We start from the raw sequence: 72,089 nt of genomic DNA on the forward strand, positions 1-72,089 counted from the left end.
ATCCTGGCTAATATGGTGAAACCTCATCTCTACTAAAAGTACAAAAAATGAGCTGGGCATGGTGGTGGGCACCTGTAGTCCCAGCTACTTGGGAGGCTGAGGCAGGAGAATGGTGTGAAACCAGGAGGCAGAGCTTGCAGTGAGCAGAGATCATGCCACTGCACTCCAGCCTGGGGTACAGGGGGAGACTCTGACTTCATCTAAAAAAAAAAAAAAATCAGAAACTTCTGGAGCTTTCTAAAATATATGTCATAATGTTAACCAATGAAACACTGTTATCTATAGCATGATACATAATGTTGTGAAATGAGAAAAATCTATCCCACTGACCTGCCTCCAAATAATATACTTTTATGATATAAATCTTTATTTAAAGAACAAAAATCAGAGAGGAAAAGACCTACACCTAGATACATTTTTTAGTTTTTCAAAAAATTGCTATTGCATGTTATCCTGAATGTTTCACCTTCTGTACCCTACTGTCTCTCATTGGGTTTTTCAGATCTGCATTCTGCACTGTTGATCACTAAAAGCCTTACATCTTGATTTCTAAGTCTCCCATGATATTGCTATATCCTTCCGACTAGGCTCAGTACTGGAATGAAGACTACCCCTGAGGCTGCCACTGTAAAATTCACTGATCTTGTGATACCCTCTACAATGATTCAAAAAGGCCAAGTTAATGACTGCCTACAATATCTAGTGACGTAGGTCTTGTTAGGTCAAATCTATAGACATACTTTCCCCAAGATAAATGCATGGGAAGTCTCAAATTTAGTTCCAAAAAATAGAGACCTTAGAACTCCTCACTCCTATAAAGACAATTCTGTGCAAACTAAACTTCAGGAACGTCTCTTGAATCCTACAGAGAATCATCTCAGGGCGAACTGCCACTGAGAAATTTGGAGAGATTGGGCAATCTAGAATATAGAGATATACAGCTCCCAAGAATTGTTAACTAGGGGCAGAAGACACTTGAAGCCAAAAACTAGTAGGAACTCTGACATGCTCATGTTGAATTTCTGGTCGGCCGTGTAAGGACTAGCTCGAGTGAGAAACTCCAGGAAGGCTGCAATCGTGAGATGATGGGCAGTGGGTCTACACCACCTTTTCAGGAATGCTACCAGGACCTCATGGTGAGGATCTGATAGAAATCCCTTCTTCAACCACAGTGAAACCCTCCCAGAATCTTGTCTTTAACAAATACTTCTAAAGGAAAGAATTTGCCTGAAGACAATTCAGGAACGTTTCCCAGTTGAGGAAAATATTTTCTATTATAATTCAGGCTGCTCCAGCCTTGTATTAACTAAGGAAAATAAACTGCCAACAGGGGAAAAGGACTCAAGGAAATAGTTTGGAAACATTGAGCCAGGAAATGGACCATGGGATCGAGGGAAAATCAATGTATTCTGGAGGAGGGAGAGAAATATTTGAAAATCTACATCTTCATGTCAGAGGCCCACTAAAATGTGAAGACTTAATCAGGAGATTGTAGAGAGGTCTCTGTCCCCCACACCTTTCCACTATGCCAACAAGCCCAACAAGCCTCCAATATTATAATAGATTATAACTGAAAGAATTACAAGACACAGACTTTCTCTGAGGAACAGTGAAAAAGGAAACAAGAAAATCAAAAGAGAGTCAGAAATAAACACATTAGAGAAATTTAACCTCTTGTACCTATATCAACAACAAACATGAAACACAGCTCAACTCAGCCATATTAACAAAAATCAGCTCCCTGGAGGCTCATTCACCCCAGCACTTACTTATCAATACTGTATTTCTACTTTTAAGACAACATTGCAAGACATGCAAAAGAACCAGAAACAAACAAACAACAACAAAAACATGAATAAAGCAAACATCAGAACCAGACTCAAATATGACACAGATGTTGGTATTATTAGACAAGGAATTAAAAAAAATATATGACTAAAATGTTAAAGACGTTAGCTGAAAAAGTAGAAGACAGGTAATATTAAATGGATAACATAAACAGAGAAATGAAAACTATAAGAAAAGAAAAAAGGAAAAACCTAGAAACTAAAAGTCAGAATAACAAAAACCAAAGAAATATTTGACAGGCTTAAGTAAACTTAACATAGCTAAGAAAACACTAAACTTGAAAATTAATTAAAAAGAAACTTCCAAAGAGAAAAATATTTAAAAAGTAATAATGGTAGAAAAGGAAAAAATAAAAATAAAAAAAAAAACAAACAACAACAACAAAAAAAAAACAAAACAAATAAAAAAGCAAATTATAGAAAATAGTTACATGGGTGGTAGAATTTAATCTAAATATATCACTATAATTCCTTCAAATATAAAATTTAAAGAGTCCTGTTAAAAGGCAGAGATTGTCAGGTTTTCTTTTTAAAATACCCTAAAATATTCTGTTTAAAATTTATGATAAATGCCAAAACACAGCTTCAGGAAGGTCAGAAAATATCAAGTAGGATTAAGACAAATATAACACACACACACACACAGACACACCCACCAGAGGCATGTTCTATACAAACTGCAGAAAATCAAAGAAAAATGAAAACTTTGAAGGAAGACAAACCAAAATTGAGGAACATTCTCCAGAATATCTTTCCAGTATTCCTCCAAACTGTGAAGGTCATTAAAAACAAGGAAAGTCTGAGAAGCTGGCACAGTCTACAGCATGCTAAGCAAAGATGATGACTAAATGTTAATATTGGATCCTGGAACGGAAAAAGACATCAGGTAAAAACTAAGGAAATCCAAATTAAATCTGGACTTCAGTTCATTACAATATGTCAAATATTAATTAGTTTGACAACAGTACTGTAGCACATTGTTAATTATAGGAGAAACAGTGTGCAGCGTAAACAAAGTCTGTAATGTACTTGATGCTTTGTAAATCTAAAACTATATAAAATAAAAACATAAAAATTAATGCATATGGCCAGGCATGATGGCTCATGCCTGTAATTCCAGCACTTTGGGAGGCTGAGGCAGGTGGATCACCTGGGGTCAGGAGCTCGAGACCAGCCTGGCCAACATGACAAAACCCCGTCTCTACTAAAAATACAAAAATTAGCCGGGCATTGTGGCACGTGCCTGTAATGCCAGCTACTCCTGGGACTGAGGCAGGAAAATCACTTGAACCTGGGAGGTGGAGATTGCTAGGAGCCAAGATCATCCCACTGCACTCCAGCCTAGGCGACAGAGCAAAACTCTGTCTCAATAATAATAATAATAATTTATAGCATCCGGAGACTAACTCTGTATTGGGTCTATATCCATCATGTGCTGTCATGCAACTAGATCTCTTCTGTAATTATTGAGACCTTGATGATGAGTCTTATGGTTCTTTTCAATCCAGGAGCCATCTATGGTCAATGTAACATTTATTTAACTCTTATCCTTAAGGGGACTTATGGATTACAGTCTGAAAACTTTTTTTCCTAGGAGGCTCTATTCTCCTCTTTATGAATTCGTGAATGCAAATAAATATGTTGGTTAATGGGCACTGTTAATTCTACTAGGTCACATCCGGTCAATTTCTAGAAAATGAGCATCTATCTTCTCCCTCCAACAGATCCAAACCTCTTCTCTTTCCTAACAAAGTATCCTATCAAAATGATTCTTCAGTTTTAAAATGTGTTGTGTTTTATCACCATTGCTGATCTTGCTTACACTTTTATTAAGGTGTGAGTATGCCTCTTCTTTCCCCTTTGTTAATATGCCACTTAGTTGGCATTGGAGACTGAATGTGTGCAGATAGGGTATTAAATTTAACTCAGACATCTTTTCTGTTAATGCTTCTAATTTATCCACATCTATGTTCAATAATAAATAATGGAGTTCATATGCAATAGTACTGTCACAGTGACTGGTCTATCCAGCAAAAAAGTAACTGTCTACCTAAGGGACAAATGCAAAGTATCACTGTAGTCATACTAAATTAGTTGCAATTATAAAATATCTGCATGTTTCATTCAGATTACAGCTCTAATTTTCTAGGCATCATACTACTTTTCATATCACTAAATTAGTTATATTATAGTGAAATCAATACTTAAACCAATGCTTTTCCACCTCATTCGTTCTTCCCACTTCAGTTTAAAACTGCTATGTGTAAGTTTGTTATCTTAAAAACTGTTTTCAAAACATTAGTTAAAATATATTTCATTTTGGAAATTTTAAAAAGCATCTAAATAGGAAAAATATTTTAGGACTAATTTTCTATTCATACATTTAAATAATGTCATATAAATTAGTCGCTAGCCCTTTTTGGGTTTAGGGTGGTTAGTACATTTATTCATTCACTTATCCATTCACTCAACAGTTTTGTGAACTATAGTTTGGTCAGTTTTAGTTGCTCACATTATAGCAAGAACAAACTTGATAATATCTTTACCTTTATGGATTTCATATTCTTAAGAGGAAGACAGAATTAAGGAATATAAATATATAGTATATAGTAGTAACTGATAAAAATGAAAATGAGCAAAAAAAATGTGATTACAAGCTTCAGGAATGCAATTTTTCAAAGAACTTAAAACAAAATTATCATCTGATTCAGAAATCCCATTACTGGGTACATACTCAAAGGAATATAAATCCTTTTACTGTAAAGACATATGCATGCATGTGTTCATCACAGCACTATTCACATTAGCAAAGACATGGAATCAACCTAAGTGCCCATCAATGGTAGACTGGAGAAAGGAAATGTGGTACATATATACCATGGAATACTATGTAGTCATAAAAAAAGAATGAAATTATGCGTTTTATAGCAACATGGATGGAGCTGGAGGCCATTATCCTAAGCAAACTAATGCAGAGAACAGAAAATCAAATACTGCATGTTCTCTTTTACAAGTAGGAGCTAAATGTTGAGTACACATGGACACAAAGAAGGGAACTTTTGACATCAGGGTCTACTTGAAGGTGGTGAGAGGAGTGTGAGGACTGAAAAACTACCTAACAGATACTGTTTATTACAAATGTGACAAAATAATCTGTACAGCAAATCCCCTGACACACCATTTACCTATATAAACAGTCTGCACATGTACCCCAGAACCTAAAATAAAAGTTTAAAATAAAATGGAATGAAATAAAGTTTTATAACAACAAAAACAAACGGTTTCAGGAATGATGGTAGGGTGCAATTTTAGATAGACTGGTGAAAAAAAGCCCCAGAGGAAAAGATGGCATTTAATTAAAGACCTGGGGCTGTGAAGAATATCTGAAAAGGAAAGCATTCTGGGCAGAGAAAAGAAGGAAGAGAATATCTAGTGTGTTTATAAAGCAAGAAGTAGAACAGTACATTTAGAAGAGAGAGAACATATAGCAGAAAAGCAGTTAATGAGGTCACAAAAATTGCAGAAAAACATTTCAGAACATTGTAGATTATTGTAAGGAATTTGGTGTACACTATAATTGAGATGGAAGATATTGGAGGATTTTAAGTGGTGGATTGAAATGAACACAGTGATGTTTTAGAGAGTCAGTCTAGCTGCTGCTATGTTTCCCATAGACTAACAGGGACAATGGTGAACGTTGGGAGGCCAATTAGGTGAACAATGGTAGTGTCTTAAATTAAGAATTCTGAATGTTGGCAGTGGTTGCAAATATATTCTGGAGGTACAGTAACAAGGTTTGCAGGTAGATTGCATATTGGATATGAGAGAAAGAAAGGAACAAAGAATAATTCCAAGATTTTTGGGTTAAGTAGCAGGAATGATAGAGTTGCCATTTGCTGACATGAGGAGGACAGGAGGAAGAGCACAGTTGAGTATAACAGGAGCTCAATATTGAGTATAACATGTCTGAGATTGTTAACGGTAAGGAGGGGCCAGTAGAAGAGAAGATATCAGGAAACCGCTGATTATTTACCTCTAGAATCTAACGTAGCATCAAACTGGCAATATTTGGTAGTTGTCAGTATATAGATTTATTTTAATCATGTGATTAGATTAGATTACCAAGAAATTAAGTGTAGTGTGAGTGACAAGACATCCACCACTGAGCCCAAGATTAGAGGTTAGGGAGATGAGAAGGAACCACCATGACCACCACCACCACCAAACTGAATAGGAAGAGTCAGAAAAGTAGAAAAAGCAGATGAGTAATCTAGGTTTTTTCTTTACTCAAAAACTTGTGATGAAAAGGCCCATATTTTTAACTATGCAAGTCCTTCACTGCGGCCACAGCTGATTCAACCAGCACTAGGTAAGTGATTTGAAGAAAAGCAATCCATAGACCTATGATGTGTGAACAGGTTGAACAGATGAGCTGGGACAACAAAATGGTCTCCATTAACGTTGAAGCAAAATATATAGGTATACAGAAAGAAACTGAGGAATCGCAAAATGTCCCTGAAAAAACCTAACAGTGTTACCAAATATAAAGACCCATTTATTTTCTCCTTCATTCAGTTAATTAATATGTACTGAGTACCTACCATATGTCACATATTTTTCCAGGTGCTGGGAATACAGGGGTGCAAGTGGTAGAAGCCTGGCATATGTCAGAAACTTAGAAAACCAATATGGCTGAATGTTACTTAGTAAGGGCTAGGGAGGAACGAGACAGAGAGTTGGAAAAGTATTACAAACTGAGCCTTATAAACTATAGTAAAGATCTTGGTCATCATCCAAGGAAAAATTCAATGCCCCTCAACTGTCTTAAATAATTCAGTTGCATGATATCATGCATAGTTTAACATGTGCCCCTCTGAAACCTTTTCTGAGAACAAATTCAAAAAGATAAAAGTAAAATTGGATACAAGGATGAAAGAAATCGACTACAGTAGCTTAGGTAAGCTTGATAGTTGGTGATATCAATGGTGGTGATAGTAAGATACAGAAAGATTCAGAATACATTTAGTATAATAAATTGATAGGAGTGGGCAAAGTATTAGATGTGGATGATGAAGGAGTGAGATTCATGTACGTCACGCTGAACAACAAAGATTGCCAGAACTGAAAATCAGTATTGATCATATTCCTGAGTGAGCTGCATCACTAAATAAATGAGGTTATTGGTCTCTCCAAGCAGAAATGGAAAGGTACCTATGAAAAACAAAGTAAAACACATAAGAAAAAATTAGCTATGTGTCTGGTTGCTTCTTGAATCCCATTTCTCAAAGAAGTCTGGGAAGAGTTGCAAGACTCTAGAAGTCAGGGTCACATGAAGGACAAAATTTTATATCCACTTGTAAACTTTATAAGTTTTATCTCACATGCACAGATACATAGAATTATCATAGTTCTGCTTCTGTATTCATCAATTCCATGAAATCACAAATATAATATGTACATATACAGTAAAATTTTGAAAACATGGGTGATATGTGTTACTGTTCACTGGAACAAATGATCTAGAATATGCCATTTCCAGGTAAGTTTACAAAGAACTCTATAGATCATTTTCTGAAAAGCAATTTATTATTTCCTGCCTAACTTTTTTAAAGTGAAAATGTTTATTATATACAAGAGTACATAGAATTCCACAAATCATCCCAATCTGCTGCATGAGGCATGGTGACTTAAAATAAAAACACTACAGTAAGCTGAAAATCCTTCCACTGTAAGTCTCTGCAATCAACTGGGGAGTGGGAGTGGCCTGAGAAAAAGAACTGTTGTATGTAGATTGAAACTCCTCTATGAAAGACATGATTGTGGGGGTAGAAGCCCACCTCAAAGTCACAGCAAACCCTAAATACTTCACCAACTATTGGCTTGTACTTTGAGAAAAGCTTACACCAAATGTTCTGGCCCTTTATTTGCTTAGTGTACAATAGAGATATTGTAAATCTTGTACCAAGACAAAACTGTGTATTCTTATTATATAGAAATTTATGATGAAAAGGAAGTGTGATCTTGAAAGTGTGCTCTGCTTCATGGGGTAAATACTGATTTAACTGAAAATGCTGCTAGACATTTTCCATATGAGTGCTTTTTCCTGACTTGTCTTCACAGAGATAACATATTACAATCAATGGTAGAAAACTTCAATAAGACACATTATTTTGCTATTAATTTTAATGTTAAAGAGTAAGAAAATATACTTACTAGAAATATGATATTTCAGGTGTTGATATCAATATGTTGTCTTCTGCTCCTTTCTTTTCCCAGACAAATAACTCACTGGAGTTAATCCTACTTGTTCTTTCAATCCACAGTATAATGTGACTTTTCCAGGGCAGTTTTCCTAATTCTCCCCCCATTCAGAGGAGGATTCTTCTAATGTTATAGCTTCCTAAGTTCGGTGTCATAGCTTCCTAAGTTTGCTCATGAAGCTGCTAGCTGAGTTTTAATTGTACAATTATTTGTATGAGTATATATTTAATATTTAGATCCCCTAGTGGAATGTGGCTTCAGGACAGCACAGAGTGTCTGCTTTGTTCCTATACACGCCCACTGCTCAGCAAGGTACCCAAAACTTGGTTGATATTCATTGATTACATAAATATGTTTTTTTTCAGTAAAGAAAGACAAACTTTAAAGATTTGGATTTTATTTGGTTAGTCTGATTCTGTCTCCTCCTCAGAACATTTTTGCTTCAATATAAATAAAATAGCATAAAATTTACTGAGATGCTTGATTTTTGTAACATTTATAGTAAAATAAAATACGTATTTGGCACTAATTCTTCTTGGAAAATGTGTTTTGACTAGTTCGTAAGATGGGTTAGAGACAGACAAATGGTTCAGAAAAGCAACATGATATGATTGGCTTAAACTCACAACAAAAAAAATATGTATTAAAATATACTTTACTATTTGTTTTAAAATGCTGAACTAACATTAATTTTGTCATCATTCTAGACATGTCAACTCAATTATTTGCCTCTCATAATTTATAAATTTAAAAAAACTGTCCTCATTTGTATTCACATATACTTAGATGTTTTAAATCCTGAATTATAATGCCACCAAGTGAGAAAACAAATTTATAAAGTAGTAAAATCAATATTGATTCAGTTCTCTTCAATGTTCCCATTTTTTCCAAAAAGGATAAGCATGATTCAATAGCATTACGCTCATTAAACAGTAAGACGGTAGAAAGAGTTCCCTTATATTCTTAATTGCAATAAGTATTTATATTTTTAAGCTCATTGAGATACAATGAAGAATTTGAACAAAAACATTTAAAATAAAAATATAACCTATAATTTCAAGAGCACTTGTGATATTATTTTCTACTTATCTGCCATTTTAGGATATTTATATTATTAAGAAAGTTTGAGAAACAGTCTGTTATACTCTTTCTGTAAGTTGCACTGGCCCACAGGCAAGAAATTCAGATTTTACTCCTGGTGTTCTTAGTAGTATCCTAGAATTTCTTTCACGATACTCAGATTTCTAGGTGTACTTATTTGCTTGAAATTGTCTGATTAGCTCCATTTTATCATCTAGTAATTGCAAAAGTCTGTGAATTAATCTAGCACCGTGTCCACTTCTATAAAAGCTCAATAAATACTTGCCAAATGTTGACTCACACACTCACTGGTTTGACTAAAAAAAAATTTTTACTTATAATAAATAAATAAATACAATATATTACCAAGGTACTGTCATAAAGAACAATTTTTAATTTTTAAAAAAAATTTAAAATTATACTTTAAGTTCTAGGGTACATGTGCACAGCATGCAGATTTGTTACATAGGTGTACATGTGCCATGTTGGTTTGCTGCACCCATCAACTAATCATTTACATTAGGTATTTCTCCTAATGCTATCCCTTCCCAAGCCCCCCACCCCGTGACAGGCCCCAGTGTGTGATGTTCTTCACCCTGTGTCCAAGTGTTTTCATTATTCAGTTCCCACCTATGAGTGAGAACATGTAGTGTTTGGTTTCTGTTCCTGTGTTAGTTTACTGAGAATGATGGTTTCTAGCTTCATCCATGTCCCTGCAAAGGACATGAACTCATCCTTTTTTATGGCTGCAGAGTATTCTATGGTGTATACGTGCCAGTCTATCGTTGGTGGACATTTGGATTGGTTCCACATCTTTGCTATTGTGAATAGTGCCATGATAAACATACATGTGCATGTGTCTTTATAGTAGCATGATTTATAATCCTCTGGGTATAAACCCAGTAACGGGATGGCTGAGTCAAATGGTATTTCTAGTTCTAGATCCTTGAGGAATGGCCACACTGTCTTCCACAATGGTTGAGCTAATTTACACTCCCACAAAAAGTGTAAAAGCGTTCCTATTTCTTCACATCCTCTCCAGCATCTCTTGTTTCCTGACTTTTTAATGATCACCATTCTAACTGGTGTGGGATGGTATCTCATTGTGGTTTTGATTTGCATTTCTCTGATGACCAGTGATGATGAGCATTTTTTCGTGTCTCTGTTGTCTTCATAAATGTCTTATTTTGAGAAGTGTCTGTTCATGTTCTTTGCCCACTCTTTGATTTTTTTTCTTGTAAATTTGTTTAAATTACTTGTGAATTCTAGATATTAGCCGTTTGTCAGATGGGTAGCTTGCAAAAAATTTCCCCCATTCTGTAGGTTGCCTATAAATTCTAATGGTAGTTTCTTTTGTGCTGCAGAAGGTCTTTAATTTAATTAGATGCCATTTGTCTATTCTGGCTTTTGTTGCCACTGCTTTTGGTGTTTTCTTCATGAAGTCCTTGCCCATGCCTATGTCCTGAATGGTACAATTGCAGTTTTGTTTCAAGAACATATTGCACAGTGGTGTAGTTTGGGCTTTTAGTGTAACCATCACCTAAATAATATACATTGTACCCATGAAGTAATTTTTCTTCCCTCCCCATTCACCTTCCAACCCTTCCCAGTATAAGATGTATATTATTCCACACTTTATGTTCATGTATAAGCAGTATTTACCTTCTGTATTTGTTTGTTCTCATGCTGCTTATAAAGACATACCTGAGACAGGGTAATTTATAAAGAAAAAAGAGTTTTAATAAACTCCCAGTTTCACATGGCTGGAGAGGCCTCACAATCATGGCAGAAAGTGAAGGAGGAGCAGAGACACATCTTACATGCTGGCAGGCAAGAGAGTGTGTGCAGGGGAACTGCCCTTTATAAAACAATCAGATCTCATGAGGCCTATTCACTGTCACCAGAACAGCAGTGGAAATGCCTGCCCCCATGATTCGATTACCTCCCCCCAGGTCCCTCCTAAGACATGTGGGGATTATAGGAGCTACAGTTCAAGATAAGATTTGGGTGGGGACACAGTCAAATCATATCAGCTCCCATTTATAAGTCAGAACATGTAGTATTTGGCTTTGGGTTTCTGAGTTGTTTCACTTATGATAATGGCCTCCACTTCTATCCATATTGCTGAGAAAGATATGATTTTATTTTTTTATGGCTGAATAGTATGTGTGTGTGTGTGTGTGTGTGTGTGTGTGTGTGCGCAAGTGTATACCACATTTGTTTATTCAGTTATCCATTAGCGGACATTTAAATTGATCCTATATCTGCTTTTGTGACTAGTGCTGCAATAAGCAGAAGAGTGCAGGTATCTATTTGACAAAGTCATTTCTTTTCCTTTGGGTAATATCCAGTAGTGAGTTTGCTGGGAGGAATAGTAGTTCTATATATAGTTCTTTGAGAATCTCCATACTGCTTTACATAAACGTATTAATGTACATACCCAACAACAGTATGTAAGCTTTCACATCTCTTTTTTTTTTTTTTTTTGAGACGGAGTCTTGCTCTGCCACCCAGACTGGAGTGCAGTGGCCGGATCTCAGCTCACTGCAAGCTCCGCCTCCCGGGTTTACGCCATTCTCCTGCCTCAGCCTCCCGAGTAGCTGGGACTACAGGCGCCCGCCTCGTCGCCCGGCTAGCTTTTTGTATTTTTAAGTAGAGACGGGGTTTCACCGTATTAGCCAGGATGGTCTCGATCTCCTGACCTCGTGATTCGCCCGTCTCGGCCTCCCAAAGTGCTGGGATTACAGGCTTGAGCCACCGCGCCCAGCCAAGCTTTCACATTTCTCCCCTTACTCACCAACATCTGTTACTTTTTTCGCTTTTTTTTTTCCTTTGAGACAGAATCTCGCTCTTTCAGGCTGGAGTGCAGCGGCGCAATCTCGGCTCACTGCAATCTCCGCCTCCCAGGTTCACGCCATTCTCCTGCCTCAGCCTCCCGGGTAGCTGGGACTACAGGCGCCCGCCGCCACACCCGGCTATTTTTTTGTATTTTTGGTAGAGACAGGGTTTCACCGTGTTACCCAGGATGGTCTCCATCTCCCGACCTCGTGATCCGCCTGCCTTGGCTTCCCAAAGTGCTGGGATTACAGGCATGAGTCATCACGTCTGGCCCCTTTTCTGGCTTTTTAATAATAGCCATTACTATGATATCTCACTGTGGTTTTAATTTGCATTATTCTGATTAGTAATATTGAGCATTTTTTCATATGATTTTTGACCATGTATATGTCTTCTTCTGGAAAAAAAAAAAAAAAAAAAGTCAATTCACGTCCTTTGACCACATTTTAGTGTGGTTATTTGACTTTTGTTGTTGAATTGTTTGAGCTCCTTGTAGATTCTGGATATTAGTCCCCTGTTGGAAGGATAGTTTGCAAATATTTTCCCTCATTATGCAGGGCATTTGTTCACTTTGTTGATTATTGATTATTACATTGGCTGTGTAGAAAATTTTTGGTTTAATATGGTGCCCTTTGCATATTTTTGTTTTTGTTACTGTGCTTTTGAGATCTTAGTTATGAATTATTTGCCTAGGCCAATGTCCAGAAGAGTTTACCTGAATTTTCTTCTACTGTTTTTATAGTGTCAGGTCTTACATTTGAGTCTTTAATCTATCTTGAGTTGATTTTTGTATATGACAAAGAGGCAAAAGAGGTACAGTTTCATTCTTCTGCATATAAAAATCTATTTTTTCAGTATTATTTATTGAATAGGGTATCTTTTCCTCAGTATATGGTTGTGTCCACTTTGTCAAAGATCAGTTGGTTGAAGATATGAGACTTTACTTGTGGGTTCTCTATTCTTTGCCATTGATTTCTTCATGTATTTTTATACAAATGACATGCTGTTTTGGTTATAATAGCCTTGTAGTGTAATTTGAGGTCAGATAATATGATACCTCCAGCTTTGCTGTTTTCACTTACAATTGCTTTGGCTTTTGGACTTCTATTTTTGGTTTCCTAATAATGTAAAAATTATTTGTATTAATTCTGTGAAAAATAATGTTTTATTTCGATAGGAATTACATTGAATCTATAAATTGCTTTGGGCAGTATGATCATTTTAACTATTTTAATTCTTCCAATCCGTGATCATGGGATGTTTTTCCATTTGTTTGTGCCATCTATGATTTCTTTCATCAGTGTTTTATAGTTTTCCTTGTAGAACTCTTTTACCTCCTTGATTAAATATATTTCTAGGTATTTTAGTTTTTATTTAGCTATTGTAAGTGGGATTCTCCTCTTGATTTTGTTCTCAGTTTGAAAATTACTAATGTATAGAAATGCTACTGATTTTTGTGAGTTGATTTTGTATCCCAAAATGTTACTGTATTCATTTTTCAAATCTAAGCATTTTTTGATGGAGTCTTTAGTTTTCTAGATGTAAGATCATATTGTCAACAAAAAGAGATATTTTGACTTCTTCTTTTCCAATTTGGGTGCTGCTTATTTCTTCCACTTTTCCAATTGCCCTGGCTAGGACTTCCAGTACTATATTAAATAGAAGTGATGAAAGTGGACATTCTTGTCTTCTTCCAGTTCTCAGAGGGAATGCTTTCAACTTCTTCCATTCAGTATGCTGTGGGTTTGTCACACACAACGTTTATTATTTTGAGATATGTTTCTTCTATTCTTAGTTTGCTGACAGTTTCTTCTCATGAAGAGATGCAGAATATTATCAAATGCTTTTTTTATTAATCTGTTGAGATCCTATGGTCTTGTCCTTAATTTTGTTTATGTGATTTATCACATTTATTTATTTGTGTATGTTGAATTATCTTTTGTACTTCTGATATATTTAAGACCTCTTGAAATAAGACCCACTTATTCACGGTGGATCATCTTTTTCATGTGCTGTTGGATTTGGTTTGTTAGTAATTTTATGGGAACTTTTGCATCTATATTCATGAGGTATATTGATCTGTAGTGTTTATTTTTGGTTGGTTGTTTGTTTGCCACAAGGAATAATTTTTTTTTCAGATAATCCAACAATCAGATTCCAACAGTCTCCAGGAATATAAGGCACCATTGTCTTAGAAAATATCAGTTTTTACAAAGACAGCATAACGCTTTGTTTTGCATTACAAATCTAGTATAAGCCCCCTAACCCATCAAGATCAGGTAATGCAGATTATTTAAATTGTACAAGTAGCATTTTGCACTTCTGATGTATTTAAGACATCTTGGAATGAATTATTATGTCTTGATAGCTATCAATTCTGTTAAATTTTTTAAAAATTTCAATGCTGTATTTATCTTTTTTTCCTCTTCATCTTCAGTGCTACCTAATGGCTGATTTCATTGCAACAACTTCCAAGTAGTCTTCCAGCTCTTGTCTGTTTCATTTTGCTAAACATAACTGTAATGACTTTACCTAACTTAGTTTTAAATGTTGGGCCTAGTTTGTATAATTTAGCCCATGCAAAACTTTTAATCATACTTACCATTACTCCACAATTCCAAACCACAATTTTTTCACTAAGACATCATGTTTTCCATTCACTATGCCTGACCTATCACTCTCCCCTATCTTGCAACATTTATCTGAATTTCTATATTCAGTTAGAGCCCAACATTACTCTCTCTTTCTCTCTCCCTCTAGTATACTCAGTTTAACATTTTTTTGAAATGTATGTATAGGTATAGTTCACAATTTTGAATTGGAAATAATTTAATTGGTATTTTTATTTTTATCTTTAACTTATATGATACAATGTGCATGATTAACTTTCCCCCTCTCTGGTAGATTGAACCAGTGTCCCAAATTTTTATTCCAGGCTATATCCATTCTCTTTGTCACGTAACTTTGCAACATCCTCTTACTGAGGATTAGAGTACAATTCTTAGCCTCTTGGTAGTAACATTTGGCTTGTTTTGTCCAGTGAGATATTAGTGCATATAACACAGGCAGCTTAACAAGTACTTGTACTCCTGGGCTTACTCACTCCTGGAAATAGCAAAAGAAGATCACATGTGAGCTAGCCCATAGTCTCAGGAGAAACATCAAAGACAAATAGAATAGAGTTGCCTAAACTAAGATTTTCAACAAAAGTCCAGCCAAGAATTTAGCCAACATCTGACCCTTAGAAAGACAGACTAGCTAAGTCAAGCTTAACTGAGTCAATCCTAGATTAAATGAATCATGACCAACCAATAAACTATTATTTTAGGTCACTAAGTTTTGATATAGTATTGTATGCTGGACAAGCCACTGTTGATATTTCATAGTTAGCACTGAGTTAATAATTGTTCAGAAGAAAATAATATCACAACTCTCAGTTTTGACATTATGTATTTTCACATTACATGTTCTTTAATTTGATCAATATATGTGCTTTCCATAGTCAAAAGAAAAAGGTCTTTTTGTTTTCCATTATTATGAACATTTTGGCAAACAAAACTTTGAGATATTAGCTAGAATCTGTGTTTTGCTTTTTCAGAAATTCAATTGTAATTTTGTATATTATTCTATATGAGAATACTACAGTTGTTAATTGTGTTGACAATCAAGTATGATAACATATAAATAAAACATGTTTACTGATTATCATTAATGCCTATAATGTAAATGTTATGCTCTTAAGGCTTTGTGAGGCAATCGTTCAAGACAGACTAAAATGGACTTGAACAGAAATAGAGACAAGGACAACTGTTTAATTTAAAAAACATGGGGTTGGGGAAGGTGGCCCATGCCTATAATCCCAGCACTTTGAGAGGCCGAGGCAGGTGGACCACCTGAGGTCAGGAGTTGAAGACTAGCCTGGCCAACATAGTGAAACTCTGTCTCTCCTAAAAATACAAAAATTAGCCAGGCTTGGTGGTGTGCATCTGTGTTCCCAGCTACTCGGGAGGATAAGGCAGGAGAATCACTAGAACATGGGAGGTGGAGGTTGCAGTGGACCTAGATCGTGCCATTGCATTTCAGCCTTGGTGACAGAGTGAGACTCCCTCTCAAAATAAAGAAATAAATGAAAGAAAAAAAAAAAAAAAAAAAAAAACATGGGGTACTGGACTTGAGAAAAGTTGAGTTAAAATAAATATTTATTTTCTTAATCCAGTCTATCACAGATGGACATTTGGGTTGATTCCAAGTCTTTGCTATTGTGAATAGTGCCACAATAAACATACGTGTGCATGTGTCTTTGTAGTAGAATAATTTATAATCCTTTGGGTATATACCCAGTATTGGGATGGCTGGATCATATGGTACATCTAGTTCTAGATCCTTGAGGAATTGCCATACTGTTTTCCATAATGGTTGAACTAGTTTACAATCCCACCAACAGTGTAAAAGTGTTCCTATTTCTCCACATCCGTGGCACATATACACCATGGAATACTATGCAGCCATAAAAAAGGATGAGTTTGCGTCCTTTGTAGGGACATGGATGCAGCTGGAAACCATCATTCTTAGCAAACTATCACAAGAAGAGAAAACCAAACACGCATGTTCTCATTCATAAGTGGGAACTGAACAATGAGGAAACTTGGACTCGGGAAGGGGAACATCACACATCGGGGCCTATCATGGGGAGGGGGGAGGGGGGAGGGATTGCATTGGGGAGTTATACATGATATAAATGATGACTTGATGGGTGCTGACGAGTTGATGGGTGCAGCACACCAACATGGCACAAGTATACATATGTAATAAACCTGCACGTTATGCACATGTACCCTAGAACTTAAAGTATAATAAAAAAAAATAAATAAATAAATAAGTATTTATTATATTGCAAAATGCTTCTTAGATTATGAGTGTATTGAAAGAAAATCTGATACATCAGAGTAAAAGGAACAAAACACATCATGTAAGCTACTATTGTATGCCTCTGATATATCAATTATTCAGAAGATTTATTGCATTTTATGCCTGATGGCCTATGGAAAATTGTACTCCTGAGAGTGCCTTTTTGAATAGCAAACAGATGCACACACACTTGAAGAATCTTTTATAACCAAATTTCATGTGATTATGAGATAAAATTAAAATATATCACTAGGCAAATTTCAAAGAACTAAAGTACTCAGATGAATTTAACTAAGAATTGTGATTACTATGCAAGTAAAATTGAAGGAATTAATCAAAACAATTATTTTTAAATGTAACTTGTGTTTATTTATTTGAATTCTCATGCAAACTGAGTCCCTGTATTTGGAAGTGTAGGCTGTTAAAAAGTATGAAAATCACTGGTGATTTATTTATTTATTTTTTTTTTTGAGGCGGAGTCTTGCTCTGTTGCCCAGGCTGGAGTGCAGTGGCCGGATCTCAGCTCACTGCAAGCTCCACCTCCCGGGTTCCCGCCATTCTCCTGCCTCAGCCTCCCAAGTAGCTGGGACTACAGCTCGGCTAGTTTTTTGTATTTTTAGTAGAGACGGGGTTTCACTGTGTTCGCCAGGATGGTCTCGATCTCCTGACCTTGTGAGATTTATATTTTTTAATTTGAATCTATTTACCTGATTATGAGTCATGTATTTGTGTTATACGCATTGAGAAAATATGAAAAAGAAAGCTAAAATCCAACATCATACCACCAACCAAATATATAAAATTTCAGTGATTTTCAGTACTGTCTATGTATGATCAGAATGTTTTTACGACTTTGAAATCTAATTTTTTATTTATCATTACATTTAAATATCATCTAACTTTATAAAAATAGTTCCAATATAATTTTAATAGCTGCATATTATCCTACGTAATAGAACTAGAATTAGTTCTAATTTACTAGTTTAGGGTACACATAGAGTCATATGATTCCGCTTAATCATATTGACCTTATTCTGATCTTATTAGCAGTAAATCCATTATTTTTCTCTTGAGACTATCCTTGTCCAGAATTATTTAAGAATATCAAGCATGGTTTATTCAATCCAAAATATTCAGTGATGTTTTCAAATATCAGAGGGAGGGAAAACTACGCATATTAGTGATAACTATAGTTATTTTCAGTATTGCTTTGGTCACCATCACAGGATTGCTAAAGACCATTGATTATACATAGTTCAATGATTGCTAGTCAAGTGTAGCAAGTGTTCTCCAGCTGGCTGAGGTCCCTGGTTAGAAAGCAAAGTTCTCTCCCCTTCATCCTAATAATTACACTTATTTTTTTCTTTATGATCTTATACCAAGACATTTTTATCAAGAAAGATTGCTAGGGCACCAAGTAAAGAGCGTTTGCCGTCTTCCAGTCTTAATCACAAGCTTTACTAAGAAACGACATTATCTTATAAATATTTAGTTTCTTGTCTTGCCTTTTCCTTTGAGGTCATCAACACACACAACCTTCTTTATCCATATAAGGTGAACTCCCTCATACTGTATTATTCATTTCAGGAAAACAACAACCTTCTTCTTCTTCTTTTTTTTTTTTTTTTTTTTTGAGACAGAGTCTTGCTCTGTAGCCCAGGTTGGAGTTCAGTGGCGACCTCGGCTCACTGCAAGCTCCGCCTCCCGGGTTCACGCCATTCTCCTGCCTCAGCCTCCTGAGTAGCTGGAACCACAGGCGCCGGCCACCGCGCCCGGCTATTTTTTTTTTTTTTTTTTTTTGTATTTTTAGTAGAGACGGGGTTTCACCGTGGTCTCGATTTCCTGACCTCATGATCTGCCCGCCTCAGCCTCCCAAAGTGCTGAGATTACAAGCTGTTTTTAATTTTTTTTTCCAGCCCACACATAAAGGACACCTGAGCAAATCTTTCTAACTTGAAATTTTCAAGTGTCTTTATCTACAAAGACATATCTATGATTTTCTATACTAATTGGGGCACTCCTATCATTGCATATTGCATATTCAAAAATTGCTTACGGAGTGCCAACCATGTATCAAGTACTCTTACACTTTTTGAAGACAGAATGATAAGAATAGGACAAAGTCCCCTGCTCTCATGGAGCTTATATTCTAGTGCAAGAAGCCATAAAGTAAATAAATAGACTAATACAGAAATTAGGAATATTAAGCAGCAAGTAGTCCTTTAGAGGACATGACATTTTCACCAATAACTCAGAATCTAGAAGGAATAAGTCATGAAATAATATGGGTGAAGGGAGTTTCAGGCAGAAAGTTTCAGCTAGTGCAAACCCCCTATGCTTTGTGTGTTTTAGGAAGAGAAAGAAAGCCAGTGTAGCTCAAGATGATGGATTTGTTCTTCTAAAAGGAATAGAATTGTAAATGTGGACAGAGGCAGGCTTGTGATAGAACAGGTATTTGGCTTTGTTGGCTAAATATTAAGTTTTAATTTTATTAAATTCACTGGAATGCCATGGAAGAATTTTAAGTAAGGTATTAAGTGCCATTGTTTTTATTTTTAAAATTTGTTGAAAGTTTACTCCATTTGTGGATAATGAATTCTATATGAATTAAAATGGAATGTGGAAGAATAATTAGGAGGCTATTCTAATAATCCAAATCATATAATGGATTTCAAGCTCCGTCAAGAAGGAAAAAATTGGACAGATATGGTAACTGGCAGGAAAATATTTTAAAGCAGAAATGACAAGCAGCTTAAATCTTAAATAAAATAAAATAAAATACTGCCACAACAAATAAATAGATGGGAATCTAAACAGATACAGAGATAGTTTGTGTGTGTATATATCTATATATATATATATACAATTTTATGTATATATATTTCAAAAACTAAAAAAAATTCAATTTCTGAAATTAAAAATCTGCATGACTATAACAGTAGAATGGGGGTTGTAAAAATATAAACATAGCAGAAAGAATATTGAATTTGAAGCCATATCTCTTTAAATGTCTGATTTATAAAATTTTGCAATCGCCGTGAGCCAGTTCAATAGACTTCACTCTAGTAGTCACTTACTTTATCTATTAAATGAACATTTAATACTGGCATTAAATTATTAATGCATTTTTATCTATATCTTTATTTTTATCATATTTAAAATCAGGAGCTTATTGGCATTAGCACAATGCAAAAAAATACTGGGAAGGAAGTGGAAATTTGGAAATATGATCAAATTGTGGTAAATTTGTACGCTAAACAATGGATTTATAACCATATCTAACTGTGTAATTAGCTAGATATGTGATACTGGACAAGTTATATGAATTCTGCTATCCTTATTTCTCATCTAGAAAAGTGAAATGATAATGCACATGAACAATATTGCAAAAAACGATAGAAAAAATATATGTAAAATGCCAAGAACCTACAAGTAGAAATCACTGGCATTGCAGTGTTTCAAAACAGTCTGTTAATTGTAATATTATTGCTATCATATTGAGTGTTTATAATTTAGATAGTAGTTTATGACATATAACAACAGATATTTAGTATGCATAAAGTAGTTAGAATTCTGACCCTATGCTCTGAAAATGATGTCACATGTCAATAGTCTATCTTACTCTAAGGTAAAATATTTTATCATTAAGTATTACCTAACTTAAAACTGTGTTAAAATATTTTTGTAAAAGGTAAAATCATCAGGAAAACTTTACAGGTTTTGAGGCATTATAAGACTTTTTAAAAGTTTCTTAAAAACGACAATTTGTTTTTGGAAAATTTTTTCTCATTTACTGTGAAAAAGCAAGACTAAAAGTGTGTTTAGTTGTGTATCAAGGTTTTGTTAAAGAAAAACCAACAAAACACACCACACACAAATTAAAAACAAACAAACAAAAACAACCAGAAAACAAAACAAAACAAAAAAACCAAAAAACCCACAAGCCTATGATGCATCACGAATTGAGTAAACTTTGGTTTAACTGTGAGGAAACTTCATTAAGAGACTGAATCTTTATATTACTAGGTAGCTTTACTTCCATTTTGATTTTTGTTTCTTGTTATGGTCTCTGAAGTTTCCCTGTGCTGATAGCTTTTCCACATTAATTTTTCCATTTATCACATATTGATGGAGCACCACATTGTATTAGGCATGGTTTCAGACCAATGACCAAATGACCAGTGATCAACAAACAACAACCAAATTCCTACTTTCTTAGAGATGGCATTCTTATTTGGGGAGTCTGATAATTATGAAATAAATAGGCAAAATATATACATTGTTAGATGATGTGTGTCGTGTAGAAAAGTAAACCAGGTAAGGGAATAGAAAATGCTAGTGCAGGGGTGAGTCAATTTTAAATAGAAAGATCAGGGAAGGCATCCCTGAGACGACATTTGAACAAAGATCCGAAAAATATAGGAGAGGCTTTACATTTTTTCCTGCGTGGAAAACAATGGAAACTTCCTTTTAAGCCGAGGAAACAAGTTCAGGTTTCTAAGTGGAAACTCTTTGGCTTGTCAGAGGATCGGACTGACAGCCAGTGAGACTGGAGTGGTGTAAGCTAGCAAGGAAGATAGAGCTTCTGTTACAGGAGTTGTATAGGGATCAAACCCGGAGGGCTTCGTCTAAAAAGAGAATCACCACTGAGCCATGGATAATTGTGTGAACAGCAGCTTGGAGGAGCCAGGTGTTTGTTTTGGTACATAGGTGTAGATATAGAATATAAGGTCCAAAGGCTCAGCATTGAGGTTATCAATTTTAAAAGTTAGGGAAGAGAACAGAGAAGATAAAGATACTGAGAAGAAGAAAACCAGAATTTTTCTTTTGAAAACTTAGGAAGAAGTAACCAACTGTATAAATAATATTGGCAGGTCAAGTAAGATGATAACTTAAAAATGCCCACTGGATTTAGCAATCTGGAGATCATTGGTAATTTTCTTAAGAATATTTTTAGAGATAAACAGGGAAAAAAGCCAGACTGGATTAAATTCAAGAGGGGATAGTAAGTCATGAATAATGTATCTTGTACAGATAAGTCTTCCAAATGACTGTGTTACAAAAGGTAATAGACAAAAGGAGCAGTATAGAGATATGGAGTCAAGATAATTTTTTTTTTTTTTTTTTTTTTTTTGCTGTTTGTTGAGAGTATGAGAAAAATAGAAGCATGTTTATATACTAATATAAATTATCTAGTAACCAGAAGTAAAATGATGATGACAGAAAAAAGGGGAGAAAAAATATAGACATATCATTTATTTGATAAGTGGAGATGGCTTATAGAGCATAAGTGGGGGATGTCTTGCTTCTAGTAGGAGCATATGAAGTTCATCCAGAACAAAATGGAATAAGGCAGAGTTTATGGCCACTGATGATCCTACGTAAAAACGTTTAGTGTCTTAGAAACAGAAAAATAAGTTATTTTCCCACAGTTCTGTAACTGGGGCAGGGATTGCAGAGAATAGCTCATCTCTGCCCCACATGTTTCTGTGCCAGCTGAACTGCCAAAAGTGGCTCTTCACTCTTATGGGCTAATGTCTTTACTAAGATGGCTGACATAACTGGAATTTTACCATGTATCTCTCTTTATTTCTACATAGTCCCTTGCATGGCTAACTTTGGCCTTACATAAAGCATGATGTTTTATATTGGTTGGAATTCTGACTTAGTAGCCAAATTCACCCACAGTACAAAAGCAGAAGCTTCCATGCTCATAAACATCACTTTTTGCCACTTTTTTTTAGTCTAAGCAGTCACAGGGCCAGTGCAGATTCAAGGGAAGATAAAACAGATTGTACCTTTGGATGGGAGAGTGGCAAAGTCATATTGTAACAGAACATGTGGAATATGAGATATCTTAGCCATCGTTGGAAACATGATCTACAATTCTATCCTATAAAGTCCTGGTAAGCATTTATAATATGTTTAATAAAGTTGCATGAAAACATTTCATAATTAGATACTCAAAAATGAGAATGTGATTATCATATTACAATTTTGTGGTATAACATTTATCTCTGCATTATACTCAGTCTCAAAATTTCCCCAACTTCAAGTGGGAGAATTACTTTTATTTAAGAAAAATGGAGAATCAAATTGTAACAGAAAAACTAAAATTAAAAAAATGACTTTTAGTTGTTACTTCCTACAACTCTCAACTTAATATGTGACAAAAATCATCACTACAGATTATTTTCATTAAAAAGTAGGTGCTCAAATATTTTTTATTTTAAATCTCTTCATAATGAATTAGTTTTTGGCTACTTTATAAATGATTTTAATTACTGAAAGTCAATGACTTTATATAAAAGGAACTTAAAATTTAGAGAATGATGAATTATTTTATTTCATGCTCTCCAAGTTTTTGCAATGGAAGGCATTATTATTTTTTAATAGTGAGAACATTAATATCTAATGACACATTAGACATCTCATGATGTGTTATATCAGTTAGGGAACACCTGAGTCATGCATTGAGATAATTGCATTATCTTCTTTGACCTAATATAATTAATTGTACAATCTTTGGTAAATCAAGCCACATTTAGATTAAGACATCCATTTATTAAACAAAAAATAGTTTAAAATTTGTAAATATGCTAAAATGTCCTGCATAATTAGTAAATGATCTTAGCATTGAAATTACATTGAGCAAATATTTTATACAATGTATGTACTGATTTATTTCTGCATAAAAAAGCTACCCAAACATGAAGACTAAAAACAGTAGCAGTGTACTAGCTCAGAGGTTTGTAAGGCAGAATTACAGTGTGGCATGGTTGGTTCTCTACTCAGAGTATCACAAAGCTAAAATCAACATGTCAGCTTGACTGTAGTCTCTTTTAGGGGATCTGGTAGAAAATCCACTTGCAAGCTCGTATTTGTGGTTACCAGAATTCAGTTTTTTGTGGTCACAGGACTGAGGTTTCTATTACCTTGCTACATGGTCAACTTCATCATCAAGTCAGCAATAGTGTATCAAATCTTTTCTGTGCTTAAAGTCTCTGGTTTCTGCATCCATCTTGAAAAAGAAAAAAGAGAACAAACAAACAAACACCACCACCAACAACAACAAACTCTGCTTTTAAAAGGCTCATGAGATTAGGTCAGGATAGTCCACATAATCTTTCTATGTGAAGGTCAACTGTGCCATATAGCATAACTTAATAATGGAAGTAAAATCTGTCATATTCATTTTCTTGGAGATTATATATAGAGGATATACTATGGGTAGAAAATTTTCAGGGACATCTTGAAATTCTGCCAACCACAATATAAAATGGCAATTTCTTATAATAACAAAATGATCCATGCTTCTTTCTCTAATCCAGACATGGAAATTAAATAAAGCATGATTTTTTTTTTTTTCCTGAAATGATCATTTTCAGCACTGTAACAGTATTCTTTCAAAACTTTGTTTCAAGTTTTTGTATTATTGTAGTAAGAACACTTAACAGTTCTAACCTTGTAAAAAGTTTTAAAGTTGACACTACAATATTGTTAATTTTTGACACAATCTTATACAGTTGGTTTTGAAACCTTATCTTGCGTAACTGAAACTTTATACTCACTGAAGGACAGCTCCCCATTTTCCTTTCTCCCCAGCCTGTAACAACCATCTTTCTACTCTCTGCTTTCATGAGTTTGACTATTTTAGAAGTTGGAGGACATTATTTTAAGTGAAATAAGCCAGTCATTGGAAACATATTTTATGGTTCCACTTATATATGAAATAACAGCACTCTCATTGAGAGGTAATCCTTGTACTGCCACTGTGGTAGTGAGAAACAAATATTGTAAGTAACAAAAGTTTCTCTTAAATGTTTGTTTCACTAGAAGATGGATTTACTGCCAAATGGTTTCTTATGTATACAAAAAACTCTAAGGTTAACTTTAGAGCTAAGATTTAGGGTAAAGATTCTACAGTTCAGAGCTTTCCAAATCCTGCTCTCAATCTAGCTTATTTTAGTGCTTAGTATAAAGGAAGTTAGGAAAGAATTGAGTGGCTGCCTTTCTTTTGACCAGTCCCTTCAGGGTCTTTCATTTGAATAACCATTATTATTAATCTAATTGTTGGCTTATCTGCAACACACAGGTAAATATTCTATTCTTTTCTTTTCTTTTTAGATTTAGTAGATTGCACGTGTTACGTAGCTAAAGGAGCTATGAAAAGACAACTGTAAAAAATAAAGGAGATTGATCTTATGATGTTGATTATGCTTGAATTACAAAGTTAGAGAACCTGATCCTCTTAAAAATAAATTAAAATATATGTATGCTATAATCTTACTGAAAAGATTGAAGTAAAAATTCAACCTAAGTAACAATAGGAAATGATGCTCTGAACAGATGTAAAAAGAGTTATAGATAGATACTGTATTCTATTAATATTTTATGGTTTAGATGGCTTAGCAAGCTAACCTGTGAGCAAGATCTGGCCACCTGTTTTTATATGGCCATCAAGGAAAGAATGGTTTTACAATTTAAAACATATGTGTATACACACACACACACACACACACACACAGATATACACACACATATAGAGAGAGATAGATGTAATAAGGATTATTATTATTATTATTTTAGACAGAGTCTTATTCTGTTGCCCCCAGACTGTAGTGTATTGGTACTATCTCGGCTCACTGCAACCTCTGCCTCCCAGGTTCTAGCGATTTTTCTGCCTCAGCCTCCCAAGCAGCTGGGACCACAGGTGCACACCACCACACCTGGCTAATTTTTGTATTTATAGCAGAGATGAGGTTTCACCATATTGGTCAGTCTTGTCTTGTACTCCTGCCCTCTTGTTCCTCCCGCTTCAGTCTCCCAAAGTGCTGGGATTACAGGTGTGAGTCACTGTGCCCGGCAAATAGAGATTTATATTATATATATTATGTATATACTCTGGCATTTTGGCCAGAACAGTTGCTCAATTTTACTTATTGGCCCGCAAAATCTAAAATATTTACTATTTGGCATTTTACAGAAAATGTTTAGCAACCTCTGCTCTAGTTTATATATATTTTTCAAATAACGGTATGTGTTACCAATTTTTAAATTACTTTATATGTATCTAAAGTTGAACAAATAAATGTATGAATTATAGACAAAGGAAGCCATACTTTTTACTGTTAGAGAATAAAGTGACAAGCAAGAGAGGAGAGAGAGGCTAGAATGAACCTGATGTTGCTAGATTAGAGTAGAGTACACAAATGAACTCATGTTTATTTTAATAGAAATATATGATAGATCGTGAAATATTGGTTGAACAATACATCATAGATAGATGGAGAGTACATGGCTACTGATACAGATAAACAGATGCATATGTGTGTATATGCTTCTTATTATACATATGTGTATTTGCTTGCTCTGCCAACTGAGGGGGCCTAGAATCAATGATACCCCAATAAAAATGAACACACTACGTGCCTGAATCATGATTTTCAAATACCCTTCTCCATGAAAATGAATTAAGGCCTGGAGAAATAAAACTATGTTGTTAAACCTGAAATATTTTACAATGCTAGAAAGTAATGAAATGCTCAAAATCAACCAATTTGAGCAAAAAAGATAAAAAAAAAACACAATAGCATTGTGTAACTCAAAGAATAGCATAAAAATGTATGAATTCATACTGATATAAAAATATTCAGTAGCAAATGGAGAGAAAGCTCAATTCATCCTGAAAGCAAAGTTTAAAATAGTATATTCTGGTAGTCTCCCCCTCCATGAGGTAGTAGCTAATATCACCCCCTACTCCATGTCAAGTATGGGATAGACTTCCTGACTCACATCCAAAAGATAGAATATGGAAAGAAAGAAACAAAAATAGTAAATTATTTACAGGTATACTGGCAAACACTATCTTAACCAAGCGGTCAAGTTTAATATCACTGGTAAGAAGTCATGTTGATACCATGTAATCCATGATACAATGTGCTAAAAATGAACCATCAACAGACAAATGGATCAAGAAAATATGGTGTATATACACAGTGGAATATTTTTCACCCATAGAACCAGATTCTGTTATTTGCAACAACATGGATGGAACTAGAGGTCATTATATTAAGTGAAATAAGCCCAGGCACAGAAAGAAAAACTTCATGAGTTCTCACTTATTTGTGGAAGTTAAAAATTAAAACAACTGGACTCATGGAGATAGAGAGCAGAATGATGATTACCAAACACTGGGAAGGGTACAGTAGTGTGGGGGTCGGGGGAAGCACAGGGTGGTTCGGGGGAAGTAGAGATGGTTAATGGGTATAAAGATAGAGTTAGAATGAATAAGAACTAGTATTTAATAGCATAACAGGGACACTACAGTCAAAAATAATTTATTATACATTTAAAAAATAAGTAATGGTATAATTTAATTGTTTGTAACACAAATAAATGGCAAATGTTTGAGGTGACAGATACTTCATTTACCCTGATGCGATTATTATGCATTGTATGTCTGTATCAAGAATGCTCACATACTTCATAAATATACATACCCACTACATATGTACCCATAAAAATTAAAAATGAAAAAGAATGGCACTTCACCTCTGTGGACTTTATCCTCATACTCATTACTCTAATCTAACCATGAGAAAACATCATAGAAACCCTATTTTAGGATTTTCTTTGAAATAGGTAACCAGCATTCAAAAGTGACAAGATTGTAAAGACATAAGAAAACTTTGTCACAGATGAAAGAGACTAATGATAAATTGCAACATCGTTTCCTGGATTGGATATTGTAACAGAAAAAAAGAACATGGATGGTAAAATTGGCAAAATTCACATGAAATTTGCAGTTTATTATAAGTAATGTATTAGTATTTATTATTTATAATAGTATTATTATAAATACTAATTTCTTAGTTTGCATAAATTTGCTATAGTTATATAAAATGTTAATATTGAAAAAAGCTGGATAAAGGGAATGTGGCTCATATATGACATTATCCTTTTGTAAATCTAAAATTATTTCAGAATAAAATGCTTATTGATTAGCTTACAATAAATGAGAACAAATAAGAACTACTTATCCAATAACAATTTTTGTTTTATTTTTAATAATTTGAAATGTTCACCCACATCTTCCAATATAACATGGAATTTGAACATGAATGTGATTTTACAATGAACTAACACCCTTTTTTCCACTCTAAAAAGCAGCATTCTGAAATAACAAGAATACAAACATGGAATCTAAAAATGGTCTTTATTTGAGTTAAATAATTTTGCTTTACAAATAAAAAATATATATGTATGTATGTATATATGTATGTAGGACTATATATGTGCGATACAATGATTCATGCTTGTATTCTTTATTGACAAAATCCATTAGCACACTGGAATATAGGTACAGTCCATCAACTCTCTTAACTTTGATTTCTTTGATTGATGGATTTTTAGAAAAAATAAAATAAAATGTTTTGCTAATGTCAGACTGACTGTCACATTTGACATTGGTTCACTGAGAGGGTATTTCCACATTCCAGACTGTGACAAACGAAAATGTGTTTTGTACCAAGACTATGTTAGAAACCTTGAAAGATTCAGAAGCTCATTTCAGATAAACTCTTCAACCTTATACAGTCGTGATATGGTACAGCTACAATTCTGAGCAGAAAATTTACTTGGAACATGTTTTCTTATGTGATTCCTAAAGCCATATCTTTTCCCCCTAGAATGACTTGGAAATAAAATGCCTTACATCTGGAAGTCAGTACTTCTAGGGGCAGTATTCAGGGAAGATACTTCCTATGCTTAAGGATTCATGAGTCTATTTTGCTCGCATAAGCTCTGCTATCCAGAGCCCTGACTAAAGTTAGAGACCGCATTAAGACAGAGACCAAAGTCAGTAAAAAAATTTTATTCTTTCTTAGTTTCCATGTTTTCCCAGTGCCTCATCTATAAGTCATAAAGCAGGTAAGAACATGTTAAAAGTGAAATAATACTATAAAATATTGAAAACTTTTACTTTTCCTAGGGGTGTGCTATGACTTTGGAATATTTCAAATATTTTCAATTCTATTTTTCAGACTTAATTATTACGTTTAATTTTATATATATATAGAAAATGTTTTGAAGAGGAATAAAATTTCAGATCTAGTCAGTAAATTTCAACCTGAAATGAACACAATTATGGGTTTAGTTATAAGAAGGTGCCTGATATTGTCATGTAATCCGTTATAGTTCCTCCACTTTTGAACACAATTTTGTGTTTTCAATTTCATGTATATTTCCCTGCATGCTCTCTCTATTCCTCTCAGGAAATATATTCTACCTTTTTTCTTTTTTTTTTTTTTCACTGACTATAATCTGCTATAAGCTCTTTCCCCAACTTCACAAGTTGAAATCTGATTTTCAAGGTGACGGTATTAGGAGTTGGGGGTTTTGGTGAGATGATTACATCATGAGGGCAGAGCCAGAAGGTGCTGTCTATGAAGAAGGGGAGCCTTGCCAGATACTGTGTATGCCTTGATCGTGGACTTCCCAGCCTCCTGAACTGTGTGAAATGCTTGTCTGTTGTTCATAAGCTACTCAGCCTCTGGTATTTTGTTGGCGCAGCCCTAATGGACTAAAAGAAAATCTTGCCTAAAGAAATGTTCTTAGCTTTTCCCTAGACGTAGAACTCTTCTGTGCCATTGCATATTGGTTTCTTTTTTAACATCTTTTTACTGACATCATTCAAGCTTCTTCTAGGAGACATTTCTTCTATAATTAATGACAGAGCAATATTTACTTTTTATGATTACTATGACACCTTCTTTATATGCTACCTTAAGGACATTGACTCATAGGAAACCCTCCCTAGTTGAAGAAATTCTATAGGTTACTGTCAGTATTTTAAATATTTGTAGTTCAGTTTGAGAACATAAAACAGTGCTGAATGCACAAGGCAGTGAGGTAAATGTTTCTTATCTTAATTTGGCATTTAATTTTTCTGTTCTCACAATTTTGTTTTACGTTCTATACTAGAACGTATTTACTTACCTCAGACTTTTCAGAGAAAAATGTGAAAGTGTTTTACGCTTTTCTGAGTATGTGATGGTGATTGAGTGTTACAGTTTTAAGGGGTAAGTAGGCAACTGTGAAGAAATGTTTTAGAAAGATTTATTATTGCTTTACATTTTCTCTAAACCATGACAAACAATTCTTCCCATATTTAAAATGTCCTTCGAAGACTGGAATTTACCCAATTTCATAATTTGGGGGGACAATTTAGTAATAAAATTAAAAATAGTGTTTTCTTATAAGAAACTCAAATTATACCCTGAAAAACAACTAACAAAAAATAACCCAAAAGATGAAATGGACAATTTTTTAAACATAAAAATTACTAAAACTGTAACAAAAAGATATAGTACATCTGAATAATCTTATGTCTAATTAAAAAGTTGAATCTGATTTAAAAACCTTCCCAGAATGCAAGTTAGATCCACTGGTCCGTTCTTCTGAAGATATAAGAAATTATCATTATCCTCGTACAATTATTGCAAAGAATAAAAATAGTACATTATCCAAATTATTTCATGAGCATAGTAATATGACTTGATTGATATGGAAACAGTTTTATTTTTTCAAAATGTGGTTAGAGTACCTGAAAAAAAGTGTGTTATGTATAATTTAAAATGTTTATTCAAATTTGAAAACTAAAAATACAGCTGTAATCTTAGAATTATAGAATTAGCAGTAAAAAGTCTAATCCCTATCTTTCTCTGCTAGGAGCTGTAAGACACTAATGATGCACTGGCATATAGAAATGTCTTATTTAGATTGGCTCTATAGAAATGTGGAGAAGCAGATAGGAATAGTAGCCTCAAACCTGAATTAGTCTCTTTATGCCCAAAATATTATTGATAAAGAGGCCACCATGTCATCACACTCCCTGAAACACTTATTAATCAGTTACATAGAGAATGGTAGAGAATTTCAATTTATTAATAATGATTTTTGAGGTATACATATAACTGTGGCTCTAAAATTTAGTCTAAGCATCATCATTGAATACTTTAAGTAAATGCTTGTAAGATGACTTCTCTCGGCCACAACAGAGTACATTGTAATAGAACAATATTGCTACAAACAACTAGGAAGCACACAGAACAAGTTTTTAAAAAATACCTGCTTGGTGGAACTAGAGAATTACAGAGTCAAACAAGACTTGCGGGGTCAAAATTCCAGGAAGAAGGAACTGCAGAGAGTTGATGTGATATGTAACAAATTTTCACCCTCAGGGCTTGTGCTACTACTTGTACATGAAAAGGTCAAGAATCCAGAGAGTCAGTTCTGGCAGAGGGCTTTTGCTAGTAAGTGAAATTTTGGCAATTTCTTAAGTTTGGAGAACTTAAGAACTTAAGAAGTTCAGAGAACTAAGTTTTGGGCTGCCAAGGTAGTTAGGAAATTGAGAGTAGGCGTTCATCTTGTAAGCAGAGACGTTCAGCAAAGTGGTAGTGATACTCTGTCAGTTTTCCACTTAAAGGATATGAAAGTCTTGAGGTTCACAGGGCCATAGGATAAGAAGTTAAGACACAGAGCCCCTGATGAGTGGAGCTGAGTTTTCTAGTGTCATAGTACTACAGAGAAAAGATAGATGATAGATAGATAGATAGATAGATAGATAGATAGATAGTTAGATTTCCAAAAAGAAAAGGGCCTAGAAAATATCTCATATCTCAGTTGGAAGTGCAAGTAGGCTATACTAATAGTAGTAAACATACTCCCTAAGAAGTTATAACCTAGCTTCTAGGGAACTCAGTCCCTCTTGACTCCATTCTTACAGTCTGTCAGAGGACAAACACAAACTTCTAAAGAGGAAGGAAAAAATCATCCAGAGTCGCTACAATTTAAAATATCTGGAATTCTATCAAAAATAACCAAACCTGCCAAGAAAAGAAGAGAAAACAAATGATTATATTAACAGACTCACAGATGACTAGTTTTGGGGAATTATTACAAGTGAATTTTTAAATCAAGTATCATAAATTGAAAAGGCAGATGAATTTAACAGAAGAATGGGTATATCACAATAAAAATTGAATAGGCTAAAATAAAGAGCAAAATAATGTACTAAATGTGGGAAAATGTAGAAGAGACCTACATGACAGAGTGACATTAGTAACATACATGTAATTAGACACCCACAGTAGCCAGAGAGTGAGAATTGGGAAAAATAATATTGGAATAGCTATTATACAAGAATTGTCCAAATCTGCTTTTTGGTAAAAACCATAAATTAAAAAGCCCCACAAATATCAGATAAGATAAATACAAATCCAGCTAAACCTATTATATTAAAACTGATAAACAACTCACTATGCTAAAATAATGAGATAATAACCTTATTTTCCTCACGGTAAAGGAAAAATATTTTTTAAAGTTCAACATATTCATAACAAAAACATTTATCTTAGCAAATCAAAATTATAGGAGAACAACCTCATTTATAAAATAAAAAAATCACTAAAAGCTTCAACAATCATAATTAATGGTCAAGTGCTGAAAGCTTTGCCACAGAGATGGGAATCAGAAAACAACACTCAGTATAATGATTTCTGTTAAATGTATTTTAAAGTGACTAGCTAATGTAAATTGGCAAGAATAATGTATAAAAGTCATAAAAACTAAAAAGGAAAAATTTTAAAATATTGTTAGTTGACCAATTTTTAAAAATATGATTTATAACAAGAATACAAATCAAAACATACTTGGGGAAAAATCAAAAAAGTAAAAATCACTTAAGTGAGTCAAATCAAAACATGTCTGGGGAAAAATCAAAAAAGTAAGCAGCATATAAATAGGTGAATGGATAGGGCATGGACCTGGATTGGAAGACACAATCCCAATGAAAATATGATATTTTCTTTAAAACACACACACACACGGAGAGTTATTTATTTTAAATTGATAATATCCAATCTGTGAAGTGCACTAATTTCACATATATATATCTCAAATATTTTCTAGATATGGAATCTATGTAATTGCCACTTAAATAAAGCATGAGAATGTTTCCAGCAAGCCGCATGTTTTCCTTGTATACATTTCCAGCCTATAGAACTTCCCAGAGGTAGTACCATTTAGATACCAATGTATACTCAAATTTCACATGAGTAAAACTATGTACGTTTTTGTTTCACTTCTGTTATCCATTGCTATATGTTTGAGATTCAGCCCTCTTGTAACAATTGTACCAATTTCCATTGTAAATTGCTGTGTAGAATTATTCTATTTTTAAAATATATTATTATTTATTCGTCATTGGTGTGTACTTAGAATATTTCCAATTTTTTAAGTATTAGGAATAAAGCTACTGTAATATATTGCGCATATATTTTGTAGGCATATGCGCTTATTTCTTTCATATATAATTTGTAGTAAAATTATTGATTCTATGGTGAATGCAAAAACAATAGCTTTCCAGAGTGTTTGTATCATTTTTCCTTCCTAAAAGTCATATGTGAGTTCCAGTTGTTCATCTTTACATCAATATTTGATATTCACTATGTTTTAAATTTATCTCATTTTAAACATGTACTGAGATATCCTATTATAATCTAAATTTGCAATTCAAAAATGGTTAGTGATGTCCAGTGGCTTTTTAAATACGTGTTGGTCATTCCACCACACTCTTTGTGAAGTATATGTTCTTTTCCCTGTTTAAAAAATTGGGTTGTGTATATTTTTACTTCTTTGCATTCATTATATGTATAATATATTCATTATATATTATTTGTAAATAAAATACATATAAATAAAAACATATACATAAAATATTTACATATAAGGAATGTATTATATATTATATGTATATATTTTTATTAGAAATTTTGTAAAATAAAAATAGTGTAAATTTTATTGAAATCATAGCATTTTTATCTTATTCTACTTTTAAAAAAAATTCAGTAGATTTAAAAATGATTTTCCCTGCCTACTTTTACAGAAATATTACAGTATTTCTCAGCTTTGTTTGGACCCCTTTGCCTTACTAGTAGTGCTCTGTTTTGAAAATTAACAAATGTTATAGGAAAAAACTCAGCAATCTGAAGAAACAAAATTAAGTCAGATCTTTATGCTTCCCACTGACTTGCTAACTTTCAAAATCGTTTGTCCAAAATACAGCTAGCTTGCTTGCATTGTTTTTCTGTCTCTCTTTCTCTCTTTCCTTCCTCGCTACCTCCCTTCCTTCCTCCCTCCCTCCCTCTCTCCGTCTCTCTCTCCCTCCCTCTCTCCCTCCCTCCCTTCCTTCCTTCCTTCTCTCCTTCTGTCCTTCTGTCCTTAGAGAGAAAGATGGGCAGACACTACACTGCTGGCTTTGAATATGAAGGAAGGGGCCATGAACCAAGGAATGTAGATGAATTATGGAAACTGGAAAAGGCAATGGGATGGATTCCTCCCTACAGTCCCCAGAAGGAATAGAGCCATGCTGACATTTTGATTGTAGCCCAGTGAAACCTATTTTGTATTTCTGACCTCCAGACCTATGAGATAACAAATATACGTTGTCTTAAGCTACTAGGTTTGTGGTAATTTATTACAGAACTAATAAGAAAATAACACGTTAGAATGTCACATAAACATTGGATACTTAGACATGATTTGAGTGACCTCAGCTTAACCAGGCAGGTGCATGAACATATTTCATATTTGTCACAATATTTAAGTGTTTTAGGCTCTTCTAGTGAGAATAGTGTTTTTTTAAAGCTAACATTAAAGCCTTACAATACATCAGTGTGTTGCATTGATCTAAATAGATAGGCAGGCCGGGTACAGTGGCTCACACCTGTAATCCCAGCACTTTGGGAGGCCAAAGCAGGCAGATCACCTGAGGTCAGGAATTCGAGACCCCTCTGGCCAACATGGTGAAACCTGTCACTACTAAAAGTACAAAAATTAGCCAGGTGTGGTGGCATGTACCTGTAGTTCCAGCTACTCGGGAGGCTGAGGTGAGAAGATCGCTTGAATCTTGGAGGCAGAGGCTGCAGTGAGCCAAGATGGTGCCACTGCACTCTAGCCTTGGCAACGGAGTGAAGCTCTGTCTCAAAAAACAAAAATAAATAGATACATAAGTAAATAAATAGGCAGTTTTATACCCATTATTTAACAGAGCCGTTGGGGGGAACTCTCAGAGGAGTTAAATATTTTACCTAAATTATTTTGTATAATTGCCAAATATTCAAATAAGTAAACCTTAAAGATTTTATTCAAGGCCGGGCGCGGTGGCTCAAGCCTGTAATCCCAGCACTTTGGGAGGCCGAGACGGGCGGATGACGAGGTCAGGAGATCCAGACCATCCTGGCTAACACGGTGAAACCCCATCTCTACTAAAAAATACAGAAAACTAGCCGGGCGAGGTGGCGGGCGCCTGTAGTCCCAGCTACTCGGGAGGCTGAGGCAGGAGAATGGCGTGAACCCGGGAGGCGGAGCTTGCAGTGAGCTGAGATCCGGCCACAGCACTCCAGCCTGGGCGGCAGAGCGAGACTCCATCTCAAAAAAAAAAAAAAAAAAAAAAAAAAAAAAAAAAGATTCTATTCAAACTACAAACCCCCATGACACAAGTTTACCTATGTAACAGGTCTGAACTTGTACCACTGAACTTAAAAGTTAAATTATGTATATATAATATATATGATGTGTATATATATAAATATATGTGTGTATATATATGCACACACACATATCAAAATTTTAAAGCTAAAGTATAATCATTGTATGGTAAACAGGAGTATTAGTCATATTTGTCATGTGACACTGGCATTTGTGTATATATATAGCATATATACAATAATTAGTTACATATATACACACATTTTAACATTACAATTTTTTTAGATTAAATTTTTACTTTTTCAAAATTTTAGCTTCAGGGGTACATTTACATGTTTGTTATATAGCTATATTCCTTAATGGTAGGGATTGGGCTTCTAATGTACCCATCACCCAATTATTGAACATTGTACCCAGTAGCTAATTTTTCAAACAATGGGTAATTAAACTCAGTTAATCTAGGATGAAGGATTATTGTTTTTGTAGTTACATTTTTTTCCTTATAATACATGTTCTCAAGGAGGAGTTGATATGTGCCCCAAGAGATTATTCTTTTTTTATTAAAAATTTTTAACACATTAAACAAATTCTAGTTGTCTTAACAAAGCAATATTCTATTCTGAAATAGAGAATTTGACATTTTCAATGGTTAATTTATTTGATTGATGAGTTTTGGAAAATAACTAAATAAGTGTGGCTAAATCTTACTTTGATTCTTTTTTGTAAGATTTTATGTGCAAAATAAATTCATTCTGCATTTTCTCTACCACGAACTAAGAGACCTCTTCCTGACAGAGGCATTCTGAGATTGTCCAGTGCTGCTTGTAACTACCTAATTCTAATGTAATTCTGGCGTCAACAAGTCCATTTTGTCATAAATCTAAAGTATACTTTCTGACTGGTTTATTTAGTAAGAATAATGCTATTTTGATTTCCATTTGTCTGACAGAGACTCCTGTGTCATTGTTTCAATACGTTACACATCTGTGCAAAAAATGGTCCAATACAAAAATAATATAAAATTTGAAAGCTAAAGTACAATTATTGAATGGTAAACAGGAGTATTAGTCATGTTTGTCATGTGATACTGGCATTTTGTTTGACAGGGAGTACTTTAAAATGGAACAGCACAGACATAAGCATACACTGGATATTGTGCACTGAAGAAATCCCAAACAAATGTCCTGTTATAGCAATGCAATTATTATTATGCACGATGCGCATCCTACCAGCTAATGCAATAAGAATCAATTCCAAAGGAATCAGTGAAAGATTTCACCACTTTGCCCCTTTCAGTTTTTTCCTGAGTCCACAAGAAAGCTCTGTCCAGGCTCATAAGCTCACAGCACTCTAGCTTTGTCCTCTGTAATACTGCAATCACTGTACACGTCTGAATGAACATTAAGCACTGGAACATTTGCATTGGATATGCAGCCTTCTGAGATGTGTCTAATGTGCATATTGCTAATTAACTCTGCTACCACACCTGGGCCAACTGTCCATGGCTGTAAGCACACTTTCGAGAGGGGATTTGAAAAGCAATTCATTAATTTGGTGCTCTTCTCCAAAATCAACAACAATAAAAACATACAAAGGAGAGGGAGATTTGATGTCTAGTTCAGCCTAGAACTATAGCATCTGCCATGAAACTAAATTGGGTTTATTTTGACTTTTATTTTGAAACATTATTTTAAAGGCTCCAATCTGTTTAATTTGAAGATTTGGGAGCAGGGAAAGATAGTTGAATGTCAGAGATCCAAGAATATAGGTTGATTTTCTAATAGGGCCTGAGAAAGGCAGAGTACAAACAAACAACAGGAAGAAAACGGCAGCATCAATTGCATCAAAGGCATGAGAATTTCAAACACAAGACCATCATAATTCAGACCTTGGATCTGTCATCTGTATAACTGGCTGTTCCTGGGAAGTTAATTAACTGCTTTCAATTTCAGTTTTCTCATCTACAAACTGGGTATAATAATGTTTGTCTCACAAATTTTTCAGGATATTTTAATGATAAAATGTTTGTAAAGAGCTCTGCATTAGATCTGGTCTGTAAATGGCAATCAGTAACCATTATTCAAATCTGAATTTAAAAACAGATGGCAATGCGTGTTTGACTTACTGGGACTGAATTGGCATATTACCTGGGTAAATAAAATTTCACATACAACTGCCAGTCAAAATTTCTGCATTTATTTGCTCTAAAGGCATAATAAACAACTTGAGATAGACATTCCTAAAGACAGAAAGAAAATCACGGAGTAAGTTTTATTCAATTATACCAAGGCCACACTAAATAAACATTCACTCTTAATGAAAAATGTGTTTTCAGTGCAGAGATTTTCAAAATCTGACCACAGTCCTCCTTTCAACAATATTGCCTGCTATGATTTCCTCTACTATCAAAATTAGGAATGCATATTTGTTGAGGAGTGTGTATAAGATAATGTAATTGTCATCAGATGTTAGTAAATGCAGTAAAATGAACAGAATTGTTAGTAGTGAGTTGGCAAAATGTACCTATGTTGTAACTCTTATGTCTTAAGAAAGCCTTCCTTTTTAATTTTATTTAATAGTGTTTATTTTATTCAATTAGTTTTCATGAGAATTCACTCATGGGTTAATATGACAAAAAAAAAAAAAAAAAATGACCTAATCTGTTGGATTAGATGGAACTCATTGGTCCTCTCAAACTGAGTCTACTGCCTTTGAGTATAGGCAGCTACCAAGTCCCAAGTTTCAGCCACATTCTCCAAAAAGAAAATTACCACAGGCTTGTAGTTCCCCTCAGTTTCTGCTGTCTGGGGACAGAAGAGTGTTTTTCCTGCCCTGCCACTGTAGACTTCCCAGCAAACCTTCTACCTCTTAAGTCAACATTCAAGTCAACTGCTACATGAAAACTAAGAACTTTGAATGCAAGATAGACATCCAAACTTCCCTTTGTCAAAGATGTGTTCATCCAAGGAGAGTGACACAGCCCCATCAAGAACCTGGGTTTCAAAGACAGTAACATTGACATGGTGTTTCTAGTTTATAACATACATACCCCTAAAGGAACCAGCAAATGTAAGGATTGTAATATTTAAATGTTTCAAAATAAGGCAGCTGGCTCTCAGTTGCAATGTAAAGGCAATCTATCTTGCTTTTGGTCTCCTATAGTCCATTGTTATAACTGACATCTACCAACATAGCTCCGCATTACTTCTGTGAAATGTCAAAATGCTTGTTTTATTTGTGGACACTAACAGCATAGAGAAAAAGTCCTGGGAGCAGGTGTAAATACCCAGGAAGAGAGTGTAATAAATTAAAACCTGTGACCAGAATATCTGGAAAGGCTTATACAATGTATGTGAAGCTGAAGTATTTCTATTACCTGCTGTTTCTTCAAATTCGACTTTCTGCCTTTGAACATCATTAAATGATTTTGCCATTGGAAATACCTATATATGTTCTTTAAATCCTAGAGCTTTATATTTTCTTTCTGTGAAAGATGTCTTCATCTTTTAAATTATACCCATACTTTGCTACACTGAAATAAGAATTAGGCTTTTGTTCATGTCCTTATTATTCTTATCTCTCCAGTAATAATGTTACCTTGGCATAGGATTTAGATAATTTCAATGTATTATTTCAAAATTTTTAGTTTTTACAAAATAATTTTTAGTTTTGATAACATAACAATCAGGAAAACCAGTGCCTTTGACTCCATGCATCACAAATTTTATTCCTTCTTGCCTGTAGTTCTTGTCCTTATTAATGAACTTATGTGTCTTTGTCCAAAATATGTTTTTGATAAAATCTCTTCTATAAAGACACATGCACACATATGTTTATTGCAGCACTATTTACAATAGCAAAGACTTGGAACCAACCCAAATTTCCATTGATGATAAACTGGATAAAGAAAATGTGGCACATATATACCATGAAATACTGTGCAGCCATAAACAAGAATGAGATCATGTCCTTTGCAGAGACATGGATGAAACCAGAAGCCATCATTCTCAGGAAAGAAACACAGGAACAGAAAACCAAACACTGCATATTCTTACTCATAGTGGGAGTTGAAAAATGAGAACACATGGACACAGGGAGGGAAACAACATACACCAGGGCCTGCCAGAGGGTTGGGAACAAGGGCACAGAGAGTATTAGGAAGAATACTTGAAGCATGTGGGGCTTAAAACCTAGATGACAGGTTGATAGGGTTCATAGGTGCAGCAAACCACTGTGGCACATGTAGGCCTATGTAACAAACCTGCACATTCTATACATGCATCCCAGAACTTAAAATAAAATTCAAAAAAGAAATACACATTTATAAAAGGAAAATCTCTTCTGGTTCTTTAGAGCCTCTTTGGAGGAAGCAGGGGAGACATCATAAACTTTACAATTGCTGAATAATTGATATGTATACTAAGCTTTTGTGTAAGGAACCAGGAAACAAGTGATCAACAGGTAGAATAATTTATTTAAAAATGTATATCTGAAAATAAGAATTAGTTAGGAATTGACACTTTAGTACTTATTAGTAGAATTGTTTTCAGTTTTGAATATTTTTGTCTGTTTGTTTTCTCATTTTAATGTAGCAAAGAAGATCATCCTTATTTTAGTGTTTCATTAAGGCCGCTAAATATCTAATGTTGTGTTTCTTGGGACTTTGAAACCCTCTGCTGCTTCTATTACTGCAATTTCAATGTTTTCTATTTTATGTGTTGAGTTCACACATAGATTTTCTAGAAAAACTGTTCTTATTGCCTTCAAAAGCTTTGATATAAGCATTGTCTGTAAAAAATTTGATAAAGCCACTCTTCCACATGGTTTGCATTGTCCTGCTAATGGAATTTTAGGATACTTACATCCATTTCAACAAATGCATTTGACATACTTTTGACTTGATATACTGCATCAACCTTCTATTTCCATTCATAAACGAATAGTTTTCTAGACTTCTATGTCTTTGGATTATATATAATTGTAAATCCAATCTTTTTTTCCCTTTGTGACTCATCCTTGCAATAAATCTTCCAAGTTATATCTGATATGCCTTAGAGACAACCATTTTACTTGTACTAAACAAAACTGCCTGCTTTGTATGGCTTTTCTACAGCTTCTGACTTAAGAGTTCTAAATCCAGTTCTTTACATCACGTTCTTCTCTTCATAGTAGCCTGATTTATTTTAACATATGTTTTCAATTTTATCTTTTCCCAAATTCAGATTGTCATTTTAGAAAAATTAATAAATTGGCCAGCTTTCAACTGAATTTTCCAATGCCAAGATTGTTTTATTTGCTACATGCCCTTCGTTTTTTACTGTCATATTTAGTCAAAGCACTTTTAGTATAGGTATGTCACAAATACTAATTTTGTATCTGATATTGAAATTTAACTATGGGCAATCCTACCTTCTTCAGAATTACCTCTGAAAATTTTAAAATTTGACTCTTCTCATGCTGTTTATTATTTCATGTCTACTAATTATGCTAATTTTGAATGATTTCATCAATAAAATCATCTTCAAAATAAAAAGATCAGCAAATGAAAGAATAGGAAGTAAACAAGATTACAGAAGGAAGAAATCAGGAATACAAGTGCTTATAAGAAATACATATGTGTCAAGTCCACAGGAATTCGAAGTAAGAAAACCCTGCAGAACTTGGGTGCCATGGCTCATGCCTGTAATCCCATCACTTTGGGAGGCTGAGGATGGTGGATCACCTGAGGATGGGAGCTCCAGACCAGCCTGGCCAACATGGTGAAACACTGTCTGTACTAAAACTACAAATATTAATCAGGAGTGGTAGCACACGCCTGTAATCCCAGTTACTTGGGAAGCTGAGATAGAAGAAATGCTTGAACCCAGGAGGCGGAAGTTGCAGTAAGCCAAGGTCTTGCCATTGCACTCCAGACTGGGTGACAGAGTAAAACTCCATCTCAAAAGAAAGAAACAAAGAAAGAAAGAAAAAAGCAAGAAAGCAAGCAAGAAAGAAAAGAACAAGAAAAACTGGCAAGGCATGGTGGCTCATGCCTGTAATCCTAGCACTTTGGAAGGTCAAGGTGGGCGGATCACGAGGTCAAGAAATCGAGACCATCCTAGCCAACATGATGAAACCCTGTCTCTAATAAAAATACAAAAATTAGCTGGGCGTGTGTGTGTCTAGTCCTAGCTACTTGGGAGGTTGAGGCAGAAGAATTGCTTGAACTCAGGAGGAGGAGGTTGGAGTGAGCTGAGATTCTGCGACAGCACTCCAGCTTGGGCGAAAGAAAGAAGGAAGAAAGGAAGGAAGGAAGGAAGGAAGGAAGGAAGGAAGGAAGGAAGGGGAGAGCGAGCGCGAGCGAGCGGGGGAGGGAGGGAGGGAAGGAAGGAGGGAGGGAGGGAGGGAAGGAGGGAAGGAAGGAAGGAAGGAAGGAAGGAGGGAGGGAAGGAAGGAAAGAGATAGAGAAAGAAAAAAATTCATCCAGACGTTGTAGTTGAAAAAAAGTTCAAAGACACAGAAAGAGTATAAATTAAATAAGTTGGATCATTATTGAAAATATTTACATTCCTAAAGGAACTTTGTGCTGCTGACTAGACCAAGGCCACCCAGTTGCCATTAAGTTGAGTTAAACTGGTTTCTAGCCTAGGGTTTCAAATTTCAGAGCCCACCTCTTAATCACGTTGATGCTGAAGAACCTTATCACCTATGCCCTGCATGATCAAAGGTCATTGTGCTGTTCACAAAATATCTTTCACAGTCTATCTTCCTAATGGAATTTTAGTGCATTTTATATTTATTTTAATAAATATTTTGTAGATTAACTTCTCCCAAGTTTCCTATTTGATTGCATTTATTATATTAAAGTGCTCTTTTTAAACTTAAACATTTTTCATGATTTTTTCTATCTTTAATATCCCAAAAATACCTTAGACAAGATATAGATTCACCCATATTTTATTTATATATGATTTTATTTATTTGTGAACTATTCAGTATATCAGAAATTGATCTTGGTATTTGGTATGAAGTGAAAAATATAAAAAAACCTTTTTGCTGTCCTCAATAAGCAGTCTTGACTCTTCTCTTTTCATATGTGTAAAGACCTACTATATTCAGTAAGCATAGTTCTGCATTGTACTTACAGTCCTTTCTCAGTCCAGCAGGCCTGTGTACAACTTTACTGGTACTGATGATATACTAATTATTTAAATATAACTGTTCTTTATTGTACTGTTAAATGTAAGAGCTGCAAAGATTCTTCAACAAACATAATCTCTATTTCCTTTAGCCTTATCCTTATTTTTCTCTCATGCTTGTATGACTCTTAAAAATTTTCATAAAACATGCAATCTTTATGAGTTTCAAATCTGTACTCCAAATGCATTATCCTGTGACTGTATCATTGTCAACGGATAAGATTGAATGCACTAGAGGAAGATGGCTTGGGTTTGAATCTAGGTTCTCCTATTTACTATATTTTTGATCTTATATAACCTATTAAATCATCTCTGTGTGAATGTCTTCTTTCATACTAAACACAGAGATCATAATTATAGCTTTAGATAAGGCTACTCCAAGAATTAAATGCCATATTGCAAAGAGGGTAAAGCATGCAGCAGAGTGTGGAGAGCATAGTCAATGTTCATAGTAAGTTTCTGTATAACATAACTCTTAGTAGAACTCAGAGTCTTGTGAGTTTGAAGCACTAGTCTGTCAGTTACTGGCTTGTATGACTCTTAAAAGGTTCATGAAGCTGGGCGTGGTGGCTCATGCCTGTAGTCCCAGCACTTTGAGAAGCTGAGGCAGGTGGATCAGCTGAGATCAGGAGTTTGAAACCAGTCTTACCAATATGTTGAAACTCTGTCTCTACTAGAAATACAGAAATTGGCTAGACATGGTGGCATGTGCCTGTAGTCCCAGCTACTCGGGAGGCTGAGACAGGAGAATTGCTTGAACCCGGGAGGTGGAGGTTTCAGTGAGGTGAGGTCACGCCATTGCACTCCAGTCTGGGTGACAAAGTGAGACTGTCTAAAAAAAAAAAAAAAAGACAACATTGAATATAATAGTGTCTAGCTCACAACGTAGTTACTGTAGTGTGTAAATGTGGGCTTTAGGGATACATAATTCTTGCTTACATTGTGGCTTTACACTTACAAGATTTGTGATCCTGAAAATCTTGGTTTCCTTCTCAATAAAATGGGAGCAATGACTGCACCTAACTTCTAGAACTGTTATGAGCCTATAAACAAATTAGCACATGTTCAGCACCTAGTTCAGTACCTGACAAGGAAGAAGTGTTCTGTACAATTATGATATAACTCTTGGTAAGTTCTGCTCTTGAAAGGCCATTGATATTGACATCCTACTCATGCCACACAAGCAACATCAAATTTCTTATATTTTTAATTTCTTTATTGGTTTACTAAACTTTTATGTATGTCTTATTTTCTATTTTTTGCCTTGTATTCTCCGAATTATTTTCTGCTGTTGACCTTATTCTATTCCAATTCTTTTCTTCACTATTTCTAATCCTACTTCCTTTCATATATCTTTATTATAAACTTTAACTTCTCAAGATTCATTCAATAAACCACTCTTTCCACATATAACCTGTAAAGCTGAACAGAAAAAAGTGTAACATATATTGAATGGTGCACTGAAAATCATGCCTACCTCATGGATGAACTAGTATTAAGAACAAGATTATCAATGTTTTTCTAATTAAGTAAAATCTAGTTAAATAAATATATTCATAATATGACTAAATAGCTTAATTATTTCAGATACTTCACTTTTTTATATATTTTGTTTTCATGGTTTAGTCTAACCAACCATATTGATTGTAATGCAAATATAAATTTTAAAATTGTGGATCATGGTTCGTTAATAGGTCCTAAAGTAAATTTAATGAGAAGTCCTGCATTAATAAATAGAATTAAGTTGAATAGATTAGAATTGAAACAGTATAGAGTGGAATAGAGAGGGTTGCCATTATACATTGTAAGGGAGAGTATTGTTTTAGGAAACATTTTTTATTCTAGGTTTGTGTATGAGTGTGTGTGCATGTGTGTGCTGGGCGTCAACGTGAAGTGTATTTCTCATTATGATTCATGGTCTGAAAATTTTGGAAGACACTAGGCTGCTTGTCTTGTGAAAATAATAGACCAAAAATAAATTGCTGTGTTATGTCAATTAGTGTTGAAAACAACTGCGATTGGGATTGAAAACTGAGCAAGCCACAGATCGTTCTACCTTATGCTTTTGTGACCACTTTGATACAGACAGTGAAGAATTATCTTTTGGTGATTCATAAGCATTTTCAGTTTACCCATGTCATATTGGTAAATCCAAACTGGCTTCTGGTTACCACTTTCTGGGACAGATTGTCTCATTTTTGTCTGGTGTTTGACACAATGTACTTATTACAAAATATAAACAAAATAATTTATAAAATTGTGAAAATTGTTTTCATCAATTTCTTCTTTTATTTCTGCCAAGTTTTCTTTACGTATTTTGAAATATTATTAGGCACAGATATATTTGGAATTTTTATGCCTTCCTGTGAATTCAACCTTTTACCAGTATAAAATGTCCTCTTTATCTCTGCTACTACTCTTTATCTTGAAATCCAATTTTTCTGATATTAATATTGACATATTATCTATTTTATAGTTATTATTGGCATAGTATATCTGTCCTTATACTTTTAATTTCAATTCATGTGTGTCTTTATATTTAAAGTGCATCTCTTTCAGACAACTAATAGCTGGATCTTATTTTTTTTTATTATGGCTGATAATCTATGTCTTATAAGTGAAGTGTTTAGTCTATTACCTTTAATGCAGTTGTTGATGTATGTAAGTCTAAATATTTGCTATTGTGTGTGTGCGTTTCATTACTTTTTAGTTCTTGTTTATTTTTTCTCACTTTATTTTACATTGTCCTACTTTTTTACATAGGTTTTAATTCCTATATTGACTTTTTAGCTAAACAAATTTTTATCGTATTTTAGTGGTTGCTATAGGAGTTACAAAGAAAATACATCTGTAATTTATCTCTTTGTTTTTTAAAATTACCAAATCATTTCATATTCATAATTTAAAAATATATGAACTTTTCAAATGTATAATTACAGTTATCATCCCCTGTGCATTGGCTATTAATCTCATGTATTCTAATTCTACAAGCAATATAAACCCCTATTTACAAAGGTAGGTTTTTTGGTTTGTTTTAAGTAGTTATTTGGTTTTACATTATCTAGGAGGCAAAAAATTTAGTCCTTTGTAGCTACCATTTATTTTCCATCTGGGGTCCACTTTATTTATTTATTTATTTTTCTTCAGATGTAGTTTTCCTTCTGGTAGTCTGGTATAATTTACCTCAACCTGATTAAGTTTCTTATTCATTTCTGGTAGCACAGTTTTCTTTTTTATATTATTATTATTATTATACTTTAAGTTCTAGGGTACATGTGCCCAACGTGCAGGTTTGATATATATGTATACTTGTGCCATGTTGGTGTGCTGCACCCATCAACACATCAGCACCCATCAACTCGTCATTTACATCAGGTATAACTCCCAACACAATTCCTCGCCCCTCCCCCTTCCCCATAATAGGCCCCGGTGTGTGATGTTCCCCTTCCTTAGTCCAAGTGATCTCATTGTTCAGTTCCCACCTATGAGTGAGAACACGCGGTGTTTGGTTTTCTGTTCTTGTGATAGTTTGCTGAGAATGATGGTTTCCAGCTGCATCCATGTCCCTACAAAGGACACAAACTCATCGTTTTTATGGGTGCATAGTATTCCATGGTGTATATGTGCCACATTTTCTTAATCCAGTCTGTCAGTGATGGACATTTGGGTTGATTCCAAGTCTTTGCTATTGTGAATAGTGCCACAATAAACATACGTGTGCATATGTGTTTATAGCAGCATGATTTATAATCCTTTGGATATATACTCAGTAATGGGATGACTGGGTAATATGGTACCTCTAGTTATAGATCCTTGAGGAATTGCCATACTGTTTTCCATAATGGTTGAACTAGTTTACAATCCCACCAACAGTGTAAAAGTGTTCCTATTTCTCCACATCCTCTCCAGTACCTGTTGCTTACTGACTTTTTAATGATTGCCATTCTAACTGGTGTGAGATGGTATCTGATTGTGGTTTTGATTTGCATTTCTCTGATGGCCAGTGATGACGAGCATTTTTTCATGTGTCTGTTGGCTGTATGCATGTCTTCTTTTGAGAAATGTCTGTTCATATCCTTTGCCCACTTTTTGATGGGGTTGTTTGTTTGTTTTCTTGTAAATTTGTTTGAGTTCTTTGTAGGTTCTGGATACTAGCCCTTTGTCTGATGAGTAGATTGCAAAAACTGTCTCCCATTCTGTAGGTTGCCTGTTCACTCTGATGGTAGTTTCTTTTGCTGTGCAGAAGCTCTTTAGTTTAATTAGATCCCATTTGTCTATTTTGGCTTTTGTTGCCATTGCTTTTGGAGTTTTAGACATGAAGTCCTTGCCCATGCCTATATCCTGAATGGTATTACCTAGGTTTTCTTCTAGGGTTTTTATGGTATTAGGTCTAACATTTAAGACTCTAATCCATCTTGAATTTGTTTTCATATAAGGAGTAAGGAAAGGATCCAGTTTCAGCTTTCTACTCATGGCTAGCCAATTTTCCCAGCACCATTTATTAAATAGGGAATCTTTTCCCCATTTCTTGTTTTTCTCAGGTTTGTCAAAGATAAGATGGCTGTAGATGTATGGTATTATTTCTGAGGACTCTGTTCTGTTCCATTGGTCTATATTTCTGTTTTGGTACCAGTACCATGCTGTTTTGGTTACTGTAGCCTTGTAGTATAGTTTGAAGTCAGGTAGTGTGATGGCTCCAGCTTTGTTCTTTTGATTTAGGATTGTCTTGGCAATGCGGGCTCTTTTTTGGTTTCATACGAACTTTAAATCAGGTTTTTCCAATTCTGTGAAGAAAGTCATTGGTAGCTTGATGGGGATGTCATTGAATCTATAAATAACCTTGGGCAGTATGGCCATTTTCATGATATTGATTCTTCCTATCCATGAGCATGGTATGTTCTTCCATTTGTTTGTGTCCTCTTTTATTTCACTGAGCAGTGGTTTGTAGTTCTCCTTGAAGAGGTCCTTTACATCCCTTGTAAGTTGGATTCCTAGGTATTTTATTCTCTTTGAAGCTATTGTAAATGGAAGTTCATTCATGATTTGGCTCTCTGTTTGTATGTTACTGGTGTATAAGAATTCTTGTGATTTTTGCACATTAATTTTGTGTCCTGTGACTTTGCTGAAGTTGCTTATCAGCTTAAGGAGATTTTGGGCTGAGATGATGGGGTTTTCTAAATATTCAATCATGTCATCTGCAAACAGGGAATTTGACGTCTTCTTTTCCTAACTGAATACCCTTGATTTCTTTCTCTTGCCTGATTAGCCTAGCCAGAACTTCCAACCCTACACTGAATAAGACTGGTGAGAGAGGGCATCCCTGTCTTGTGCCATTTTTCAAAGGGAATTTTTCCAGTTTTTGCCCATTCAGTATGATAATGGCTGTGGGTTTGTCATAAATAGCTCTTATTATTTTGAGATACATTCTGTCAATATCTAGTTTATTGAGAGTTTTTAGCATGAAGTGCTGTTGAATTTTGTCAAAGACTTTTTCTGCATCTATTGAGATAATCATGTGGTTTTTGTCTTTGGTTCTGTTTATATGCTGGATTACATTTATTGATTTGCATATGTTGAACCAGCCTTGCATCCCAGGGATGAAGCCCACTTGATCATGGTGGATAAGCCTTTTGATGTGCTGCTGGATTCGGTTTGCCAGTATTTTATTGAGGATTTTTGCATCGATGTTCATCAGGGATATTGGTCTAAAATTCTCTTTTTTTCTTGTGTCTCTGCCAGGCTTTGGTATTAGGATGATGTTGGCCTCATAAAATGAGTTAGGGAGGATTCCTTCTTTTTCTATTGATTGGAATAGTTTCAGAAGGAATGGTACCAGCTCCTCCTTGTATCTCTGGTAGAATTCAGCTGTGAATCCATCTGGTCCTGGACTTTTTTTGGTTGGTAGGCTATTGATTATTGCCTCAATTTCAGAGCCTACTATTGTTCTATTCGGGGATTCAACTTCTTCCTGGTTTAGTCTTAGGAGAGTGTAAGTATCTAGGAAATTATCCATTTCTTCTAGATTTTCTAGTTCATTTGCGTAGAGGTGTTTATAGTATTCTCTGATGGTAGTTTGTATTTCTGTGGGGTCCGTGGTGATATACCCTTTATCATTTTTTATTGCGTCTATTTGATTCTTCTCTCTTTTCTTCTTTATTAGTCTTGCTAGCGGTCTGTCAATTTTGTTGATCTTTTCAAAAAAACAAGCTCCTGGATTCATTGATTTTTTGGAGGGTTTTTTTGTATCTCTATCTCCTTCAGTTCTGCTCTGATCTTAGTTACGTCTTGCCTTCTGCTAGCTTTTGAATGTGTTTGCTCTTGCTTCTCTAGTTCTTTTAATTGTGATGTTAGAGTGTCAATTTAAATCTTTCCAGTTTTCTCTTGTGGGCATTTAGTGCTATAAATTTCCCTCTACACACTGCTTTAAATGTGTCCCAGAGATTCTGGTATATTGTATCTTTGTTCTCATTGGTTTCCAAGAACATCTTTATTTCTGCCTTCATTTCATTATGTATCCAGTAGTCATTCAGGAGCAGGTTGTTCAGTTTCCATGAAGCTGAGCAGTTTTGATTGAGTTTCTTAGTCCTGAGTTCTAGTTTGATTGCACTGTGGTCTGAAAGACAGTTTGTTATAATTTCTGTTCTTGTACATTTGCTGAGGAGGGTAGCACAGTTTTCTAACAACAAATTCTCTCAGTATTCATTTATCTGAAAATGTCTTAATTTTGCCTGCATTTTTAAAGAATATTTTGGATGCATATAGAATTTGGGGTGAACAACATTGTTTTCATCCTTTGAAGCATGTCATTTTCTTTTTTATTCTGGCCTTTGTAGTATCTAAAGAGAAGGTTGAGATGATTAATACCATTGTTTTCTTGTATACGGTTTGTCTTCTCTTTTTTCCTGGCTTTCTTTAAGGTTTACTTTTTATCTTCCTTCAGAGGGTTGACTGTGTGTTTCTAGATGTCCTTTTCTGTGCTTTTAACATTCTTGAGATTCACTGAACTTCTTAGACTTCTAAGCTGATGTTTGTCACAAAATCTGGAAAATATTTTATCTTTATGTCTTTAAACTATTTTTGACCCATTTCTTTCCTCTGGGTCTCCATTTAAACACATGTGAAATATTATATTATCTCACATGTCACTTGGATGCTGCTTATTATTAACCCATCTGTTCTTGTCTCACATGTTCAGACTGAAAAATTTCTCCAATCAGAGTCCACGCTTACTGACTCTTCTTCCATCTCCAAGCTACTTTTAGTCCAACTCAGTGAATTCTTGTTTTTACACATAACTCACCAAACTGGCCCTGCATATATTTATGATGTAGTGACATGACAATAAAATATAATCATCAAATGTTACACCATAACAGGGTTTTCAATCTCAGAATTACTGATGTTTTAGCCTGGGTTACAAGGGGAATTGTCCTGTGCATTGCAGAATGTTCAGAAATTTATTTGGTATCTATGTACTAGAGGCCAGCCCCTCTTTCTGTCATGACAACTAAAAGTGTACCCAGATGTTTCTAAATGTCATCTTGAAGGAAAAAATAACTCTTGGTTGGGAACCACTAAGTAACAAAAAATGTTGTCTTAATTTATTTATATTCATAGCTGCATTTCCACTGAGAAAATACTAGATTTGTAAAACAAGAGGAATTAAATGTAATCATAGATTGAATCACAATTAGTCAAGGAACAAGTTTGATTTACATATTTTAGGAACTAACTTAACTACGTCTTATGAGGCAATTACTCTGAAATTGCTTTCCCATGATACATTCAGTATGGGGTTAGAGAGCACGTAACTGCATCTTTAAATTGCAATCGATTTCAAATAAGTTAAGTGCAAAAACCTTGTTAACTATACATGTGCATTAAATTCTCAACTCTTTTCTTCATAATCTGCCTTTGAAAATGTAGTGCAAAGGGAAGACCTGAATGTCCAAATTTAGCATATGACTTTCTGTAAACTGCTGTGCTTGCAGCCAAGCTGTGTATCTGTGAATATGCCCATATGGCTTTTTGTAGCTATTTAAATTGGGGAATCCATAATAAGAAATCACTGCTTATTTAATCTGCTTTTTCAGGATACTTAGCATACATATTTGGTTAAAATTTCTAGAATTTTGTCATCATGAATGCTATGTCTATGAACAAGTGTGTGTGTATGTGCGCGCATACAATTTTGTGTGGAGAGTTGTGTTATATCAGCTATTTCTCAATTTTGGTCTATTCTGTCAACAGAGATTTTAATTTGGTTTTGTTAGTTGGGAAATGACATTAACTGCCTTTTAAAATTACATGCAACTCTGATAACTAGATATGCGCACGTGCAGGCCCTTAATATACGGTTATTGAAGGTATAATAATAAGAAAAAATAATGAACTTTAAATGGCATAAATTATATACTTCTAGATAAAGGAAAGAGATAAATTATGGACAAGGCAGAGTATTGGTTTTCTTTGTAATTATAATATTAGAATCAAATTAATACCCTTTTTAAGAAAAAAAGATAAAATTAGCTTAAAATAGTCATGTGAATTACATTTTTTTCTTTATTAACGAAATAGTATTCAGAAACCAGGAGAAGCATATGCATTTGTATAATTTATATACATTTCTCTAATCTTTTATTGCTTCTTGTCAGCTATCGAATCTTTATTAATGAGAAAAGACAAATAATAAAATATATTACCAACATTTATTTCAGAAATTGATTCCTCCTATGTTAATGTGGCAGAAAGTAAAATGTGTATTTTATATGATCAAATACAGCCTAATAGAGCCTTTAAACTTTTAAAATAAATATCCCAAATTTATTAAGATATACTTCATGATTAAAAGAGCACATTGGTGTTCAGTGATTTTTGAATAGTTCTTTCTTGTGTATTATGTTCTATACCTTATGTATAAAATGTGATAATACATAATTAAAAATTATTTGGAAAATGATTGGAAACAAATTGGAAGTTATATAGGGACAAGGTGGTCAAATACTTTTGATTTAACATTTTTTAAATGAAATATTATCTCAATGAACATATACTCTCATTTGCCATTTATTGTTAGTAACAATAAACAAAACCCATGACAAGATGTGGACATATTTTTAGAATAATCATAGAACAGTGAGTAATATTCATTACATTTGTAGAATGCAGAATTTTAACTTCACGATATTATGCTTCTTTCTCTCCCTACATTAAACAAAATAACCCCTTTCCCAAACAGAATCAGCAATGCACTGAGTGATCTGAAAGGCTACTCTGGCATAGAAGTGGAAACAGTCTTGGGATTCCATTTGGCTCTTCTGGGTTCAAGTTTTATTTTTGCCACTTAACAGCTAAGTAAATGAATCCACAGGAACTTAACCCACAACAGAAGCTACTTGTACATTTTAAGAAAGGTGTTTTTATTTATTTATTTATTTATTTATTTTTCTTCTGGGCACGGTGGCTTACTCCTGTACCTGTAATTCCAGCATTTTGAGAAGCCAAGGCAGGTGGATCACTTGAGGTCAGGAGTTGCCTCAAGTGGAGGGACCAGCCTGGCCAACGTGGGGAAATTACCCCATGTTGTAGTCCCAGCTACTCAGGAGGCTGAAGCAGGAGAATAGCTTGAATCCCGGAGGCACAGGTTTCAGTGAACCTAGATGTCGGAGGTTGCAGTGAACCTAGATGTCGCCATTGCACTCCAGCCTGGGTGACAGAGCGAGACTCCATCTCAAAAAAAAAAGAAGAAAAAAAAAAAAAGAAATGTACTTTTAATTTGGAAACTGGGCTACATAGATGCTCAGAGAGATATAAAGGGAAACAGAGAATGTAACGTTCCCCAGAAATAAGTCCCATCAGAAAGTCACTAGATACCCAGAGACAGAAGGTCAGAGGGAGGGAGCAGTGCTGCTGCAGGGCAGTGTCTAGATCACTCAGAAAATGTGACAATTAGGTGGTCCCACTTAATGTCAAATGAAACCATACAACAGATATAGCTAGTAGTAGAAATGGAAGGAGAGAAAGGAGATGCAAAGAAGGAGAGGCAGAAATAACCTGACTTATCTCTTTCTTCAATCCTCCCAACTCCCAGTAATGCCACATTGTCTGATCCCATCCAGAATTCAGCTGACAGTGGAGTGTGTTACAAGCAGCCTATAAGCCAGCCCCTACAATGCAGAGGAGAATAGAAAAGTGCCCTTGGGAAGAACAGACACTAGAAAAGCACAATGTCTTCCATGTCCTTTGATCTGTAAAATATAAATTATAGCAACCACCACAAAAGATTACAGTCAGGATTAATGTAAAACAATGTGCTAGGCTTTGAAATGTATCATGAGAGTTGTTACTATTACTGCTTGATGGAATACGGCAGTCCCAGAGCTAAAGATTCTTCCTTTTGGTTTCTTTATACCTTTGGATATGATACCCATCTGTGATCATCAGTAAGACTTAAAATCAGGAATTTATTTTTTTGAGGCTTGCAAAGGTCAATGGGCATCTTTAATAATTTGCAGTATTGATGTTGGAAATACCTTGAATTCCTGAATATAAAGAGTCAAGGTTTCCATTTTCAGTATGGCAATGTGAGGAGCCCCTTGGACACACTCCTCAGGAAAACTGGTAAAAATTACAAACAATAGCAACAAAGATAACAATAATGTTTAGAGTATCTGGAAATGCATCTAAGAATATACAGTAAATAATGAAATATTCAACATACTCTGTTATAAAGACTCCGTAAAAACAGTGGTATTTGAACCACAACCTCTCCACTCTTGTCCCCTTCCACCTTAGTGTAATGGAAACTCCACCCCAACCAGGAAATATCAAGAACACAAAGTTTCCTCTAGCTTCAGCTTCCTGTTAAGGGCTACAGTATCTTCTCCAGAGAGTTGGGACATCAGCATTTTATATCCTGACTTCAAGTTACCTGTCAAAGAGGATAATTCCTGAAAATAAGCAGCAGTGTTATTTTCTTCTTTCTAGCCCTATTTGTGGTATCAAAGCTTTAACTAAGGTATAGTGAGCTGAAAGTATGGGATTCCTGTTCACCCTCACTGTCTTGTTCATAAAGTGGAGATTAAGTATTGGGAAAGAAAAAGCTAATAAAACTAGGGCCCAAGGCAACCACCTCTCTCTTCTAAGTACTCAGCTACTAAAGTAGTGGTGACACTCTGAAAGAAGGATGGCACTGTCCTTGATCCCAGCTCCAGAACCATGGCTCAGATATTTTGCCCAGGCAGAGAGGCAGGTCCTAACAAACAGCTTAAATCTCTCCCTAAAAGAAATTACTTTATTGGCAACAAAGTGTGGGAATATTAAGCCCAAGGACACTTTCAAAAACAATGGTGTTTGTAGTAAACAGAAATTGAAAAGAGAATTGTAGCTTCATTGGTGATAAGAGCCAAATCATGTACCAATTACTTTACAAGAAAGAACCAGGAAAAGAAACAAGTAAGTAGAACTTTGCTGGGAGTCACAACAACTCTCCATCACTGACTCCATGAAGTATCACTGCAAAGAGGCCAAATTTTAATTGGATCAGTCTGTGGAACAATTAATGTCAAAAAATACATTGTGGAAATTGAAAGCAATCAACTAACAATTAGTGAAATTCTCTTCTGATGTGATCAGAAAAAGAGACAGTCAAATGTTGTCCTGCTGAAACCATTGTTATCCCCAAGGTGACTATGTGTATGCATAAGGCTGTGCCCTCTGAGGCAGGACCCATTGTTATCCCCAAGGTGACTATGTGTATGCATAAGGCTGTGCCCTCTGAGGCAGGACATCGGAATCTCCACATATCTGATGGAAAACAGATTTTACTAAATAATCTAAACAATTTGTCAGAGGAAACAGATTTTGCTAAAATAATCTAAACAGTCACTAAAATGAACAAGAAAACCACAGTAATAAGCTCTGCATAGAGAGAGATTAGTTTTCAATTTTGCTGCAATATATTTGCTAAAATATCTAGGTTTCATTAACAAATATATACGAGGCATGCAAAAAAAACAAGAAATTCTTACATGAGGAAAAAGTAAGTCAACAGAAGCTTCCTGTGAGAGCAACCAAATATCATATTTAACAAAGACTTCAAAGAAGCAATTATAAATATGTTCAAAGAACTAAAGAAAGCCATGTTTAAAGAAGTAAATATAGTTATGCTGACAAAGTCTGATCAAATAGACAATACCAATAAAGAGACAGAAAGTGTATTTTTTTTTTTTTAAGGACCAAATGGAGATTCTAGAATTAAAAGGCACATAACTACAATGGACAAAAAAATAAATTACTAGGGAGGCTCAACAATAGATTTGAACTGTCAGAAGAAATAATTTGTTAAATCAGAGGTAAATAGAGATTTATACTATCTGAAGAATAGAGAGAAAACAATGATAAAAAAGAACATAGCTTCAGAGAAATGTGGGGCACCATTAAGAACATCAAATATATTTAATGAGTTTCTAAGAAAAGAGGAGAGGAGAAAGAGAAAAAAATCCAAGAAATTATGGCTGAACACTTAACATTTGATTAATACCATTATCTACACATCTGAAAAGCTTAACAGAACTTAAGTAGGATAAATGCAAAGAGGTCTGTTCAATGACATGATAAAATGCTGTTAGTAAAATATTAAAATATTATTATTTAAATATTAAATAATATTAAGAGTAAAATATTAAATAATATTAAAAGTAAAATATTAAAAGACAAAGACAAGGGGTAAATTGTATAACCAACAAGAGAAAAACTCACAAATAAAGGAAACCCCCATTAGAGTAACAGTTGATTTCTCATCAGAGCAATGAGGGCAAGAAAGCAATAACGTATTTAAAGTGCTCAAAGAAAAAAACAGTCAGCCACAAATCATATATTTAGCAAAACTAATATGCAAAATATAGACATACCATGATAAACAAAATCTGATTAATTTTGTTGCTGGCAGAACTGCCTTATGAGAAATACTGAAGAAAATTTACAAATTGAAAGTAAGTCGTCCCATATTTAAATAATTTTTAAAAATCTTAAATCAATAAACTAATTTGCTGTAAGACACTGAAAGCTCTGGCCAGGGCAATTACTCAAGAAAAAGAAACATACAGTATCTTTATAAAACTGGATGAAATAAGTAAAACCTATCTCTATTTGCAGCTGAAGAAATCTCCTATACATGAAATCCTAAGAGATCCACTAAAAATATCTGTTAGAACTATTAAACTATGTCAGTAATATACAAAAATCAATTGTATTTCTATAAACTTGCAATGAATAATCCAAAAATGAAATTAAGTAAATATTTCACTAGGAATGCATCAAAAGAACAAAGTATATAGGTGAGAATTTCACAAAGAAAGCATAAGACTTATTCACTAAACATTGGGAAGCATTGTCAGAAAACAAAATGAATAGAAAGTACTCCATATTCATAAATTTGAAGACTTATTATTGTTATGGTTGCAATATTTCCCAAATCTATCTACAGATTTAACACAATACTTTCCAGAATTTGAACTGGCTTTTTTTTTTTTTTTTTTAAAGAAATTGACAACTTGATCCTAAAATTTATATGGAAATTTAAAGGATCCCAAATACCAAAAGCAATATTAAAGGAGAGCAAATTTGGAGGACTCACACATCTAAATTTCAAAACATACTACAAAGCAAAAGCAATCAAGCCTGAGTGATACTGACATAAGAATAGACATACAGATCAATGTAATATAATTAAATATCCAAAAATAAAGATGTATGCCTATCATCAATTGATTCTTAGCAAGGGTGCCAATATCATTCCATGGAGAAAGAATAGTATTTTTAACAAATAGTACTGGGACAGCTGGATATCCATGTATAAGCAATGAAATTTGAAGCCTACCTCATACCATACACAAAAAATGAACACAAACTGTATGAAATACTTAGATACAAAAGCTAAAACTATGAACTTTTAGAAGAAATTATGGGGGTATATGTTAGTTACCTTTGATTTGGAAATAAATTGTTAGGTATAACACCAAAAGCATTGGCAAAATAAAAAGTAGATAAATTTTACTTTATCAAAATTAAAAAAGTTTGTTCTTCAAAGAACATAATCAGAAAGTGAAAAGATAATCCATAAAATTAGTGAAAATATTTGCAAATATTATGCCTTATACAGGACTTATGTTTAGTGCACATAAAGAACACTTACAACTAAATAACAAAAAGATAACTCAATTACAAAATGGACAGATAATTTGCAGAGGCATTTATCTAAAGAAAATAAACAAATCATCAATAAACACATGACAATAATCTCAGTATTAGTTATTAGAGAAATGCAAGTCAAAACCGTAATGATATTCTACTTTACACCCCATTAGGATGACTTCAATAAAACAGTCAGATGGTATCAGGTGTTGATGAAGGTGTGGAAAGATTAGAATATTTACATATTGCTGTTGGGAATGTGAAATGATGCAGCCACTTTGTAAAACATTCTTAGAGTCTCTCAAAATGTTAAATGTAGAGCTACCATTTGGTCCAGCAATTCCACTTCTGAGTATATACCCAAGGGAAATGGAAACATATGCTCTTACAAAAATCTGTACACTAATATTCACAACAACTTTATTCAAAAAATTCAAAATATAGAAACAATCTAAGTATGAATCAACTGAAAAATGAATAAACAAAATGTGACTTGTCCATAAACTGGAATATTACTCAGCCAAAAAAATAAAATATTGATATATGCTAAAACTTGGGTGAACCTTGAAAACAGCCTAAGAGAAAAAGAAAAGCCAGTACAAAAGATCACATATTATATGATTTCATTTATATGAAATTTCCAGAAAAGGGATATCTAAAAGACAGAAAATAGATTATGGTTGCCTAGGTCTGGGGGGCAACAGGGGTTTGAGAATGATAGTTAAGGAGCATGGTATTTTGTTTATGGGTGACGAAGATATTTTAAAATTGATTGTGGTGATGGCTGCACAATTCTGTGAATACAATAAGTTCTAAAAACAAATACTAAATTAATAGTAGAAAAGCTGAGTTGTACATTTAAATGGGTGAATTGTATGGCCTGTGAATTATAACAATAAAAGTGCAGCCAAAAAAGGGTCATGTTTTCATCATTTTTAGGGAACTATAAACAAAATAGAATGCAGTTACCTCTGTTTTCTACTTGTCATTTTTTGAAGCATAAACCACTGTCAAGGGGCAAAAAATGCAGTGGCTATTAGTACTTTTTACAATTAAATAAGTAATATACTTTCCTATATTTTGCTGCTACTTATGTTTGTACTTTTCAAAAGTGACAATTTTTTCACTAAAAATTCAAATAACTGAGCTTGATGTTCAAGGATGAATAAAATATACACAATTTTCTAGGCATGCTAACCTTTAATTTTGATCCTTTTTCCTGCATTTGGGAATGTGTGTTCTTTCCTCAGCAGGGCAGTCTAAACACTTTTAGGCAGCTTTAGTTTTGCATTTGCTGGCTTTCATGTGCATGTATCTTAACCTTAACATCTCTTAAATAGAGTTTATTTTGCAGAGAATCTGTTTATCTAGCATTAGTACATGACAAAACCAGAAGTGTAATAAGCATGCATAAATTGCAAATGCATAGTGTATAACTGAATATTTGAACGTGTCTCAAAGCAGTGGAGCAATTTGATCCTTATAATCCAGTTTACTTTTTTTTTCCCTGAGAGAAAAGGGCATGCTTATCTAGGATTTATTTCATCTGCAATTTTCACATGACAAACTTTACTTTTAAGTTTAAAATGATGTTGTTTCAGTCCCTGGTGTCTGAGTGTGATGAGAGTTGGAAAAGCAGACAGAACTGCAAACGTCTAATCTTGGCATGGTATTTGCTTTCCATTTTCTTTAGTGTGCGCTGGTGGGATATTACTGAATGTTAAAACCTTGGCAGAGTCACCAGTGTGTAGAGTCCATTTCTTTTGTGAAGAGGGAAGTGAATTTGAAGTCTAGTTATGTTTATCTATTTTTAAAATTATTGGAGATTAGGTTTCATTGCTTTTCATCATTAAAATTTCTCTTCAGCTGTACATAGCCTGAGGAATGCTGAATTTTCAGCCCACTAAAATGTTATATGTACGAATATACTATTTCTTCTAGGTAAAGGATAGGAATTTCAAATTTTGTCCTTTGTGAATATACTGCATTCTTGTCAAGAGTTACGAGTGACCCAAAATTATACATTATTTAGTGTCATCACACTCTCTTCTCTTGCCCTATATTCATAATTTCTGATTCTCTAAAAATACTTCCTCCTAGCTTATTGCAGAACATTTATTAAATATTGGTTATTTAAATATTTTCCAAGCATAATTTATGTGGAATACAAATTTAAAATACATTACCAAATGTTTACTATAAAATAATTGAACCTTATTTAATATAGGTATAACATCTTCAAAACTGAGTTAAATACAAAAAAACTCTTATATGCTAAATTTTTATTTGGTATTTCTGCTTATAATAATTTCGTGAGAATTATATGGATTATAAAATCAACCTTATTTTCTGCTTAACATATCCATGCCATATATTTAATTGTCAGAAAACATATCAAGTATAAGAAATACTTACTTTCAATAGACGTGTATTCCCTTTCAGATTCCATTTTTGGAATTGTTTCAGTTGGAAAATAAAATATTACTGGAAACGAAGAAATTTCCAAGAAAATGGTAGGGTGGGGACAGTAAATTTGTCTGTCATTACCACTGTCTATTGCTGGCCTCACTAACACAAACAAATGTTATCAAAACTATCCCTGCTCTGCTCTCTTTTGAAAGCTTCACAATAGCTGTCCTTCAGTGCTACACTTTTTTCCACCATTAGTTGAGAAAATGTTCCCATAGTTCTCTGATAGACATTCTAACACACATCCACACACATGCACAAATATAACTATAAAACTTTTTTAGACCTAAATATCACATTTTAAAGTAACCTTAGAGACTATTGTGATTTGAATAAGTGTCCCCCTCAAAACTCATGTTGAAATGTAATTGCCATTGTAACAGTATCAAGAAGTGGCCTTTTGTTGTTGTTTTTTTAGACAGAGTCTCGCTCTGTCACCAACTCTGGAGTGCAGGGGTGCGATCTCGATCTCGGCTCACTATTCCGGGTTCAAGTGATTCTCCTGTCTCAGCCTTGCCAGTAGCTGGGATTACAGGTGCCCTCACCACGCACAGCTAATCTTTCTTATTTTTAGTAGAGACAGGGTTTCATCTTGTTGGCCAGGCTGGTCTTAAACTCCTGATGTCATGACTGGCCCACGTTGGCCTCCCAAATTGCTGGGATTACAGGCATGAGCCACTGCGCCTGGCCAAGAAATGGAACTTTTCAGAGGTGGTTATGCTATGAAGTCTCCACTAGTGGGTGATAAAAGGGCAATTTGGCCCCCTCTTGCCCTCTCTTACCCTGTCACCATCTGCCATATTATCACATAATGCAGCAAAAAGGCTCTCTCCAGACACTCCTTGATACTGAATTTTCCAATCTCTAGAATTGTGAGCCAATACTTTTTTGTTCATTATAAATTACCCAGTCTCAGGTATTTTGTGACAACGATACAAAACAAACTAATATAGGTAATGTTCATGGTTGTGAGTAATCATGCTTCTAGAAGAATCTCAAAGCCTTTAGACAGGTGATGATATTTATCCAGTGATTAATAGAGATTATAGAAGAGAGATCAATTTACATCATATATGAATATGGGAGCTCTTCCCTGGGTCTGCTTTGCTAACATCTCTTTTGAGTTAAAACTCATTAAGAGAAAACTTCTGTCACTCAAACATTGCATTACCAATGGTGACCCTTTTGTGCTGATTAGCTTCTAAAACATACATTACCAATGCACTCATCACCAGTTTTCTCCTCTGTCTCTCCCGCAAAGCTAAAAGTTCCTGAAGAGAAATAATTATGACATATTCCTGTAGTCTAGTACCTAATATAATATTTGAGTCTGAGTAAATGCTACTAGAATAAATAGATGATTATCTTAATAGAGAAACTCATAGAATTCTTATCTTTAAGAAATTACCTATTTATATCACCAGAAGAAATTTGTTATAGCTTTTCTGATTTTTTGATAATTTACTTAAAAATGTTACAGATTAAGTAGCAAAAAAGGAAAAATGGAAACATTTAGATGCACTTAATATTATGCATTATCTATATTTCTGAAAGCATTTTTAATATTGTTCTTAGACTCAGGTGATTCAGGTAATGAAGTCCCTTTACGTGAGCCTTGAGTTTTAGAATGCTTGCCACAGGCACTTCCCTTTTCAGACTTGAATCCAGCCCCAGTATAGAGCTAATGGAATGCCATTACCCAAGACACGTGACTTCTCCTGCCGGATATGAACAGACATTTCTCAAAAGAAGACATCCATACAGCCAACAGACACATGAAAAAATGCTCGTCATCACTGGCCATCAGAGAAATGCAAATCAAAACCACAATGAGATACCATCTCACACCAGTTAGAATGGCAATCATTAAGAAGTCAGGAAACAATAGATGTTGGAGAGGATGTGGAGAAATAGGAACACTTTTACACTGTTGGTGGGATTGTAAACTAGTTCAACCATTATGGAAAACAGTATGGCAATTCCTCAAGGATCTAGAACTAGATGTACCATATGACCCAGCCATCCCACTACTGGGTATATACCCAAAGGATTATAAATTACTCTACTACAAAGACACATGCACACGTATGTTTATTGCGGCACTATTCACAATAGCAAAGACTTGGAATCAACCCAAATGTCCATCTGTGACAGACTGGATTAAGAAAATGTGGCACATATACACCATGGAATACTACGCAGCCATCAAAAAGGATGAGTTTGCGTCCTTTGTAGGGACATGGATGCAGCTGGAAACCATCATTCTTAGCAAACTATCACAAGAAGAGAAAACCAAACACCGCATGTTCTCACTCATAGGTGGGAACTGAACAATGAGATCACTTGGACTCGGGAAGGGGAACATCACACACTGGGGCCTATCATGGGGAGGGGGGAGGAGGGAGGGATTGCATTGGGGAGTTATACATGATATAACGTTATGCACATGTACCCTAGAACTTAAAGTATAATAAAAAATAAAAAAAGAAAAAAAAAAAGAAAAAAAAAAAAAATAAGTGAAAGAAAAAAAAAAATCTCAAAAAAAAAAAAAAAAAAAAAAAACCTCTGCTTAAGCTGGAACACAGTTCTTACTGCTCTTGAGAACTGTCCCAGACACATCTGGAAATGTGGCTCCTATTGCTACAACCAAATGGGTTATGCAAAGTGAGAGAGAGAGAGAGATCTTCAGAAGGAATCTAACAAGCTCTCAGCCCTCTTTTCTCTCAGAGTCTCCCCTAGCCTCAGTGGATTTACTATACATATTCAGTTCTCAGAGATCTAAAGTCTGTCTAAATGGGATGCCTGGAAGAAAGCCAGCTCAAGACTATGTACATATGTGTTATATGGCCTGCTTTTAAAATTATTCTTGGGAAGTCTTGAGAATGGTGGAGATCCACTGGGTTGAGTTTTGCACCATGTGGTTTCTATACTTTTCTAAAGAAAACTGATTCAATACTTCTACAAAATAAAATATGATCAACTGAGAAAATTACATGTTTACTTTTTATTTCTTTAGTGTATGCATGGTATTCAAGATTTTGAAACATAACAAAATAAATGTTGATATCAAAATGAAGAAAATCACATGATATGTCAATGATCTTTGAAAATGAGATGAAACATATAATTGCACTTATCATGTAAGCTTGTATTTTCCTTTACTTAGGTGACAGTGTATCAGTACATGAGCATAAGATGAAATGGTATTATGATGGTCCTTTGTAAGATTTTAACATTTCTATTAAAAAGGAAGATAGTAAAAAAAAAAAAAGTCATTAAATTGGCCTTATACAAAGTATATAGGTATTATTTCATATAAGACAGTGTTTTATTTTACTTTCTTTTAGTTTTTCTGTTAAAGATTCAAGCCTAAATATTTTCGTGAATATCTTACTGCACATGGCTTCTCATTGTAAAACAGTTACTTACTACCTATGTGACCTTGGGCAAGTTATATAAACTTTGTATTCTAGTTTACTTAACCGTAAAATAGAGGTAGTGATAATACCTTTTTCACAGAGTTACTGGTAGGCTATAAATTATGTGTTAAGTTCTTAGAACAGTGATAATGATGATGATGATAATGATAGCAATGATGCTAGGGCAAGGCACATTATAGGTAATGACTAGACCACTTACTGAAGAGGATTAACTGAGTAGTATGATATGAGTTGCTAAGGTGGGATGGGCACCATTATGTATAACCTACCCTGTAAGGTAAAGGAATGTATATAATTCATGTTAAAGTTTTAGATAATCCTTAAAAATGGTTGGACAAGAGAATATTAATAAATTCAATTAGATAAGTATCTATGGAAAATAACCTGAGATCATGTGACTTACGATGTATGATTCAGATAATTGTTATATGAGAGGACAAAGTCAAGTAAAAATAATCTTTTATATTTAAAATCACTTTTAATTTTTCACATGGAAATTCACATATATGAAGTTTTAGTGAAAAAATTTTAAGTGAACAAAATTTGATTACTAAAATAAAACTGAAAGACTACATTGCATTTTATAAATAATATATACTGATTTATAATTTTTTCATAATCTTAGTATGTAATAATTTTAAAATAACAGTATGAATTATAAATGTTGATCATCCAGACTATTTTGTTTTCTATCTTAAATGTCATCAAGGTCTTAAACAATGTCACATACATTGAAAAGACTCAAAATTTCTTTTTTTGATATTGAAAATAATTGCAATATATTGCTCATTGAGAAAAATATTAGTTATGCTATAATTATCTGTCATAGCATCAATATTTATGCTATGACCACCATCCAAGTCAAAGGATAAAATCTTGCCACATCTATAAACTCTCCCCATTTCCTTCCAAAACATCACCTTTTGCCTCTTATCAAAAATAACGATTATTTTAATATCTAAGTATAATTTTTAGCCTATTTTTGAAAATTGGATATCTGAAATTTTACAATATTCTTTTGTTTTTGTTACTTTTTTTCCACTAAGTGTTTGTTAGTGTTTGTTTATGACATTTACTCATATTGCTTTGCTAGCTATAGTGTGTTAGCTGTCATTTCTGAATAACATTCTATGGCCTGAACACTGTTAATCATTTTTTAAAGCATTCAGTTAATGTAAAGGTGAATACAATATTAGAAAATCTACTCTTAATTTGCAGCAAGGTAGATGAGTGTGAACTGGCAATGATGCAAGTGAAAGAAGAAAAATCATTGAAAGGAGAGAAGCTGACTTATAGAGGGATAGGATAAAACAATCAAACATCATAAGCATAGTAAGTTGTTCTAAATTTGTAAACTCAATAAATGAAACAGATAATTTTCTTTGAAGTAAAGAAAATCTTCAAGCTGCTGATTTAAAAATATAAGAAATTACAGGAAAATTTAGTACAGAACACTCAATAGTATGTCCCACCTTGGCTAATTTTTTGACCCTCAAAACTGAAGAAAGGACGTCAGAACCCTGTGAAGAAAAGGAAAATAACTTAGAAAAGTGAAAACATCAGGCTAGCATAGAATGTCTCCACAGAAGCATTGTTTAAAAAACACTGGAGCAATATTTACAGAATTCTGAAAACAAGATGACCTAAGAGTATTAAACTCAAGCAATATTACGTGCTTAAAGAGATAGATGTTTAAAAGATGAAAGGAGTCACTACGTACATATATTAGCTCTTCTTGGGAAAAAAAAACAAAGGAAAGAGAGAAGAAAAGGAAGAATGGAAAAAGGGAGGCAAGGAAGGAAGAGGGAACAAAGAAGGGAGAGAGGAAAAAGAGGAAAGAAGGAAATAAAAAAGGAGAATAAAGAAAAAGAGCAAGAGGGATGGAGGAAGAAAGGAAAGGACAAAAGAAAGAACGAAGGGAGGGGGCAGAGCAAAATGGCCTAATAGGAAAAGCTCCAGTCTCCAGCTCCCAGCGCGAGCAACACAGAAGACAGGTGATTTCTGCATTTTCAACTGAGGTACTGGGTTTATCTCACTAGGCAGTGCCGGACAATCAGTGCTGGTCAGCTGTTGCAGCCCGAACAGCGAGAGCTGAAGCAGGGCGAGGCATCGCCTCACCTGGGAAGCACAAGGGGGAAGGGAATCCCTTTTCCTAGCCAGGGGAACTGAGACACACAACACCTGGAAAATCGGGTAACTCCCACCCCAATACTGCGCTTTAAGCAAACAGGCACGCCAGGAGATAATATCCCACACCTGGCCGGGAGGGTCCCACCCTCACGGAGCCTTCCTCATTGCTAGCACAGCAGTCTGCGATCTAACTGCAAGGCAGCAGCTAGGCTGGGGGAGGGGCACCCGCCATTGCTGAGGCTTAAGTAGGTAAACAAAGCCCTGGGAAGATCTAACTGGGTGGAGCTCACAGCAGCTCAAGGAGGCCTACCAGTCTCTGTAGACTCCACCTCTGGGGACAGGGCACAGCTAAACAACAACAACAACAACAACAACAACAAAGCAGCAGAAACCTCTGCAGATGCAAACGACTCTTTCTGACAGCTTTGAAGAGAGCAGTGGATCGCCTAACACGGAGGTTGAGATCTGAGAATGGACGGATTGCCTGCTCAAGTGGGTCCCTGACCCCTGAGTAGCCTAACTGGGAGACATCCTCCACTAGGGGCAGACAGACACCCCACACCTCACACGGTGGAGTACACCCCTGAGAGGAAGCTTCCGAAGCAAGAATCAGACAGGTACATTTGCTGTTCAGCAGTATTCTATCTTCTGCAACCTCTGCTGCTGACACCCAGGCAAACAGGGTCTGGAGTGGACCTCAAGCAATCTCCAACAGACCTACAGCTGAGGGTCCTGACTGTTAGAAGGGAAACTAACAAACAGGAAGGACACCCACACCAAAACCCCATCAGTACGTCACCATCATCAACGACTAGAGGCAGATAAAACCACAAAGATGACGAAAAAGCAGGACAGAAAAGCTGGAAATTCAAAAAATAAGAGCGCATCTCCCCCGCCAAAGGAACGCAGCTCATCACCAGCAACGGATCAAAGCTGGACAGAGAATGACTTTGACAAGATGAGAGAAGAAGGCTTCAGACCATCAAACTTCTCAGATCTAAAGAAGGAATTACATACCCAGCGCAAATAAACTAATAATCTTGAAAAAAAGTGGAAGAATTGATAACCAGAATAATTAATGCAGAGAAGGCCATAAACGAACTGGCAGAGATGAAAACCATGACACAAGAAATACGTGACAAATGCAGAAGCTTCAGTAACCGACTCGATCAACTGGAAGAAAGAGTATCAGCGATTGAGGATCAAATGAATGAAATGAAGCGAGAAGAGAAGTCTAAAGAAAAAAGAAGAAAAAGAAATGAAGAAAGCCTGCAAGAAGTATGGGATTATGTAAAAAGACCAAATCTACGTCTGATTGGGCTGCCTGAAATGATGGGGAAAACGGAACTAAATTGGAAACACTCTTCAGGATATCATCCAGGAGAACTTCCCCAACCTAGTAGGGCAGGCCAACATTCAAATTCAGGAAATACAGAGAACGCCACAAAGATACTCCTCCAGAAGAGCAACTCCAAGACACATAATTGCCAGATTCACCAAAGTTGAAATGAAGGAAAAAATCTTAAAGGCAGCCAGAGAGAAAGGTCGGGTACCCACAAAGGGAAGCCCATCAGACTAACAGCAGATCTCTCGGCAGAAACTCTACAAGCCAGAAGAGAGTGAGGGCCAATATTCAACATTCTTAAAGAAAAGAATTTTCAACCCAGAATTTCATATCCAGCCAAACTAAGTTTCATCAGTGAAGGAGAAATAAAATCCTTTACAGATAAGCAAATGCTTAGAGATTTTGTCACCACCAGGCCTGCCTTACAAGAGATCCTGAAGGAAGCCCTAAACATGGAAAGGAACAACAAGAACCAGCCATTGCAAAAACATGTCAAAATGTAAAGACCATCGAGGCTAGGAAGAAACTACATCAAATAAGGAGCAAAATAACCAGTTAATATCATAATGGCAGGATCAAGTTCACACATAACAATATTAACCTTAAATGTCAATGGACTAAATGCTCCAATTAAAAGACACAGACTGGCAAACTGGATAAAGAGTCAAGACCCATCAGTCTGCTATATTCAGGAGACCCATCTCACATGCAGAGACATACATAGGCTCAAAATAAAGGGATGGAGGAAGATCTACCAAGCAAATGGAGAATAAAAAAAAGCGCGGGTTGCAATCCTAGTCTCTGATAAAATAGACTTTAAACCATCAAAGATCAAAAGAGACAAAGAAGGCCATTACATAATGGTAAAGGGATCAATTCAACAGGAAGAGCTAACTCTACTAAATATATATGCACCCAATACAGGAGCACCCAAATTCATAAAGCAAGTCCTTAGAGACTTACAAAGAGACTTAGACTCCCATACAATAATAATAAGAGACTTCGACACCCCACTGTCAACATTAGACACATCAACAAGACCGAAAGTTAACAAGGATATCCAGGAATTGAACTCATCTCTGCAGCAAGCAGACCTAATAGACATCTACAGAACTTTCCACGCCAAATCAACAGAATATACATTCTTCTCAGCACCACATCACATTTATTCCAAAATTGACCACATAATGGGAAGTAAAGCACTCCTCAGCAAATGTACAAGAACAGAAATTATAACAAACTGTCTCTCAGACCACAGTGCAATCAAACTAGAACTCAGGACTAAGAAACTCAGTCAAAACTGCTCAACTACACAGAAACAGAACAACCTGCTCCTGAATGACTACTGGGTACATAACGAAATGAAGGCAGAAATAAAGAAGTTCTTTGAAACCAATGAGAACAAAGATACAACATACCAGAATCTCTGGGACACATTTAAAGCAGTGAGTAGAGGGAAATTTATAGCACTAAATGCCCACAAGAGAAAGCTGGAAAGATCTAAAGTGGACACTCTAACATCACAATTAAAAGAACTAGAGAAGCAAGAGCAAACACATTCAAAAGCTAGCAGAAGGCAAGAAATAACAAAGATCAAATCAGAACTGAAGGAGATAGAGTTACAAAAAACCCTCCAAAAAAATCAATGAATCCAGGAGTTGGTTTTTTGAAAAGATCAACAAAATTGGTAGACAGCTAGCAAGACTAATAAAGAAGAAAAGAGAGAAGAATCAAATAGACACAATAAAAAATGATAAAGGGGATATCACCACGGACCCCACAGAAATACAAACTACCATCAGAGAATACTATAAACACCTCTATGCAAATCAACTAGAAAATCTAGAAGAAATGGATAATTTCCTGGACACTTACACTCTCCCAAGACTAAACCAGGAAGAAGCTGAATCCCTGAATAGACCAATAGCAGGCTCTGAAATTGAGGCAATAATTAATAATCTACCAACCAAAAAATGTCCAGGACCAGATGGATTCACAGCTGAATTCTACCAGAGGTACAAGCAGGAGATGGTATCATTCCTTCTGAAACTATTCCAATCAATAGAAAAAGACAGAATCCTCCCTAACTCATTTTATGAGGCCAACATCATCCTGATACCAAAGCCTGGCAGAGACACAACAAAAAAAGAGAATTTTAGGCCAATATCCCTGATGAACATCGATGCAAAAATCCTCAATAAAATACTGGCAAACCGAATCCAGCAGCACATCAAAAAGCTTATCCACCATGATCAAGTGGGCTTCATCCTTGGGATGCAAGGCTGTTTCAAGATATGCAAATCAATAAACGTAATCCAGCATATAAACAGAACCAAAGACAAAAACCACATGATTATCTCAATAGATGCAGAAAAGGCCTTTGACAAAATTCAACAGCCCTTCATGCTAAAAACACTCAATAAATTCGGTATTGATGGAACGTATCTCACAATAATAAGAGCTATTTATGACAAACCCACAGCCATTATCATACTGAATGAGCAAAAACTGGAAGCATTCCCTTTGAAAACTGGCACAAGACAGGGATGCCCTCTCTCACCGCTCCTATTCAACATAGTGTTGGAAGTTCTGGCTAGGGTAATCAGGCAAGAGAAAGAAATAAAGTGTATTCAGTTAGGAAAAGAAGAAGTGAAATTGTCCCTGTTTGCAGATGGCATGATTGTATATTTAGAAAACCCCATTGTCTCAGCCCAAAATCTCCTTAAGCTGATAAGCAACTTCAGCAAAGTCTCAGGATACAAAATTAATGTGCAAAAATCACAAGCATTCTTATACACCAGTAACAGACAAACAGAGAGCCAAATCAGGAATGAACTCCCATTCACAATTGCTTCAAAGAGAATAAAATACCTAGGAATCCAACTTACAAGGGATGTAAAGGACCTCTTCAAGAGAACTACAAACCACTGCTCAGTGAAATAAAAGAGGACACAAACAAATGGAAGAACACACCGTGCTCATGGATAGGAAGAATCAATATCATGAAAATGGCCATACTGCCCCAGGTTATTTATAGATTCAATGTCATCCCCATCAAGCTACCAATGACTTTTTTCACAGAATTGGAAAAAACTGCTTTAAAGTTCATATGGAACCAAAAAAGAGCCCGCATTTCCAAGACAATCCTAAGTCAAAAGAACAAAGCTGGAGGCATCACGCTACCTGACTTCAAACTATACTACAAGGCTACAGTAACCAAAACAGCATGGTATTGATACCGAAACAGAGATATAGACCAATGGAACAGAACAGAATCCTCAGAAATAATATCACACATGTAGAGCCATCTGATCTTTGACAAACCTGACAAAAACAAGAAATGGGGAAAGGATTCCCTATTTAATAAATGGTGCTGGGAAAATTGGCTAGCCATAAGTAGAAAGCTGAAACTGGATCCTTTCCTTACTCCTTATACGAAAATTAATTCAAGATCAATTAGAGACTTAAATGTTAGATATAGTTCCATAAAAACCCTAGAAGAAAACTTAGGTAATACCATTCAGGACATAGGCATGGGCAAGGACTTCATGTCTAAAACACCAAAGCAATGGCAATAAAAGCCAAAATTGACAAATGGGATCTAATTAAACTAAAGAGCTTCTGCACAGCAAAAGAAACTACCATCAGGCCGGGCGCGGTGGCTCAAGCCTGTAATCCCAGCACTTTGGGAGGCCGAGTCGGGTGGATCACGAGGTCAGGAGATCGAGACCATCCTGGCTAACACGGTGAAACCCCGTCTCTACTAAAAAATACAAAAAACTAGCCGGGCGAGGTGGTGGGCGCCTGTAGTCCCAGTTGCTCGGGAGGCTGAGGCAGGAGAATGGCGTGAACCCGGGAGGCGGAGCTTGCAGTGAGCCGAGATCCGGCCACAGCACTCCAGCCTGGGCGACAGAGCGAGACTCCGTCTCAAAAAAAAAAAAAAACAAAAAAAAAACAAAAAAAAAAAGAAACTACCATCAGAGTGAACAGGCAACCTACAGAATGGGAGAAAATTTTTGCAATCTACTCTTCAGACAAAGGGCTAATATCCAGAACCTACAAGAACTCAAACAAATTTACAAGAAAAAAGCAAACAACCCTATGAACAGACATTTCTCAAAAGAAAACATTCATACAGCCAACAGACACATGGAAAAATGCTCATCGTCACTGGCCGTCAGAGAAATGCAAATCAAAACCACAATGAGATACCATCTCACACCAGTTAGAATGGCAATCATTAAAAAGTCAGGAAACAACAGGTGCTGGAGAGGATGTGGAGAAATAGGAACACTTTTACACTGTTGGTGGGATTGTAAACTAGTTCAACCATTATTGAAAACAGTATGGCGATTTCTCAAGGATCTAGAACTAGAGGTACCATATGACCCAGCCATCCCATTCCTGGGTATATATCCAAGGGATCATAAATCATGCTGCTATAAAGACACATGCACACGTATGTTTATTGTGGCACTATTCACAATAGCAAAGACTTGGAATCAACCCAAATGTCCATCAGTGACAGACTGGATTAAGAAAATGTGGCACATATACACCATGGAATACTATGCAGCCATAAAAAAGGATGAGTTTGTGTCCTTTGTAGGGACATGGATGCAGCTGGAAACCATCATTCTCAGCAAACTATCGCAAGAATAGAAAACCAAACACTGCATGTTCTCACTCATAGGTGGGAACTGAGCAATGAGATCACTTGGACTTCGGAAGGGAAACATCACACACCGGGGCCTATCACGGGGATGGTGGAGGGGGGAGGGATGGCATTGGGATTTATACCTGATGTAAATGACAAGTTGATGGGTGCTGACGAGTTGATGGGTGCAGTACACCAACATGGCACAATTATACATATGTAACAAACCTACACGTTATCCACATGTACCCTATAACTTAAAGTATAAAAAAAAAAAAAAAGAACGATGGGAGAAAAAATGAAGGAAAAAAGGAAGGAATGAAGCAGAATCGTTACTGAGGAAGCTACCAATTTAAGATAGGATATGTATCAAAATAAAGGGCTTAAAAATAAAGAAGCAGAGGATAAAATGAGGGTAAGCAGTTACTCCATTTAAATTGTTCATGTAATTCCATGTGAATTATTGCTAAGAAAAAAAAATTTAAGTTTGAGATTGAAACAAGTGATTCTAGAATTAACAGAAATCAGAACAGGGAAGTAGGAGGAAAGCACTTCATCACAACAGAGAGGCAAATGAAATTGCCTACGATCAAGACATTTGAAGTTCATAGATTTTTTTATAATATCATTTTTAATTAATAATTATGGCAATCTTTTAGAACATTATTTTTCTCCTCTAAAATATACTATGACTACGTGAATTTTAACTATTCCTTTACTGTCTATTTTGTTTTTCTTGTCCTAATATAAATAAAATTTAATAATCTATATTCAGATTACCACATCATACCACATAATCAAGTTTTTATAGTAGTATTTTGATCTATCCGACCCTCCTAATCTTTCTACATAAAAATAGAAGTAGGAATGATACTCACCTAAGTTTAATAATGATGTCTATTTTCTGGTAGTAGAAGTAAAGCAATTATTTTATACATTTTTTCTTTTACTTTTCATACATAGAATTTTCAAAAACAAACATGTATTATTATTGCAATAATAACAACTTTATTTTAATGATAGTAATAATGTTAACCAATAGGCCATGAGCTTGCTTGAAGGACTGCAGGATAAAGAAAAACGTATAAGAGAAAGTTGAAGAACACGGGTATTTAATTATCATTGAAAGTTATCCCAAAAGTAAATCTACATTTGGATTGTGGTTAAACAATCAGCTCAATTGTAACAACA

Source organism: Trachypithecus francoisi, unplaced genomic scaffold, assembly GCF_009764315.1.
Source record: "Trachypithecus francoisi isolate TF-2019V2 unplaced genomic scaffold, Tfra_2.0 Lachesis_group1, whole genome shotgun sequence".
NCBI lineage: Eukaryota > Metazoa > Chordata > Mammalia > Primates > Cercopithecidae > Trachypithecus > Trachypithecus francoisi.